This window comes from Chrysemys picta, chromosome 5, assembly GCF_011386835.1.
Source record: "Chrysemys picta bellii isolate R12L10 chromosome 5, ASM1138683v2, whole genome shotgun sequence".
NCBI lineage: Eukaryota > Metazoa > Chordata > Testudines > Emydidae > Chrysemys > Chrysemys picta.
Window position 1 is genome coordinate 96,437,546 of NC_088795.1, and position 56,046 is coordinate 96,493,591.

A 56,046-nucleotide genomic window follows, 5' to 3' on the forward strand; every position below is an offset into this window, starting at 1 on the left:
TCCCTGTCCTCGTTTACAAACAACCAAGTTATTTTTCCCCTTGAAAGCAGTCCAGTCCTTTATAAGGCTCTGAGTCCAACTATGCTCATCTGCCCTACTTAAGTTCAGGTAGGAAGCTGAGATTTTACTCCAAAATTCCCATGCTGCTGTGCCTCCCCTTAGGAGTATGAGGCCTGTGTATGTATTTTTTCCATAAATTAGAACAAAACTTCTGTAGTTTACACTCCCTTTTGGCAACTCTTAATCCATTGATTATTAACACAGAACCCTGTAGCTGCTCTTTTCTAGCTAATGTAGTGTTTGCGCGTGCTATTGTAAAGAAATCATTACAGTGCTACCTTAGAAGTCTCATAACCTCAGTGGAAGGGTATAAGAAACTTCCATTAAAATGCTACCAAGTCTCTTGATCCCAATACAACTTCAGTGGGATCATTATGATTATGTAGGACGTGTTATTCGAGCAGTTGTGGTTCCACTAAGAATGTTGTGAAAAGCAAAAATACTATGCAGCCTATTTTTCAAACTTTAACTTGAGTATCTTAATAGGGTTTTTCAAAATAATGTCACAGCTTTTCCTGCAAACAGTCCCAGGAGTTTGTTCAAGGTTTCGTCTAGAAACAGTCACAGATTATTTGGTAAAACACCATACCTCTATTAATAGTGGATAGAGCACTGCACTGGGACTCAAAAGACATGGGTTCTGTTCCCACTCTTCCACTAGCTCGGTGAGTGACCTTGGGCAATTCACTTCACCTCTCTGTGCCTCAGTTCTTCCATCTGTAAAACAAAGAGGATACTTCTTTCCTTTGTAAAGCACTTTGAGATCTGTGGATGAAAAGCACTTATTACTTCTATTATGAATCTATTTGAAATATTACTTTTATTACTGATTACTTTAATATACATGTAAATACAACATAAAGAGAAAACAATTACAATGGAAACAAATACACTTCAAATATTAACCATGCTGTTCTTTTCTTCCCTAAATATAAATCTCTGTTTTACATTCATAGAGTGTCATAGAGCTTAGGGCCAGAAGAGATCATCTACTCTGATCTCCAGTGTATTACAGGCCACCAACAGCACCCAGCACCTGCACACTAAACCCAACAACCAAAAGTAGACCAAAGTATTACAGCACATAGGAGATGAAACTATTATGTGCCACTGGCAAAGAATAGGAGGGACTGAGGTGCACCAATGCTTGAGGCCTCTGCAATGGCAGGGAAATGATAAAGTGAGATATAGCCAGATATTACCAGCCAGCAACCCACGCCCACACATTAGAGAGCAAGACCCCCTCCCCAAAGGTCTCTGTCACTCCAACCCCTCATAAGGCGATCAGTTAGACCCTGAACATGTGCCAGGTAATCACCTGAGACAGAGAATGCTCAGTGCCACCTCAGAACCCGGTCTACCCCACCCAGTGTCCCATCTCCAGCTGTGGCCATCCCTGGTGCTTCATAGGAAAGAGACCAAGCTCCCTGCCCCCCACCAATAAAACCCCAAAACAGAATAAATTTTTGTAGAAGGGGGAGAATCTCCTCCCAACTCCTGCAGGTGGCCGGCTGAAGTCTTGAAACATTAAAGTTCTTCTGGGGTTTATATTCATTTTCTCCTTTATATGCTTATAAACTGATGTAGGTGGTCATTTTGTCATTTAATTTCCTCAAATGTAGAGGCTGGTATAGATCACATCTGCAAAACACAGAAACAAATACATTCTCAGGGAGCCAAAAGGGAAAGACTCTAAGGGGGCAACACAAAGGAAAGGATCCAGCAGAAAAGTCTTCATCACCAATTTAATTGAAGTTATTAATGGTTGCGTAGGCCTTGCTGGAGCCCTCCCCTATCCTCTCCTAGGCATGGTTAACACTCTGAACCAAAGGCAGTGAACCAGAGGTGTACACTGGGGAGGGGGAGGGAAGCAGGGGCACAGGCCCCCCAATCAGAGGGGGCACAGAACTCCTCTGGGGCTGGGGCGGGAAGAACGAACTCCTCTGGCCCCAGACCAAAGCAGGAGTTGACAGCTCCTCTGACCATGGGGCCGCGAGGTGAGAACCAGCTCCTCTGGCTGCTGGGGAAGGAGTGGGGGAGAAGCCAGCTTCTCCACTTCAAGGACACAGAAAGTGTCCCTCCAAAAGTGGCCAAATTTTTATTCCTCTGCATTCCCTGAGTGAACCAAAATAGGCCTTGTCAGAATAGTAACATCTAGGTATCAGCTAACCAAGTAAGCACATTCCTGATAGGAGAGGATGGTACAAGAACACAACCCCTCGCAAAGATAAGGATAGGATGATGGGATAAGGGATGAGGCTATTTTTTGCGAACTATGAAGTACAAGATGGTAACAACATCTGGAGTGTAGTATGTAACTTGTTCATATCAATGTATAAAAAGTCATTTTTGTATTGGCCTCGGGGATAACATCATGTTATGTTGATTGTCATGGGCATATATGTGTTAGCGTACCTGTAGCTTCTATGGTGCGCTAGGACAATGCTTTGTTGACAATAAACCTGGTCGAGCACCTTTGCCACAGAACTGAGCCTGAGGTCTTTCTCTAGGAGTAACATCAAGGTCTGCTGAATCAACAAGCTGCAAGCTATGCTGGTGCAGCTAACGCAGGAGCACCATGAACAGCAGAGGAGCAATGCACAGGCGCACAGCAGCACTAACAACAGGTGGTTCCTCTGCAATTTTTAGCCCCCCAGCCCAAGCCCCGCCAGCCCGAGACAGCTGAGAAACGCCAACTGCAGCCATGCTGTGGGCCTTTTATCACAGTGTAGACGTACCTTAAGAGGCTTGCTAAGCATCGCTAGTCAATCACCTAATTTCCTGTATCCTTTGTGTATACGTCTGCCTTGCTTTATAAGTTCTTTAGAGCAGGAACCCATATCTTCTACCTGTATATTCAAAGTCTATCAAACTGTTTGTGCTCTGTAGATATTCATAAGTGTGAAGTTACTAGTCTGGGTATTTCTGTAATAATTTTTTGACCCGTAGCATATACTCAGTTAGCAGGCATATCCTGGGAAAAAATAATAATAATTTAGTATGCACTTTTAAATGCTAAATAAATAATTCAGAAAATAATTATTTAATAGCAGTATTAAACTACATAACTATTAAATAATTAAATTACCCTATGTTCTTTAGTGGCAAATTTTAATAATGTTCCATTTATAAATATAATATATTTATTGCCTGTAAATGTAAGTAATTAACCTTACTTTTCACTATTGAATTATTCCTTAATGTGATTAATTGAATCATTTGAAAAACCTATCGAATAACTGATCTGATAATCATAACTGATTCTCCATGCTAACAAAGAAACTTATAATATTGAATATAGTATAAGATAGCAGCTTTATAACCCAAACAATACATTTCAGTCATCACTCTCTCTTGTTCTCACAAGAGCGAATAGAAATGTTTAATTACAATTTTTCAAAAACAGATTTTTTTACCAAACATTTCCTTTTTGAAAATTTCCCGGTTTTGCCCTTTGCTCACTGAAAAAAAATGAAAATTTAAAATGTCTGTTTTTGAAAACTGAAATACTTTGTTCCCCTTTCTCTTTTTAATTTTGTCACTGAAGAAAGGGTTGGCGGGAAGAGAGATGGTAGAAAACACCGTCAAACAAATTTTGATTTTGAAAACCAATACCATTTTGATTTTCTCTTAGAAAAAAATCTCATTTTTTTCCCCTCACAAAACATGCTTATCATTTTCTAGTGGCTCCAGTTTTCACCTTCCCTTGGAACAGACAATAAAATGTTCATCCTTATATATGACAGTTTGTTCCCAAGTTATTAACATTTTCCATATTTGTGAATAGAAGAAGTCTCTAGATTAGATAGGTATTATGTGATGAGGGCTGCACAGGTAATTACTTCTGTTTAAAAATACATCCAAGTGTATCATGGCCTCCTTTGTTGTGCTTGGAGCTATTTTTAACAAGATAACATATTGTGTTCATTTTACCTCAGACTCCCTTCCATCTTCTGTGTAATACTTCTTTCTGATCCCGTCTTAGTCTAAGATTATTCTTTCAAGAATGGTTCTCCATATCTTCTAACCTCTCTTTGAGTATTCTAATTTCTTTTTCTTAGATTTTAAAGCCAGAAGGGACCACTGGGATCATCTAATCTGACCTCCTGCATAACACAGGCCATAGGATTTCCCTGATTTAATTCCTGCTTCATATCCAGTAGCCGTGGTTGTAGAGCATATCGTGATTTATAATGTCTAGCGATGGAGAATCCACCATAAGCCTTGGTAAATTGTTCCCATGATTAATTGCCTTCACTGTTAAAAATGTGCACTTTATTTCTAGTCAAGATCGTGTCATACCTTTCTCTGCTAGACTGAAGAGCCCTCTATTACCAAATTTCCGTTGCCCATCTACATATGTATAGACTGTGACCAAGTCACCTCTTAACCTTCTCTTTGGGCTTGTCTTCATTACCTGCCAGGATCGGCGGGTAGAAATCAATCTCTCGGGGATCGATTTATAGCGTCTTATCAGGACGTGATAATCGATCCTCGAATCAACGCGCATACTCCACCAGCCCAGGTAGGAGTAAGCGCCGTCGCTGGGGTAGCCACAGTGGTCGATTTGCCGCCGTCCTCACAGTGGGGTAAGTCGGATCAGATACATTGAATTCAGCTACGCTATCCCTGTAGCTGAATTTGCGTATCTGAAATCGATCCCCGCCCCCCATAGTGTAGACGTAGCCTTTGATAGACTCAAGGAGCTCAATCTATTTAGTTTATCACTTTAAGGCATGGTTTTAATCCTTTAATCATCCTCATTGCTCTACGCTGAACCCTCTCCAATTTTTCAACATCCTTCTCAAAGAGCGGGCACCAGAATTGGATACAGTATTCTATTGGTGAGCGCACTGGTGCCAAATAACAAGTATAACCTCCCTATTCCTAATTGATATTGTTTATATATCCAAGGATTGCTTTAGCCTCTTTATCTGCAGTGTCTCACTGGGAGCTCATGTTCAGCTGATCATCCAGCATGACCCCTAATTTTTTTTCAGAGTCACTGTTTCCCAGGATAGAGTTTCTCATTCTGTAAATATGGCCTGCGTTGTTTGTTCCTAGAAGTTTGATTTCAGAGGTGAGTGTGTTAAAATGCATATTGTTTGATTGCATCCTGTCCCCTTCATTATTTACCACTCCCATTAATCCTCCATAGCTGAGGCCCAGTTCTCACAGTTAGAGATCCTGAGTGGTGCCAAGCACCTGCCTCTCCAGTGGATTTTAATGGAAGTTATAGGTGCTCAGAACTTCTCAGTATTAGGTCGTAAGTTACTTCTCAATGTGGCAAAGTCTCTCAGCACTATATTAAAATCAATCCTTACCCCTAGCTGGAAAGTTGGGGTTATTTTGGGGGGGGGGGGGGGAGGTGGGAGATGGGGAGGGGGGAATGTCCTATTTTGATTGACTAGGGTGACCAGATGTCCTGATTTTATAGGGACAGTCCCAATTTTGGGTCTTTTTCTTATATAGGCTCCTATTACCCCCCACCCCCATCCCGATTTTTCACATTTGCTGTCTGGTCACCCTATGATTGACACAAATTATTTTTTTAACTTTTCAGCATAAACTGACTTCTAGAGTGTCAACATCAGGCGATTTGGTGTAAGTCCATAAGAGCCCTGCTCTAATCTGCTGATGCCATTCTGGAATTTGTCATCTTTTTCAACCTCAAACTGACAATGTTAACCAAGCAAGCACCATTCCCATGAACACAGTGCTTGTGTGCCTATTTAGTAATGTAATAATGAAGTTTCTGTTGATGATGTCCAATGTGAAATTCTATTTGGCTTCCCAGAACTTAGAAGATTTCCTCATACTAGTTTGACAAAATACTGTCATCATGAGATTAACTTTAACCACATAATTGTAGAACTTTGGCAAGCTTTAGTTATTGTGGGATTCCATAAGATAGCGTAAAATTTGGGATTTCTCTAATACAAGTCTCAACATCATTTTAAGGTACACAGGTAAAAAAGTCTGGGCATACCAGTAAAAAAAGGAGAAAGAAACAGTTCGGAAACACAAACTCTTATTTAAACAAAGATTTGAATAGCAGTGTGCTGTAACTCCCCCATGTGGATGGTGGAGGCACAAACTAAAAGGTTCCGAGTTCACTCACAGTAATTCTGTTTGAAGAGATTACAAAATGCAAACTAGGAACCTTTTAGATCACACCTGCAGCTTCCACACAATGGAGTTACAGCACTGGACTTTGGTGCGCACTGCTATCCACACTCCCGTGATCAGAACTGTGGGGCAATGTAGACAAGCCCTGAATAGCAGCCCTAATAAATATTACAGTTTAAATTACTTTTGAAAACCCTTTTAATTAGCTGAAACTGACATTATATTTTTCTTCTACTTTCTCCTATCCTTCACCTCTCAACTATTTTTCGGGAGGCATATATGCAGTGAAAGTGTAATAGGTCAGTATTTTTCTTTTCTTTTTTTTAAAAAATGAAATGGCACCTATATTATGCTAGTTTTAAAGTACTGTAGGGCATGTATTAATGGACCATTAATACACCTCTTGTGAAATTGAAGTAATCTGGCCTTTAACCTTGAATAGTTTAAAATGCACCTGAGGCATAGATTAATGACCCAGTAATACATCCCATTTAATGTCCTGTTCCTTAATCAGCCCGAGTGCTCATCAAGACACAATCAGGTAAATGGTTCAAGAAAGGCAAAGATTGTTATGATTGGCTAAATATCTGGTGCTAAAATGCATGCCAATCAAGAGTTATCTTTGGGGATTGCTAAAGTACCCTATTTGTAAATCCTTACCATACTAGAAGTTTTGTAGCAACCCAGATTATAGAACACACATCCATATGTATATTCATTTATGCAGCATTTATGAAAGTTATATGCATGCTATATATTATTACTATTATAGTAGCACCTAGAGGCTTAGTTGAGGACTTCATTTTACTGTGTTTTATATAATCATGTAGTAAAAAAACAGAGACTTTACCCCTGAAGATTTTACAATCTAAGTTAAAATTGGGTTTTAAAATCCTAGAACTTTTTTTTTTCCAATGATTGCTTAGTATTGTTGTTAGTGAACTCTTACATATGGTATTAAATGTTGTCCATGATACTGACAGGTTCTTTTCAATCATTTGCATCTGTTCAAAGGACAAATTTAGAACATTATAAATAGCACAAGCTCATCTCTGTTAATGCAACAGGATATCATAGTTGTTTTTCCAACATGTAAGTTCAATGTACAGGAGGATTTTTTACTTAATATATTGAGAGGTATGTTACCTACATTTAGTTCCAAACTGTTTAAGAAATTGAATTTACACCTTCTGTAATACATGGATTTTAGTATACTTTGAAAAATAATGACTTGTGAAGTTATTTCGTACTTTAGAGCAATGTGAAAAGCAACTCTGCATAAGATGTGCTAGAAATTAAATTTATAAAGATTTAGATTGTGTTCTAAGATTTATTACACTTGAGTTCCTAATTTTGATTGTACATAACTCAGAACTAGTGTCAGATTTCTAAAAAAAAACCACGTGTTACTCAATTTAGCAAACATAAATCAGTTTTTCCTAAATTAGGGAAACCTATATGATTTGTTTATTGTTAAGAAAACACTGATAGACGATGTGATTGTTACTTTAAATGTTTCTGATAAGTGAAGGGATCAGGTTCTAGCAGATTAGTCTGATTATGGGATGTAATATGAAACTTTTGAATACACAGTTCACCTGCACCCCAAGGAATTACTGATATTTTTAACTTTTACTTTAATAAGTTGTTTAGGCAAAGAGCTTTTCTGTGAGCAGGATGTGCTTGATACATGGACAGGCTAGGCAGCAATTGTACAGTAATCTAGGTGAAAAGCATATTTTGAATCAGGAATGTGGGAGACAGCAGAAAGCAGGGCAAGGTGAGGAACGCAGGAATAATACACATCCTAAATCAAATATTAAAATCCAGTAAGAAGTCAAACAAATCGGACACGGTCATGGTTATGAGTCAGGCTGCTTAACTTCTATAAATATTTTTAAGAGTTTAACCTTTGAAATGCTGGCATTTTCTAGCCTGCTTGCCAAATGAGTACATTCATTTACACATTTGGGGCAAACTCTGCTCACCCATTGGTTCTGCATTGCCTGCATGCACATGAACTAATGCAGTTCTTCTGAGCAGGAACTGCACGATTTTGAGAGGCTGTACAAGGGTCAACATCTTTGCCAGTCATGGGATATCAGCATATTTGTACTAATTGTACATCAGAGACTCAGTCTTTAATCTTGTGGTGGGCCCATTCAAGAAAACGGGATTACATATGTGAGTAAGAGTGCAGGTTTGGAACCAGTATATTGGACCATAGTTACTTGTAATTAGAGTGGGAGAGGCACCTCAGTCAAATTTGAGAGTGCAACTGACTTACTAATGCAAGATGTATACAGTGTGTAGAATATTTTATTAATTTCTATAGTGCCATAAACATGCATGACACTTTACAGAACAAATAAAACATGGCCCCTATCATGGGATCAACTCACTGCTAGTTGTGCCTCCTCCTGACGATCCTTGGGATTAGCTCTTCCAGCTGCCGCATCCTCCTCTGGCAGTGTCTCTCTCATCATTCTCTCATCCTGCTGCCCCTCTCACTCCAGGAACTTCAGCCTCCTCCATGACTTGGCCCTGCGGGTGGGTCACCCCACGTATTTCCCTTCCTGGGGTGATGTAAAAAATCTTTCTCAGACAAACTATCCCAGGCAGTCTGCTGTCCTCTGCTTGGCCTGTGCCACAACTGCAGTGGCTGGTATGGGAACTAGTGTAAAACCAGTGTAAATGAGAATTGGTTTTGTACATCTAGTTTATTACCCAAATTATACAATATTTCATCCCTTTTTAGATCACCACCTAAAATAAATACATGTCCTCCAATTTCAATACTCCAATTGGAGTACTGATATATAGAAATCATATAACCAAGTTCTGTAAAATTTCCATTTCCTAGTTTTAAGCAGACCATTATTTTATGATACTCATGCAGTATATTAAAACAAGCAATACTTAGAAAATAGTTATATATAACTATACAAACTGAACATCAATAAGTTAAGGCTAGAAATTAGACGAAGGCCTTCCAAAGGGAGCAGTGGGGGTAAAAAACTAATTTGTTTTAAGACTGAGCTTGATAAGTTTATGGAAGGGGTGGTATGATGAGATTGCCTATAATGGCATATGGCCCATCCATGAACTATTAGCAAATATCTCCAATGGCTGGAGATGTGACAGTAGATGGGGAGGGCTCTGAGTTATTACAGAGAATTCTTTCCCAGCTGTCTTGCTCACATGCTCAGGGTCTAAATGATCAGGGTCTATTTGGGAACAGGAAGGAATTCTCCCTCAGATCAGATTGTAAAAGACACTGGGGGTTTTCACCTTCCTCAGCAGCAAGGGGTGGGTCACTTGCTGGTTTGAACTAGAGTAAATGGTGGATTCTCTGTAACTTGAAGTCTTTAAATCAAGATTTGAGGACTTCACTAATTCAGCCACAGGTTCTGGGCCTGCTACAGGAATGCGTATGGGGGTCAGGTTCTATGGCCTGAGATATGCAAGAGGTCAGACTAGATTATCATGATGATCCCTTCTGGCCTTAAAGTCAATGAGTTATTGTCTTCAATTCCCAAATCACTTGTTTTTAAAAAACTTTTACCAGTCTAACTATGCCACTGATAATAGCTCATATCACTAAGGCTGGGTCTACACTACCCGCCTGAATTGGCGGGTAGAAATCGACCTCTCGGGGATCGATTTATCGCGTCCCATCGGGACGCGACAATCGATCCCCGAATTGACGCTCTTACTCCACCAGCGGAGGTGGGAGTAAGCGCCATCGACGGGAAGCCGCAGAGGTCGATTTTGCCGCCGTCCCTACAGCGGGGTAAGTCGGCTGCGATACGTCGAATTCAGCTACGCTATTCGCGTAGCTGAATTTGCGTATCTTAAATCGACCCCCCCCCCTGTAGTGTAGATGTAGCCTAAGTCTCAGACATGGCCATCATTTTGTTTTAAAATAGGAAAATGAATCTTTCTAAACCAATGTTGACTGAGATGTTGCCTATGAAGATGACTAATTACTGAGTTACTTTTGATAATACTGCCAGGCAGGCAGTCATGTGAGATTTCTTCAGAGTTAGTAATTTTTTTCACCTCCTTAAGTTTTTAAAGTAATACACACTAGCACACATGAGAGCTGGCAGGTAAGAAATTATTTCTGCAGTGATACCAAAAATGAGCTCAAATTCAATTTATTTCTGTCACTTCAAATTAATGTTAGTTCACCCAGAGAAACTATACCTCTAAGTTTGAGGCACTAGAGTTTACCATTCATGATTTGTATTTAGTACTTCTAAAAAAAATAGAGATTTACTTTAATGAACATTATTTCATCAATATTATAAATCTTTTTTTCCCCAGAATGTCAAACTTTGAGCAATCTGAATCAGACTTTTACCAGTCTAACTATGCCACTGATATTCAAGATCAAAGTTATAGCGATTCAGGGGCCCATGAAAATCTTTATGGAAGCCAAAAGTAAGTACCCCATGTAAGAAGAAAATATTGATTTATTTTTAAAAAAGGGGTTTTCATTCAGCAACAAAGTACAATGTCTAATTGCCAGAAATGATGTCAAAATGTTCAATGGCATTTAAGGTTTTATGTGGCTAGCTAAATGGATGCAGTAGCAATAGAAACACAGATAGAGGCTCTGATAGAAGGAAGACTCTGAGAGGTTCCCATCATCGAGTTTTCCAAAAATGATGTTCATACAATTATAGAATATCAGGGTTGGAAGGGACCTAGTCCAACCCCCTGCTCAAAGCAGGACCAATTCCCAGCTAAATCGTATCAGCCAGGGCTTTGTCAAGCCTGACCTTAAAAACTGCTAAGGAAGGAGATTCCACCACCTCCCTAGGTAAGCCATTCCAGTGCTTCACCACCCTCCTAGTGAAGACGTTTTTTGCTAATATCCAACCTAAACCTCCCCCACTGCAACTTGAGACCATTACTCCTTGTTCTGTCATCTGCTACCACTGAGAACAGTCTAGATCCATCCTCTTTGGATCCCCCTTTCAGGTAGTTGAAAGCAGCTATCAAATTCCCCCCTCATTCTTCTCTTCTGCAGACTAAATAATCCCAGTTCCCTCAGCCTTTCCTCATAAATCATGTGTTCCAGCCCCCTAATCATTTTTGTTGCCCTCTGCTGGACTCTCCAATTTTTTCACATCCTTCTTGTAGTGTGGGGCCCAAAACTGGACACAGTACTCCAGATGAGGCCTCACCAATGTCGAATAGAGGGAAATGATCACGTCCCTCGATCTGCTGGCAATGCCCCTACTTATACAGCCCAAAATGCCATTAGCCTTCTTGGCAACAGGGGCACACTGTTGACTCATATCCAGCTTCTCGTCCACTGTAACCCCTAGGTCCTTTTCTGCAGAACTGCTGCCTAGCCATTCGGTCCCCAGTCTGTAGCAGTGCATGGGATTCTTCCGTCCTAAGTGCAGGACTCTGCACTTGTCCTTGTTGAACCTCATCAGGTTTCTTTTGGCCCAATCCTCTAATTTGTCTAGGTCCCTCTGTATCCTATCCCTACCCTCCAGCGTATCTACCACTCCTCCCAGTTTAGTGTCATCTGCAAACTTGCTGAGAGTGCAATCCATGCCATCCTCCAGATCATAAATGAAGATATTGAACAAAACCTGCCCCAGGACTGACCTTTGGGGCACTCCGCTTGATACCGGCTGCCAACTAGACATTGATCACTACCCGTTGAGCCCAATGATTTAGCCAGCTTTCTATCCACCTTATAGTCCATTCATCCAGCCCATACTTCTTTAATTTTCCAGCAAGAAAACTGTGGGAGACAGTATCAAAAGCTTTACTAAAGTCAAGGAATAACACATCCACTGCTTTCCCCTCATACACAGACCCAGTTATCTCCTCATGGAAGGCAATTAGGTTAGTCAGGCATGACTTGTCCTTGGTGAATCCATGCTGACTGTTCCTGATCACTTTCCTCTCCCCTAAGTGCTTCAGAATTGATTCCTTGAGGACCTGCTCCATGATTTTTCCAGGGACTGAGGTGAGGCTGACTGGCTTGTAGTTCCCCGGATCCTCCTCCTTCTCTTTTTTAAAGATGGACACTACATTAGCCTTTTTCCAGTCATCCGGGACCTCCCCCGATCACCATGAGTTTTCAAAGATAATGGCCAATGGCTCTGCAATCACATCCGCCAATTCCTTTAGCACCCTCGGATGCAGCACATCCGGCCCCTTGGATTTGTGCTCATCCAGCTTTTCTAAATAGTCCCGAACCACTTCTTTCTCCACAGAGGGCTGGTCACCGCCTCCCATGCTGTGCTGCCCAGTGCAGCAGTCTGGGAGCTGACCTTGTTCGTGAAGACAGAGGCTATGTTGTCATAGCAGATGGGATTTTGCCCATGCCCCCCCGCCCTTAATCAGAGAGTTTGTAGAGGCAAGGTGATCTACAAAAAGCCAGGTTAATCACTCTCCCCCATTCCCTTTGGGCTCCCTTACAGCACAACTCCTTTGGATTCCCCTAGCCACCACTGCCTATGGGACACACACCCCACAATCCCTTTCCCTGCTGTCTTCAGCCAATCATTTTCCCAGCTGCATAGCCCCAACACCATTGCAGCTAAATGGAATGATGCCAGGGAAACAATTAATTCTCCCAGTCTGCACAAGTGATCCAAGGATCAGGCCCCCTCCATGTTGAAAATCACAGGGAATAAGAATGGTTTGTGGGTTAAGACCAGGGATCAGGGAATCTGTAATCAGCTCCCAACTTTGGGTGACCTTGAGCTAATCACTTTATTCTTTCTGTACCTTATGCCACATCAGCAACATGGCTTTTCTCCACCTTTTGTCTGTCTTCACTATCTAGAGTATAAAGTCTCTGGGGCTGTTTTACTATATATATGTGCAGTGCTAAGTCCAATGAGGGCTTAGTCTTGGCTGGGGCCTCTAGGCATTACAGGAATACAAATACACTATATAATAATAATTAGGAAATAATTGGGCCTCATGTTATTAATACAGATTTTTTAATCACACATTGCTAGAACTTTTTACAGGTGTTTAAGAAAAACATACATTCAAATATAATTATATATATTCCATTAAAATAGATTAATAACTTGAGGGCGTCATTGAGGCTGCAAAGTAAAAAAAACCTCAGGTTGACCTTGCAACCTTAAATGCTAGTGTGTGCCTGTATTATGATCATTTGTAATCATGAAATTAAAGATAATTTTATCCTGGGGAACCCTTCCTTATTCAGTGTGCTGGGTGAAGGACACAATGAAAGGGGAAGGAGTGCAGTGTATTTAGTTAGGGAGGGAGCTGGTAGTCTGATCACAGAAGAAATACACCAGTGGACAGCTTTGGGTTATTGTGAGGTTGATTGTCACAAGTTGCCTGTTTGACTGACTACTTACCCAGCTGTCTAACTGTACTTATTGTTGTAGGTGCCAGGCACAGGAGTCACCTCAACCTGGTGCTTTTGTTCCTCTAGAAATGCTTTCGTCTTCTCAAAGTTACATAGGCCAGATTTTGCAGCCAACATACAATCCAGAGTTTTTATCGCAGTCTAGTTATGCTGACAGTTTTGATGAAGAACCTCCTTTGCTAGAAGGTAAAGAATTAAAATATTAACTTTGTGTGGTTACCAGCTGTATATATGGTTCTTTTTGCTAACTCATGAAAGTCACTAGAGAAACATTAATATCCAGTAGAGCCACCCCCCCCAATAGTTAGACTTGATATTGGCCTGTACCTCTCCATCACTTCAACCAAGATCCCTGAATCCTCCAGGATGGATATCTGCCAGCAGCTGGATCCTGCAGTTCTTGCACACTCCAAATACCCTTTAGTGGGGATTGCAGGATCAGGTTTAGAGAAGAGAAGAAAAAAAGGAGACTGTGTCCAAGTTCCTGCATTGCATACATGCAGGCAGATCTTTGTACCAGTGCCCAGATCCAAGTCACATATTAACAGGTATTAGGTATTGTCCTAAACTGGAAGTAATATTAAATCCCCTAGCCTCTTCAAAATAAATACAAACAACCAAACTTCACCTTATTTACATTTGCTTTGACATACCTTGTCTCAAAACCAGACTTTTTTAAAATTCACTTGGTAAGCTTTTGTATAAGAACTGTAACTCTTGGTTAGTTGAAAACACACAATCAAAATCCTTATTTGTGCATTTTAAGAAATAATCATCAATCCTAGACTGTCAAATCAGAAAAAATGACTGTTGATTTGTTATCTTGTATTTCTAACATAGGCACATGTTTATGATTGGAAGGGCAGTGCCACAATTTGCATAGAAAATAAAAGTATTAATTCATTTTTATGGCACATAGATCATATACTTTACTACCACTAGGTGACAGCATAACAATAAATTTTGTATTCAGGCTTCATAGCAATTTTTCCTTCTGTATTTATATCGCACAATAAGACATCATGTGAGGGTACCTATAATTAATAAACATGTATTATAATAAAGTTTGCATACCTAGTAATAAATTTACTAGTTAAAAAGATTTAAGGCATCTTATTTCAGTGGAAAACTGGAGAAAGTTTGTGCACCCTGCATACCTTCAGCTAGTTGACCATCAGACTGTAAAAAAGGTACTGTTTATTATAAGCAAGGTATGTTCAAGCCTTAATACTTGTAGCTAATAAACAGGTGAAGATTTCTTTCTATTTACAGAAATATTGCTGCTTTATAAATAACAAATAGATAAGGGTAAAATTGGACTTATTTGTCACTGATTCAACATAATGAAGCAAAGTAAATTCTAGGCACATTCAGCTTGCACCATTGAGGTCATTGGGATTTTTACCATTGACTTCCATAAGAGCCATATTGGTGTGCCTATTGTAAATAGAATGTAGAAGTCCCAAACCAGCAAGCACCACACGCAGTTCACCCTACAACAAGGCTGTTTTGATCCACAAAGTTCCAGAGGTGTTCAGAGCTGGGGTGTGGGTCAGGCCCATTTCCAGTTAAAATGTATATTTACAGTAACAAAATTATAGTATAGACAGTGCATGCAAAATATCTGGCTTCAGTGTTCTCTCTCAAAAAAATGGCCTGGCAGAGTGCAAAACATGGACATCTGCTTTTTGAATTGCGTGTTGGTCCCACAAATGCTGGCTATCCAATTCCAATATTGCCCTAACCCGTACTGGAGCATCACAGGAAAAAAAGTTACTCCTGAGAGTTTGAATATTTCTGCAGAGATTAAGGATGAAATCCTGGTCCCACTGAAGTCAATGACAAAACTCCCATCGACTTCAATGGGAAAGGATTTCATCCAATATCGAGTGATCCACAGGAATAATTGTGCAAGTGCAAAAAGCCCATAAAATCCTACGTACGTTATTTTTGCTTTTCCTCGAAGGGAAGTGTGTCATGTTTTTAAATGCCTCTAGCAGTACAGCATTCAGACACTTCTCTTGTCAGATTTTCACAATTAAAGCATGTATCTCTGCTGTCCTCGATGTTCTAAAAAGCCTTGAATTCTGCAGTTATTGCAGATCAGCTTATTATTTGAGGTCTCAATTAATAAGATTTTAGAAACATATATATTGTAAAAATAGGAAAACCAAACATTATGTGGACAGTATTGTCAGTATTTTTGGTCCATCACATAAGATTCAATTTAATAAATTAATCATCCCAGCTTGAAGTCAGAATTCAGTCCTAAAGACACTGTATGAGCAGCTACTGTACATTCTACTGCATTCTTATTTCCTTGTGGGGGAAAAAAAAAAAAGCAGCTCATTTTGTTACTTTGGACTTGTGGTATCTAGTGGATTTGTATATAAAGGCTTCTAAAAATCATGGATAATCATGGAACTTTCCTTTTGCAGAACTTGGAATTAATTTTGATCACATATGGCAGAAAACATTAACAGTTCTAAACCCAATAAAACCAGCGGATGGCAGCATTATGAAGGAGACAGACCTGACTGGGCCTATGGTTTTCTGTTTGGCCCTTGGAGCTACACTGCTACTGGTACAGTAAGGCAGAAGTCATGAGATTGTAAAGTTCATAACTGTAAAATAACAACTGTGCAGTTTTGGAAGATGCTGAGCAGGTACAAAATGAAATGTTTGCTTCAGCGTCTATTGAGAGTGGATATAAGAACATCTCTTTGCTGTACAGCTTATACATACAGTATTTAAATATAAAATTACACCTTCATGTAACACAGGTAAAATGCTTTCAATAAAAGTATAAGAGCAGGGCATATTTTCTGGGCATATATGCCTATATATAGAGAGATTTTATACAATGTATGTGTCAAGGGGTTCCACTCACTCACAAGGAGTCCACCACATGGAGCAGTTTGCAGGGTCAAGACCTACGTTACAGTACTGCCAACTCTAGCAATTTTAATGTGACTCTAGCCATATTGGGGTGTTTTTACCTGTCTCATGAAAACATGATGAAAGGTGCCAAGTCACAATTTCCCCCTTATTCAAAATGGCATAATTTCCTATTATTGTCAAAGTGCTGAAAAAAGCAAGATGGCCACCATTTCCCTACAGTCTACCTGCATGTGGAAGTGAGACTTCTCCTAACAAGGTTGGCTGCAACCTCCCCCTGTTTCTAGTGAGATTGAAGCCATCCCCACAAGCAAAATGGCTGCCACTTTGTGGTTCAAGGGGCTAAACAAGACACAGGGACTGTGAGGAGCAGCAGAGACACTGTGAAAGTTGGATGGGGAGAGTGAGGGGGAGCAGAGCACTGCGGAATGCAGGAAGCAGGTTTAGGAATTGCAAGGGAATAGGGTAAAGCAGGGATTGGGGAGGAAGAGGGAGCTGGGGGAAGTGCAGAGGACAGTGATGGAGTGGGAGACTGAGGGGATAGAATGGTAGCTCCCCCAGAAAAGGCAGCAGTGGTAGGTACGAGAAGTCCCCTCTGAGCAGCCAGGGGAAGGCAGCATTGCCAACTCTTGTAAATTGTTCGTGAGTCACAGGATTTTGGAGCGATGACGTGAGAAGCTCCTCTGATCCCATGATTTTCAGAGCTGGGCAGAGTTGTGTGTAAAAGACTTGGACCTAAGGACACAGCCCTGTCCTGCCACCGAGTCCTGCCTTCCTATGTGGACTTATAGCAGAGAAAGGGTTCTTAGGCAGCAGGGGGCAGGGGAAGGGTGAAGTCAGAGAAGTGGTGCTGCTGGGTCCCAGGTAGAGAAGTCATGGGGCAGCAGGAGGCAGCAATAGGAAATGGATGGCAGTTCCCTTATCTTAGGGGTGAGGAGAGGGTAAGTGAAGTCTATATCTGAGCAGCCAGAGAGGCATGCAATTTTGTGTGCATTAAAGGTTGGCTTTTCAACCTGCAATTATCACACACACACATTGGCAGAGGAATAGAGGAGAGTTAAAGTCAAAAGACAGATGAATAAATGTGATTTGATTATGATTATTATTTTTAAAGTGCATGCTTTTTGGGCCAGTCTTATGATTTTTGAGAATCTGACTCATTATTTTTGATCTGTAGGGGTTGGCAATATTGAAACTGGAGTGGGAATAGGAAGATGTTCCAGAATGACACACACCCTCAGTTTTGGACCTCTGTCAATGTTATTGTGGGGAAGGAAATAATTCTTTAAAATCTCTCCTTGTGCAACTAGAAGTCAGTACAAAAGGAAAATGTGAACAATCTTCAAAATATCTTCATTTTCAAAACTTGCAATACTTGTCAATTAATGTTGGTAGTACTTTTTTTTTCAGATTTCCTTGCAAGCATAAAAAATGGGCTGTATTTAAACTTCTTCCCTTCTTTCTTTCCCCCCCACCCCCATCTCCTGCCTCACCCCTCTCTACTAACTAACAGCTTTTTGATAGCAGGAAAGCTGAACCAGAAGCTACCAAAGACTCCTAGTTCAACTATTGATCAGAGACAATGGGGCTCCCCATTGCTACTAAAGCATTGCACTGGTTGTTGGCAACTGTTTATCTGAAAGGGAGTGAAAACACATGCAATTTTGAGGAATGGAGTGCTTCCCTAGCAATGGAGCACTCTAATTCGGGGGTGGGGGGGAACGGGACTCTAATCTCTATGATAAACTGCTGAATCAGAGGAAGCTTACAGATCCTAGGAATAAGTGCCTCGAACATGCAAACTTCAATATAAATAGCGACTATTGTTATTTCCAAATCAATTAGACATACCCATACTAGCTCGCATTGAGCTACTGTACTAAAAGTAGAAGTGTAGCTGCAGTGTCACAGACAGCTAGCCTTCCAAAGTACGAGCCTATCCAAGATCTAGCCCAACTCACCACTGTGGCTACACTGCTATTTTTAGTGTGATAGCGCGATCAGAATTAGCGCAGATACATCTACACCAGCTGGAAATTACACCTCTGGCTCCAGTGTAGAATACTGTGTCTTTCTCCATCCTAATAGATATCATACTGATATTGGTTAGGGCACCTTCCCTCTTCTCAAACCTCTATTAGAGCCCTTTAATATTAACCTAAAATATATGCATATTTTTAAAACTCTAATTGCTACATCAGATTACTAACAACTACCACTGGAGTCATTGCAGGTTTTTAATAGGTTTAACTTTTTCAATTGTTTGGGGCAATAGTTTCTATAGATCAGCTGATAGACGCTATATTGCAGACAGATGCAACAACAATAATCAACTAATATTTTATATCGTTTGTTTCAGAGTATTTAATTGACACAGCCCTACTTAGAAGTTTAATCTAAGATTAACAAATTACTGTGACAGAGACAAAAGAAGGGAGGTTAGCAGCTAAGTGAAAATTCCACTTCGAGCAATGTTTGATTTACAGAGAATTTATGTCTGGTGCAGGAGAAAGGAAGGGGGAAAAAAGGATATAACTGAAGATGATGGCCCTGATTTTCTTCTCAGACTATTTTTGCACCAGTGGAGCTCCACTGAGTTCAATGGGGATACTCCCCGCGTACATGAGATCAGAATCAGGACCTATTAGTTTGGCAGAATTTGAACTGGGATGTGTTAAATTTACTGCACTCAGTCTTGCAGAAGGAACAAAATTAAAATAAAATTAAAATATTGAGCCTGGATTCTCCACTGCCTTTCATCCTGTGTTCTCAGACCTGTGTAAAGTGGGTAGAAAATGCTACCACTTGTGTAAGTGAATGCAAAAATTTGATTTGATGGCATTTTATACCTACTCTTCACAAATGTGAGTATGCAAGGTGCAGAGCAGTGGAAACACAAGGCTCCTGGGTTTGAGTCTGCTGTCTGTCACCTCCAACTGTAACGAGATATAGAGCTTTTACTTGTTGGTCACTGTTTCAAATCTGGCACAGATCAGTGGTGCCTGCAGCTTGTTGCTATCTAATCTAAAGACTGTAGATTGGCCTATTGGAAATGATGGTGGTGAGGTCAGTGCAATTTCTATTCTAGTCTAATTCATATAGGTACTTATACCATGCTCATCACCATAGTATCTGAGCACATTCCAGTAATGTGTTAAGCAAAATGACTAACATCTCTCATATGTTTGTTCTCTCATCCTCTCTCCAGGGGGAGAATTGTGTGTGCAATAGAATATCTTGTTTGTGATTTTTTTTTTACTATCTATACAAATGTATTTTATATATAATGTATACTCATGTTGCTGTATGTTTGTGTTAAAGAAAGCAAGGTCAAAGAAATGTGCCTTTCACTTGAAGTGGAAGGTGGTGTGGTTTGTGATGGCACTTAGTTCCTTGAGGAGTTAGTTCTACAATCTTGAGCCGGCCTCTGAGAAAGTTCTTTCTCCTGCATAGACAAGCTTTACCCTTATGGTAAGAAGTTCCATTGCACCAGAGGCGCAAAGTTGATGACCTCAGGCTACATCTCAGAACTCGAATTATTTCCTAAAAAAACAGTTGTCAAAATCTCAATACTACCCCAACAGTCAGCATTCAGTCCACTTGTTAGCAGCCTGAGAGGCCAAACATTTCATGGGGAATGGGTACTGAGCTACTCTCTCACATCTAGAGGTGATTCATCTAAATTAGAGTTGGAACGGCATGAGTAAATTTGTGCTGTGGCTGCTGCCTATATTGTACTTGCTTTGTGGATAAATTAGAAGATAAAAGTCTCCAGAGCTGTCAGGCCGGGTACCTTTCACACGCATTACATTCACTAAAAAGAAAATCTGAAAAAGAGCTGGAGAATCACTCACTAAGTGGAGCAAAAAAAAAAGATTTGCTGATAGTTACTAGAAAGATTAATGTGGCAGGGAACATATACCATGGAGCAGCGAGTCATAATACTTTTTGCTATACATGCTAGGTTTGGGTTCAGGAACAAACTGTGACTTCCCCATGGCAGCCAAGGGAAGGAAGGGATAAATTCATCCTGAAATTCAACATACGTTCCCCAAAGGTTCACAAACTTTTATCAAGCCTGGTCAGAGTTTTGGGTTTGTAGCGGAAAGAGACTCCAAGTCTTGCCAGGTTTGGTGTTTCGTTATGAAAGATTTAAACTGCTGTAATGAAAGGATACATGATGTCCCCAATGCACAAAGGAAAACAGAAGTGTTACTATTTACTAAACAGATTGTGGCCTCGGTAATTTTTAAGAAAACAATGATATATAATTACAAAAAAATAGTACTGCATCCCCACTAACCAATCTAGTATGAAATGTCTCAAGTGATGGGGCTCCCACCACTTTTCTTGGGAGACCCACAGCATCACATCTCCTAGTCCAAAAGATTTTCCTGATATTTAACCTAAAGTTTAATTTCCTTATTTTTATCTTACGACTCCAAACACCTTCCTGAGTCTCCCTAACCAGTTCCTGTCCTTCCTTGGAGCCTGATTAGTACAAGGAAATGTAGAATTGGGTCCTGTATTTCTATCCATTCAATGCAAATTAAAATATAAATTATTAATGAAACATTTATCTTGGGATATTTTTATTTGAGGGGAGAAAAAATCCCCAAATACTGGCCTTGATTCTGATCACACATAAAATGGCATAAATGAAGTCAGTGTAAAACTTGTATAAGCGGAAAGAGGATCACACCTCATGCTTTCATTCTGTTTCCTCCCGGTGTTTCATGATTTATGGTGCATGTATGCTGTTTTGTACTTACTCATATTTATTTCAGGCAGGAAAAGTTCACTTTGGCTATGTATATGGCATCAGTGCTGTTGGGTGCCTAGGAATACATGCTTTACTGAATCTGATGAGCATAGCAGGTGTCTCATATGGCTGTGTTGCCAGTGTACTGGGATACTGCCTGCTACCCATGGTGGTCCTGTCCAGCTGTGCAGTCTTCTTCTCACTACAGTAAGTATCAGAGTATTATGGCAGAACCCATAAGGATTACTGTAATAAGTGTTATACAGAATTTTTAATGCTAAGACTAGAGGACACTTTATATTGCCAAAAATTGGAAGGAAAATATCAGTACATGAAGGAACTAAAAAGAATGTTAGTATTTTCAGGTGGAAATGGACAAAGTGTGTGTGTGTGTGAGAGAGCGTTTGTGTGTAATTTTAGTTCTAGAATGGTTCAGAGATCTGTCCCACTCTATATAAGCCCCAAAGTTTAGTGAATTTGGATAAATAGTTCCAGTTTGGAACTACAGTATCTTTATTTAAAATAAAGTTGTGCTCAAAACTGAGGTCGCCTTTGATTTCACAGATCTCCTTTACTCTGTTTTTTGTTTTGTAAAACCACAGCAGTAGTAGTTCAAATCCAGATTTCAACTTTTTTGTACCAACCCTCAGTGTTTGGATGGGTTTAGATAAATGGTTTTAGTACTGGCCCATCTCTAATTTCAGTTGCCTTCAGTAGCATAAATCTACTATCCTCTGTGATGCTGGCAGACCAGGTGCCAAATCTTGCCAAGGCTATAGGCCTCAGCCAAGCACTGACAAATTCATGTGTTAGTATGGTTAAGATGGCTATTGGCCTTATAACAATGTGTTTAGTGTTTAGACTTTATTAATACTTTTAAGTTGCTGCATGCATTAACCTCGCTTATAACTTCTTTATCACCTGCTATAAGGTAATATTTAAGTTTTTGCTTTGTAACTATAAAAAATGTTTGCTCTGAAACTGTGAACCCAGTTAGGAGGGATTGTCTCCTGCCCATCAAAGAGGTCTATCAAAACTAAATGGGCCATCACAATACAAAGACTTCGTTAATTGCCCCTTTACACCCATGAAGAGGTTACAATCAAAAGGGCTCATCCCATCAGCTTGAATTCTGGAAGAAGGAAATAAAAATAACTGACAAGAATTTTTTTCATCTTTTTTGCTGTTTGGATTCTCACAGGGATGGAGCTACAAAACTGAAGCAGAGATCCCTAGGGTCAGTCTTAGCCCTAAAAGTCATTCAGAGCTGACCGATTACTATAACTCTGTCACCTTTTAAAACCATAAGACTGTAACTCATTTGTGTATTTATGCTTGCCTGCTTTAACCTTGTAATAATCTTCTCATTTCTTTTCTTAGTTAATAAATCCTTAGATAGTTTACTATAGGATTGGCAACAAATGTTGTCTTTCGTGTGAGATCTAAGGTACAACCTGACCTGGGATAAGTGACTGGTCATTTGGGACTGGGAATAACCTGGATATTTTGTGATCTTTGGTGTAGAGCAACCATCCATCACTAAGTCCATCTTTCCTGGGTGGCAAGATAGATTGGAATGCCCAAGGGGACTGTCTGTGACTGCATGGTAAGATTTCAAAGTGATAGCTTGTTAGTCTGTATCAGCAAAAACAACGAAGAGTCCCTGTGGCACCTTAGACACTGTCCATTTATTCTTTTGCGTAGAGATTGTCCGGTTTGGCCAATGTACATGGCAGAGAGGGATTGGTGGCACATGATGGCATATACAGTATCACATTGGTAGATATGCAGGTGAACGAGCCCCTGATGGTGTGGCTGATGTAGTTGGGTCCTATGATGGTTTCTCTCGAATAGATATGTGGACAGATTTGGCACTGGGGTTTGTTGCAGGGTTTGGCTCCTGGGTTGGTGTTTTTGTTATGTGGTGTGTAGTTGCTGGTGAGTGTTTACTTCAGGTTGGGGGGCTGTCTGTAAACAAAGACTGGCCTGTCTCCCAAGGTCTGTGAGAGTGAGAGATCGTCCTTCAGGATAGGTTGTCACACCTATGAGAAATCAGTCAACCCTTAATGACTAGCTTAAGGTGCAATAGAGCAGGTGACTGTAATTAAACTGTAATTGCAAGTCTTTTTTTTTTTAAAAAAAATAGTATATATTGGACTGTCTTCCTGTTAGACTGTAAGCTCTTTGAGACAGGGTTTGTATCTGCCTCTGTACAGTGCCAAGAACAAGGAGGTCAGGGCCCTGATTGGAGCCTCTGGGCACCCCAGCAGCATATATAATAAATAATATCTCCCCGCTTATTAAACTTAAAGCCAGTCTATTTTGTTTTTTATTTTGTTTTTAACACCAAAAGGTATGGAATGTGTCTTGCATAGTTAGTAATCTGTAGCTAGAAAATGTAAAGCTCCCCTCAGTTACTTTATTTAGAAAAGCAGCAATTAAGTATAAATATTGTTTTTCAGCAAACGGTTTTGTTGACATAAGCATTTTTAGCACACTGACAGTGCCCTTGCCTCACATTTCCATGGAGCTGTTATGGTCTATCCTGGCCATAATCCATGTATTCAAGAGTTTCTCTGTTCTCCCTGACATAGACATTCAGGGAACCCTCTGCTGTCTCAATAATATGCATATTTACTTGATTAACCTGTTTAGTAATCTGGATTTATAAAAGGTGCACATGTGTATTTATTTACAGGACAGATGGGGCTAACTCCAAAACAGCTGTTACAGTTGATCAGGGTGCTGGTGTCTGCTTTAGAAAATCCCCAAGTACATACAGTACATTTGTAATATGCTGTAAACCTACTAAAAGTCTATCTTTAGAAATCCAAAAATATTTACAGTGGGAGCTCTTAAAACTTGACAATTTTATCAGAAATAGCTAAGATTACATCCGTATCTGCAATGTTCCCTTGTGCGTCCTTACCTACAATAGGAAATGCCTTAAATACTACAAATACTGAGGTCATCTAACTGCAAGCTATTAAAGGCAACTGGCAATTTTCAAGGAAACATTTATTTGTTTTTTAAATAGAACTGATCAAAATCAGCAGAGTTCTTTGGTCAAAGTTTGAAATTTTGATGAAGCATTTTGTCAATTTCCTATTTTAAATTTTGTAAATAGCTTAAGTTTGGTCTCTTTTCACAGAAAATTTACCTAAGATGATGGACAGATAAGATACAAAGAGAGAGAATTCTGTAATTGAAACTGAGCTCATTCTCTTAGCAAAGATAGCAGATAGGTCATGAATTTTTTAATTTTTTCATATTGAAAAAAATGATTTTTTTCCCACATTTTTTGATGCAAAATTAGCAATTTCATTTTAACTTTGAATGAATCAAAATTTGGGACAAGGAGGATGCAAAATGGCACCAAAGAAATGGCCAACATTTTCAAGCAAAAATGTGTGAAACAAAATTCAATTTTTCACAGGGCTACTCATGTCAATCTAAGATGGCACTGTGCCTAATCACAAGCTGATTACATTTTCTAGGGGTAATAGTGTCTGATAAGAATAGATTTAAATAAGCAGTTTGCTGATCTCCCCGCCCCACCCCCCCAAACCCTTCTTTAGACAAAATCCTTAAACAGAGTGAATATCCCATTTACTTGGGCTGTGTGCTTAGGCAAGTGAGAATGGGGCTGAAGAATGGAATCCTGGGGCCCAGTTTGCAGCAACTGGTGCAAAGATATGGGCACATCTACAGGCTATGTGACAACTTTGTGCTCTGGTCAATAGGTCCATGCTGTGTGCAGATCCAAAGCTGAAAACCTGGTACTAACCTAGCTGTCCCACAAATCCCCTTCCATGTTCCTGTGCAAATTGTACCTTGGAGCTTGACTCCATGGCACACAAATGCAGCCTGCCTGAATAGGCTCTCTTGTCCAGTCCTTCAATGCGTCATAAGCACAGCATTTTTCTTGCCTTTTGAGACTTTTGTGCTCCTGGAAGGTGCCTGAGGAATTGGCCTTCAAAGACACCACTGGCACCAGGGCCATACTGGTGCTAAACTATTTATTCCAGCAGGAATATGCTGTTAGACTGAGAGCTGAATCTCTAAGTGCACCTAAGCAGCTCTTGGCTGACTGGGGCAAAGGTGACTTTATGCCATCTTTCCAACACTATCAATCCTGGAGCCAGCCTGGGGTGGCCAATTTGGCCCCCAGTGCAAAGTAGAGCAGCCACAGTTCTACTCTAAATTGCACCAATTTCTCAATGCTTCCAAAGTGCTATTATGCTAGATGGGAATTGCTACTGCACAGCATGCACTGCTACATCCTTTCCGGTTTTGTTCAATATCTTCATTAATGATCTGGAGGATGGCATGGACTGCACCCTCAGCAAGTTTGCAGATGACACTAAACTGGGAGGAGTGGTAGATACGCTGGAGGCTAGGGATAGGATTCAGAGGGACCTAGACAAATTAGAGGATTGGGCCAAAAGAAATATGATGAGGTTCAAGTGCAGAGTCCTGCATTTAGGATGGAAGAATCCAATGCACTGCTACAGACTAGGGACTGAGTGGCTAGGCAGCAGTTCTATAGAAAAGGACTTAGGGGTTACAGTGGATGAGAAGCTGGATATAAGTCAACATTGTGCCCCTGTTGCCAAGAAGGCTAACGGCATTTTGGGCTGTATAAGTAGGGGCATTGCCAGCAAATCAAGGGATGTGATCATTCCCCTCTATTGGGCATTGGTGAGGCCTCATCTGGAGTATTGTGTCCAGTTTTGGGACTCACACTACAAGAAGGATGTGAAAAAATTGGAAAGAGTCCAGCGGAGGGCAACAAAAATGATTAGGGGGCTGGAGCACATGATTTATGAGGAGAGGCTGAGGGAACTGGGATTATTTAGTTTGCAGAAGAGAAGAGTGAGGGGGGATTTGATAGCTGCTTTCAACTACCTGAAAGGGAGTTCCAAAGAGGATGGATCTAGACTGTTCTCAGTGGTAGCAGATGACAGAACAAGGAGTAATGGTCTCAGGTTGCAGTGGGGGAGGTTTAGGTTGGATATTAGGAAAAACTTTTTCACTTGGAGGGTGGTGAAGCACTGGAATGGGTTACCTAGGGAGGTGGTGGAATCTCCTTCTTTAAAGGTTTTTAAGGTCAGGCTTGACAAAGCCCTGGCTGGGATGAGTTAGTTGGGAATTGGTCCTGCTTTGAGTAGGGGATTGGACTAGATGACCTCCTGAGGTCCCTTCCAACCCTGATATTCTATGATTCTCCTGACACGCCTCTAGTGTGTGCTCTATGCCAATGGGGCAGAGAAGGAATGATGTAAGAGCCAGTGTGAGTGATCACAAGTGAGTGATACAAGACATTGTCTTTTCTCAAGCTCATATGCCTTACCAGACATGGCCTCTAGACCATCAGGCTGCCTTGGTAAAAAGAGCAAATCTGCATAGCTCCATTTAAATCATAACATATTGTGTTGATTTTAGCTGCTAGGGGACTTCTGTTCACTTTGAAATTTAAAAGCTCAGAGCCCAGGTTTGCTTACAGCCCTGGACAAAGTAGTTGGAAGCTTGCTAGTCTTCCAAGTATACCATTGATGGAGTTGTTGTTTCCATCTGAAATGGAGCAATCAAGCAATCAATTTTGCTTGATGTTTTATTGTTTTAATTCACTGCTTAACCTTGACTTTCATTACATAAGTCATTCCTTGTTTTTACCAGTGACTACTGCCTCATTAACAACAAGATCTTAGAAGACATGAACTAGACTGTGATAAGACTTCATTCTGCACATATTAACCAGTGGATTCTCTTTGTTTTATTTTTCCTTTATAGGGGGATACTTGGAACTTTGTTAGCTCTGATTATTATTGGATGGTGCAGTCTGTCAGCTTCCAAAATTTTTATCTCTGCGTTAGCCATGGAAGGACAGCAGCTTCTCGTGGCTTATCCCTGTGCTCTACTTTATGGACTTTTTGCACTTCTGACTGTTTTCTGAAATGTACTTTGTAGCAGCCTGATTATATTCTATTTGTGTGGGTGTTTTTACTTTTAGTCTTTCTAGATTCATATTAAATTCCATTAACAAAAATAGATTATGCTTTACCTTTTATTTTCTTAATGGATGATGGATAAAGAAATAAAAACAGGACGATAACTTTAATAATGACATTCTAAAAGTGTCAAACCTTAAAAACATTTTGCTCAGTAAAAATAAGACATCTTAGGGAGGAAATATGCAAAATAAAATGCAATTTTAAAAAATGATGTTGTGTACTTGCCGCGTTTTGATGGGGATAATATTTATTGCAGAAGGGGTAAGTGAAAGGCAATAACAATGCAGTATTTTATAGGCATAGTAACTCAAGTGAAAAGTTTAAAGTAATTGTTTTAATGTAAGTAATGTTCAATTTGGCATTTTACATGCATATTAAAAAGAAGTCTTTCCTTTTTTTTAAAAAAAGAGGTTGAACGGCCTTTGTTTATAATGTTGAAGAATTGCCAAAGATGGACAGCAAGAGCAAAGTTGTTACAATACAAAGTAAGCAAACTAGGAATGTCATCCTGTTTTGTTTTTTTTAAGAAATGTGGCTCTGCAAAGCCTCATTGTACTGTACATAATGTACAGTAATGCTGGAGTCTAAAATTGCCACTAAACCGCTGCCTGCTGTCACTGCAGAAAAAACACTGCACAAAGCAAAGGTAACTACTAAATATGTCTCCTGAAAGGCAGAACTGCATTTGTGCAAGCAAAGTACAAATCTCACCCATTTTGTATACAGAAAAAAAAATCTATTCACTGTTGTTAGTATTACAGCAACCCAACATTTTTGTAACAGCGCTGGAGCACAGAATGCATAAAATATTTCAAAAAGTACTATTGGGAGTATCAAGCCATCAGACGGGAATAAAGATGTCTGGGTATGCTTAACATTTTAAGAGGCAGAATCCTGTATTAGTGAAAGAAACTGAAGAATGTAGTCATAAAAAGGCTCGAGAAACAACACTGTAAAGGCAGAACTGAATAATAAACGTAATAATAAACTAGATTGTAATCAATGTTTTTACCCATTTTTCTCTTTGAGGAATATTCATTGATTTTCTCCAGTGTATTCATTATTCAAAACTATTCAGTGAATTTTCTGCTAAATATTTTACCTCTGTGGATTGATAGTGAATAGTTGTGTGTAGGTATTCAGTATTCACTATCTGAACTGACTAGGGCCCCGATCCTGCAACGAGTTATATACATGTTTAACTCTGTGCTGTGTGAGTAGTCCCACTGACCTCAATGAAACTATTCAGAGTGTGTAAAACTAATAACCTTTGTAAGTCTTTGCAGGATCGGGGCCCGGGTTAGTTGTGATTGCTCAGATGAGCCACATGCTATGTGTTTCTACTTCCTTATTGAAGGAGCCCCACAAGCACTTATGGTGCATATACTTGCCTTTGCAAATTTAATAGCTGATTGTTGTGAATATTTGTGAGGGCAACTTTGAAATTTGATTTCGCTGAACTTCAGCACAACTTGATCACACTAGTGTTGTCAGGAAACAAATGCAAAAGGGGCACAAACAAAAGCATGAACTGACCAAATTCTTTTAAAAACTCCACTGATTATTTATGGAAAAATATTTTCTGTATTCATCCACCTTCACCAAGAGGGAAAGCTACATACAGAGCTTCACTTACTTCCCATAACACAGCAACAAGAAGACAATTCAAATAAATAATTAAGGGTTGTGTTTATGTTTTGTGAGAGTTTTAGATGTTTTCAATTTAAAAAAATTAAACAATCAAAACCTGATTCACAGGTTGTCCTGCACATTGTATAGCCATTTCCACCAATGCAAAACAGGTGTAAAATGCTTCCCTTCTGATCTGGCAGCATTTTATACCCACTTTCCACTCACTCCGCATTTGGGTAAATGACTACAGAAGGTACAGGGCAGCAGTGAATCAAGGCCTCCATATTATGTTTTTATGTTAATAAACAACAAGTATAACTTAAGGAAATAATGGACACCTTGCAACTTTGCCATCAAAGGGCCATTGACAGAACAAATGCAAACGAGAAGAGAAAATGTGTGATATGAAGTGATGCAACTATTGTTATTTGATTCTACTTATTAAGCTCCAACACGTACTTGCCAAAATGAAGACAAAACATACCCCAAAGAACTTAATTCCAAAAGAAAAATGTGCAGAAGATGACAATGGGAACCTGAGGAAAGAATAACTTGGCATTTGCTTGTACTTGTGTTTGTTATCACTGTTGGCTAAGCACATGAAGTAGAGTGTGTTGTTAGAGGAGTTAGTGTGCCTATAAAGCAGTGTGTCATTCTTACGCATCTCAGTGTGCTTCATAGTTTTGCAGATTTAGGTCTATATTCCTCTTTAGCAGTGTGACCAGAAGCCAGTGGATGTGTGTTGTAGGGGCAGTGACTCTCTAGAATCCTCCCCTTCCCTCTGAACCTGCAAAAGCTTTTTTGCCACTAGTCCGTGGATTTGGTGGTTCCTACAGATTGAGACAGGTTAGGACTGGAAATACATGAATTGGTGACCACCCCCCTAATTTACTCATGATACCCCAGATCTTTTCCACCTGAAAGACGCATTCCAAGGTGCCAGCATTCCTCTAGTCTCTCTGATCTTTTTTGGTTCTTTGGTCAGTTTTACCAAGGTGTGTTCTATAGGGCCTTTAGTTAGTAATAACATCACTGTGCTACTCTCCCATATATAACAGCAGTGGAATGGAAATGTAAAGAGACAATAGGTTGAAAATGATCAGGCCTCAAATAAAATCACTACAAAACATGCATGTGTGATGGCAGGATATCACCATCACATTGCTTTGTTTTGGACATGCTTCTTCCAAAACCAAACCAACAGCACTATGCTTTTCCCCCTCTGGACTATTTGTACCATGCTTTTTCGTTTTCCCACATCCCTGCATAAAAGATTAAAAAGTGTGGTAGGCCCTTAGTTTCAACTTGCTAAAGAGAGAATTATAAAATACTAATTGATCACGGTGTGATTTTTAATTCATGTTTTCTCCTCTCCTCATAAACACACAAAACTTTTGAACTGTTTTTTTGAGCATTGCCATCTCCAATAGTTCAATAATCATGAGTGAGAACCCAGGCAATCATTAGATGAGCCTAAAAAGCATTAGCTTTTAAAAAGAAGTAAAAATCATTTTTATGGTCTATCTTCTGATTTCTGAGCTACCCTCACTATGAATGTGAAAATTCAACCTTGAATATTTACAAACTGCTTGCACAAAAAAGCATGGTTATTTAGCCTCTATTCTCTCATTTCAAACAATGATTCCAACAGGGTACATACTGTGTACAAGAGGCAAATTGGCAGTCACATTACAGGGATATGGAGGAAAGGTTCCAGAAGATTCTGTGGAAGGAATGGTGAAATTGTCACGTAGTGTGAGGCTTCAAACCAGACTATTAAGTGAATGATACTGTTGCCAGAAACTGAAAGGTTTGTTACAGCTGATGCTACCCAAGAATGCTTTGGAGTGTCCTGCTGCTCCAAAAAGTGCATGTTGCTTTACTTTTCCCCTAAAGGAGTCAGACTCCTCTAAAACAGAATGGAGTGTAAAGAGAATCCAGAGAACAGCTCTGAGAGGGTGAATAAGGGAAGCCCCTGAAAGAAGAAGTTTGTCTCATCCTGTTTAGGATCACAGTGACTACGGTTTTATTAACAAGAAGCTAATGAAAGTCAGACAACTTGCTGACAGTAGAGAGAGTGAGCTCTGCTGATAGTGACCTGAATTGTTTTCTAGTGCCTCTGTATATAGAGTCAAATTCTCTGATTTTGTAAATTGGGAAAACACCATTGACTTCAAAGAATCTGTCAACTTATACCAGCACAAAATCTGGCCCATAATATTTTACTGTATAGTTAATGTTAATTTGCCTGCATACTCTCCCTGAACTTCTGCAAACTCATACAGCATAATTAGTTTTTAAATAATATAGAGGTTTTACTGCGTCTCTGTAATTAGCTCTTAAATTGAAGTCCTAAGCTGCTGTGTTTTAAATGCTTCTCCAATAGAACATGCCCTTCTTTCTTATTGACCTGTTTATTTATTGGTGTGTGTGTAATGTATAAATAGATAGATAAAAATAACAGTTGGAGCAGCAGCTTTAGCTAAGGTTGTCTAAGCATTTTCATTCTAAGACCCCTTTTTCAGTTGCTTATAATTTTCTGAAACTTTACCTATTGTGCTGAAATTGTCCAGGTTTTGGGCCTGCTTCTCCACTGGCTTGAACCTTGTGTGGTTAATTACACCTGTGTAAAGTGATGAGAGAAAAGTGAGTGTAAAATACTACCAGACTGGTAGTGGAAAAAATGGTCCTTGGTGTCGCATGATTTTACTTTTTCCAAGTTTGATGAAGAACTGTTCAGCTCTTTTGGAGCATACCAAGAGTAAAAAAGCACACTCTTCTCACTCAAAAACTAATTTTGCAACCTTTTTAATACTTCTAGCTTTGAACCAGTTGGGGACGAAAGGTTAAAATGAGGTGGAAGATAATAACCCTTAAGGAGAGAGATGCCTTTCATTTTGTAATGAAAACCCATTTGACTTTGCCAAATTAGGAGGGTTTGAAAAACATAGCTGGCACATCTGCAGTAGATTAAAGACAATAGCACTTTTTAATAACTGCCAATACCAACAGAAGAGTGTTGCAGTGAGCATGTCAAATCTTTTTTGCATATTAAAAAAATCTGGATAAGTGCAACTTTTGGTTACTGTGCAGGTGTTGATCACTGATTGCTCCATACTACTCATTACATATTTCCAGGACTTTTAAATACACAATAAGTGCACTCTCTATGAATGAGGTAAGAGCTCTGCAGTAGCCATTGGCTCAGATCCACAAAAGGGGCTTAGGTGTTACAGTGCCTAATTTTAGGTGCTTAGCAAAACCACAGGAACAACACTGCAAACCACAAAGTCTGAGTAAGGTGCTTTAGCTCCATGTATAGTCTTAAACAATCATCTTAAGTCAGCACGCTAGCCAATGAGAGATGCGGAGGAGAGGGGTTTGTCCTAAGCTCCACCCCCTCACTAGATATAGGTGCCTATGCCCAAGCTACAGGGAGGCACCTGTCTTTGCTAGCAACCCACAAACTGGGAGAAGATAGGCATTCTGCCACCTATATCATGTGCTAGGACCTGAGGCCTAATCAGTAGGTGTGCTTAAAGACCATCTAACTCCATGCAAAACAGCTGGAGGAGGACAAGGATTTAATTACAATCTTTATCTCATCAGTCAGGGCACTTACCCAGCATGTGGGAGACCCCAATTTCAAGCCTTCCCTCTGCCTGATGATCAGAAGAGATTATAACAGGAATCTGCTACCTTTCAGGTGAGCTCCCTAACCAGAGGACTATAAAGTCATTCTCAGTCTTTGTCTGGTCCAATTATGATTTAATTATTTGATTATTTTATTACAATGGAACAACCTCAATAGGAGAGATTGGGGGAACTCCATATCAGAGCATTCCATAGCCAAGTGGTTAGGACACTTGCCTGAAGGGTGGGAGACCCCCTTAGTCCAATCCCTTCTACTCACTAGGAGGAGGTCTCCCACCTCCTGTGGGAGGGTGCTAATCACTTGACTAAAGTTTATAAGGAAGGGCTTCAGCCCCTGGCTATTTTGTGTAGAATTAGGTGGCCTCTGAGAACCCCTATTGGGTTGGGCCCCACACATGAGTTATGCAGATGAACACCTCTCTTCCCCATGGTTTGTGTATTGATCTGGGCCTTAGGCAGAAAATAGGTGCCTGGATATCTAGAGTGCACGTGCCCAGGGGAAGAAACTAAGATGATAATGAAACTTTTACTGCAAAAATGTAGGTGCTGAGTGAGTTTAGGTGCCTACAATCTTAAGAGGCAGCCAAGTGGGAGTTTGGCAGGTCAGTGATACCTAAAACTGGGACTTAGGTGCATAAGTACCTTTGCAAATCCAGGCCTTTATCTCTTGCACTGTGTAGTTAGGTGCACGCTCTCTAAAGGAGGAGCCCTTGCTTCCCTCACAAAGTTTTGCACACGAAGTAATTGGAACCTGGCACTGCTGTCAGTTTCAAGCATAAGACAGATAATATTTTCAATGTGATGGCAAATAAAGCCAGTTCCAATTTTGATTTCAGGGGGCTGCCTAGCCAAATTATCTAGCGAAGGTCACTTTAAAAAAGTTTTAAGGTGCTAGCAAAAGCCCTGAATAGACATTAAAAAGCTCTATTAAGCAAATGTTAAGGTTGCAAAGTTAAGAACCCAAAAATCAAAACATGCCAAAATTAAGTTTGCATGGGCACCCTTCGCTTTGCCCTCTTGTTCAAAGCAATCCTGACCTAAATACTGTATTGTGTTGTGCTAGGCATACGTGGCTGTGCCATGCATAAAGGAAGTGTTGGTGCAAGAATGATGCTCTGAAATCAGGTCTGTGGGAATCTGTGGTAGTACCATGGTCATTGTAATAAATGTGTAGGGTGACCAGATGTCCTGATTTTATAGGGACAGTCCCAATTTTTGAGTCTTTTTCTTATATAGGCTCCTGTTACCCCCACCCCCGTCCCGATTTTTCACACTTGCTGTCTGGTCACCCTATACGTGTGTGACATACAGGCGCTCAAGTCACCTTACATACATCAGGGTTACGAAGGATGAAGTATCCTGTTAAATGTCCTGGATCAGCATACATTAACTAGTAGGGCAAAGTGCATTGCAAATTTCACATTGACTCCATGCTAATTTGACCTCTTGCATGTCTCTTCCAAGAAAACTGCATTTGTTTTCTCATTATAGAGTTTGTAAAGCAAGCAGCCTGTGTAACTTTGCAGTATGTATGAAAAATATTAATCTGTTATTGAAGTAATTGCAAAACTAGAGCATTTATGCTCATCAGAAAGCAGCCAGCACAGATCACCACTGTACAATAACTCCTTGCTTAACGTTGTAGTTATGTTCCTGAAAAATGCGACTTTAAGCAAATCCAATTTCCCCATAAGAATTAATGTAAATGGGAGGGTTAGGTTCCAGGGAAATTTTTTCACCAGACAAAAGACATATATATACACACAATAAGTTTTAAACAAATCATTTAATACTGTACATGGCAATGAATGTGAAGCTTGGTTGAGGTGGTGAAGTCAGAGGGTGGAAGAGGGTGGGATATTTCCCAGGGAATGCCTTGCAGGCTAAATGATGAACTAGCACTCGGCTGAGCCCTCAAGGCTTAACATATTGTTGTTAATGTAGCCTCACACTCTACAAGGCAGCATAAATGGAGGGAGGGGAGACAGCATGGCAGACAGAGACACACAGCCTGTGTGACAGAGAGAGATGTGCATTGCCCCTTTAAGTACGCTGATCCCACTCTAAGTTCATTGCCTTTTTAAGTAGATTAGCAAGTTGAGACAGCTGCTACTGCCAGAAAGCTCCCTCCTGAGTCCCCCTCTGCTTATGGATATGGGGTGAGCAGGGGGGGAGGGGGAACACCCTGACATTAGCACCCCTTTCCCCACCCCCTTGCACAGCAAGCAGGAGGATTCCTGGAGTAGCTCCAAGGCTGAGGGCAGGAGCAGCACATGGCAGTGAGGGGAGGGACAGCTGAACTGCAGGCAATTGATAGCCTGCTGGGCAGCTGCTGCACATGGCACTTAGAGGAGCGGGGAGCTGATGGGGGGCTGCCGGTCCACCCTGGTTCCAAGCCCCCACCACCCAGCTCCAAGGAGCTGCTCTTTCTGCAAGCAGTGGACGAGGCAGGTGGCTGCCAAACAATGTTATAAGGGAGCATTGTGCAACTTTAAACAAGCATGTTTTCTAATTGATCAGCAACATAACAATGAAACAATGTTAACCGGGATGACTTTAAGTGAGGAGTTACTATACTGTGTTAAATATATGTTAAATACTTTGCTTAGCTGTGATTGGTTGTGCACCCCTCTGGCCAGCCCTGATAGGGGTAATGAGAGGCCAATTAGGTTACCCAGCATCACCTGAGAGAAGGGCTAGAGTTAATTTAGAGTGCTGCCCATCTGGGGGAAGAGCTGGGCCAGTACTGTAAAGCCAAGAAACTTCCAGTAGAAGAGGGCTATAGAGGAAGGAGGCTATAGTGAGTCCCTGGAAGGAGGGAGGTTGTCAAGCCCAGGGGAGTGTAAGCACTGGGATCCTGCCCTGCAGTAAGGAGTCTGGCAAGAGACTAGGAGAGGTGAAGTAGCCACAGGGAGCACCATAGGCTCCAATGGTCAACCTAGAGCCAGAAATGAGAAGCTAGGGAGGGATGGAAAGAAGGAGCCCAGGGAAATAGCAACAGGGATGGGGACTGAGGACCTGGATTGCTGGCTGTAGGGTCCCTGGGCTGATGCCTGGTGTAGCAGGTAGGCCTGGTTTCCCCTGCCAGGCACTGGTATAGTAACACACAGCCTGAGGGGCTGAATGCTGTCTGGCAACAGCACTTGGGCAGTTGTCCTGTTGGCCTTTGCAATCACAGAAGGGGTGGACTACATGGTAACCTGGCTGGAGGGCCAAGTTACCAGAAAGACAATTGCAGAGTGAGCTGCTAGCTGCATTCCTAGCCTGAAACACAAGGAGATGTATTAGCGGTATGTAGCAACCTTGTTACACTGCCACATTCTAGAACTGTTTGCTACTCCAAATAGCTATAATCTCAAATAACTCTAATGCTAAATGACTGCTGGTCTGCTGACTTCTCCCACTTTCTTGCTTTCTAACTGAAGGCTCACAGGAGCTCCTGTTATCTCTGTAGCATTAGTGATGTACAGGTTCTCACCAGTGATGCTAGATAAACCGTGCTAGAAATGCTGTGCAGGAAAGGAGAGCCAACAATGGCCAATAATAAGTGGTGATTTTGTACTTACAAGCCTTGATTTAACTGTTTAAACAGTCTTCTACCTGCATGGTGGTAGTTTATCTATATTGGATGCCCTTAAGTGATTTTGGAAGAATAACTTCTGTGACAATGAAAATATGCTCACTCTGACCCTATGATTTCCATGCACATTGTCTAGAGTTATGGTCTCATCATTAGCTTAAAGAAACCCAGTAACCTTGGTGCTGCATCACTGAACCAAATGAACAATGCAATTCATAATGATCTCTACACAGTTGCAGTAATAAAAATCTTGAACAACACACTGCAATGGAAAGATTTTATCTGTAATTAAAGAAAACAATCACACTTATTTTGCCATAATTCAAATATAATGGTATTGAGCAAGAAGTGAACACAGAAACAAAACACACTTTTAAAACACAATAATAAGGGTGGAAGTAAATTGAGTTTTTTGTAGCAACCAAAGGGAGATTTTCAAAGGCACAAAGGGCAGCTAAGTGCCTAAATACTAGTGAAAGTTGCTGTGAGGTGGGAACCCAATGTCCCTTTGTGCTTTCTGATACACCTCCACTAATTTGTAGAAAAGCTAGCATTCAGAGAAATAAAGAAATTGTTACCAAATGAAAACCCCTGTCAGTGCTTAGCAGTATCTCTTAGTTTGTAGCTGATCCTGAGACTGGCAGAGAGAGGCAGTTCTTCTAGGCCTGGGGGGCGGGGTGGGGGATCGATCTAAGTTATGCAACTTCAGCAACGGGAATAACGTCGCTGAAGTCGACGTACTTAGACCTACTCACGCGGTGTCTTCACTGTGGTGAGTCGACTGCTGCCGCTCCCCTGTCGACTCCGCCTGCGCCTCTTGTGGCGGTGGAGTACAGGAGTTGACAGTAGAGCGCTTGGGGGATCAATTTAGACTAGATGCAATAAATAGACCCCCACTGGATCAATCGTTGCCCACCGATCTGGCGGGTAGTGTAGACATACCCCTAGTCAGCTAGTGCACTTAGGAATGCAAAGGGGACCAGCAGAAGTGCTCTAGAGAGCCTCTAAAGGGTGTTCTGAGGACAGCTGGGTGAATAATGGATTTTTCAGTTCCCTGGGATTTCTGGAAAAATGTTGGTGTCAAACTTTTGGAAAAATGTGCAAGTTTTGGCAAATCAAAAGCTTCAGTTGAATTAAATGTTTTTGTTAAACTGAAACTAAACATTGTTTTTATTTTGAATATTTAATTTAAAAAAAATAAAATTAAAAGAAACTTCAAACTTAAGTTGTTTTGGCCGGAGCGCCGCGGGGAGGGCGGCGAGCCCAGTCGCGGCCCGGATCTCGGGCCAGAGCACTGCGCCCCGCCGCGCTGCCCCCCCTCCAGGCGCCGCCCCAGGCACATGCTTGGTGGGCTGGTGCCTGGAGCCAGCCCTGCCCTTGGGTAGAGGCCTGCATCTCTATCATAAGAATGGCCATACTGGGTCAGACCAATGGTCCTGTGAAGGGTTGGACCTCCCTCCCCCCCCCCGACCGGGATGTCACCCGATGTACTGGGGTTTCACTGAGCCTCTCTTGCTCCACCAGCCTGGATTCCCTCTCCCTGTTTTGCTGAATTAGGCTCTCCAGCCTCTTGCAGCACACCCGCACAGGTAGGACCACACCCAGCTGCAGACGCAGACTGAAGTCAGCTCTGTGTGCAAGGACTCACCCAGCACTCACATGCACACCCCTTTTGGGAGATAAGCCCAAAGGTATATTGTCTTGTGCTATATAGAGGAATCTGCACAGTGCAAGCTCATAAAAATTCGCCCTCTTCCTCAATGTGAAGAGATATGCACAACTTCTTGCCCTCCCCCCAGTTAGAAATTGCACAAACTGGGTTTAATAATAAACAAAAACAAATTTATTAACTATAAAAGGCAGATTTTAAGTGATTATAAGTGATAGTAAATGGAGCAAAGCAGATTACTAAGCAAATAAAGCAAAACACACAAACTAAGCTTGATTCACTAAAGAAACAGGTTGCAAAATGTAATTTCTCACCCTAAATGTTGAATTAGGCCAGATGCAGAGTTTCTGTGGCTCAGAGTTCTAGTTATTTCTTCCTTCAGACTGGACCCTTTTCTTAGTCTGGACTCATCCCTGCCTTTCCCTTCAGGTTCTTTCAGCAGTCCTTCTTGGGTAGGCAATGGAGGAGAGTCAAGATCAACCCCCTCCCTAGCCTTAAAAGGATTTACCTAAGGTGTGAATCCTTTGTTTGGCCCCCAACCCCCTACAATGGAAAAGTACCAGCAGTGTCCAAGGGGTATTTTGCATCAGGTCACGTTATCACCTGACCTTGTAGTGTCACAGCTGCATTCGAGGATGTCTTTTCAGAGTTCTATTGTCCTTCTTAAAGCGGTCATTCAGGAGGATTGCCTACTGCATGGTGGGCATTCCCCCAAGTACACGCACAGTTGTAATTGTTACATAGTCAATATTCCTAACTTTAGATACAGAAATGATACATGCATACAAATTGGATAATCATATTCAGTAAATCATAACCTTTCCAATGATATCTTACATGAGCCATATTGCGTAAAGTATATCCAGGGGTGAAAGTGAGTCAGTACGGGCCAGTACTCCGTACCGGTAAGAACCCACACCGGCTCACACCCAGCTCACATTAATGTCCCTGCCCCTTTTGTCTTCCCTGTTGGCAGCCCTGCTGGTAGGGTTCATACCGGCAGGGCCGCCAGCGTCGGGGTGAGGGGGAGATGGGCAGCAATGTTATAGCGGTCCCGCGGCAGCGCTTTTAAGGATCCTCAAAGCACTGCCGCGGCAAAGGGCCATTCTTAAAGCGCTGCCACGGCCACGGCAGCGCTTTAACGTCGCTGCCCCTTCCCCCTGTTAGCGGCCCTGCTGGTTGGGTCCGTACCAGCAGGGCCAATGACAGGGGAGGCAAAAGGGGCAGGGACATTAAAGCACTGCTGTAGCAGCACTTTAAAGACAGTCTTTTGCCGCAGCAGCGCTTTAACATTCTTCCCCCCCCCCCCCCCCCCGGCAGGAGCGCAGCAGCAGTGTCCGGAGCCCCGAGCCCTTTAAATCAACACTAGAGCCCCGGGCAGCCTGAAAGGGCTGGTTGGGGGTGGGGCCTCAGGAGGGGTGAGGAAGGGGGTGGGGCAAGGGTGTTCAGTTTTGTGCAAGTAGAAAGTTGGCAACCCTACCTATGCTCAGAACTCACACCTCCATGAGTAGTTCAATCTTTCCTTTATTCAGGTGGGGCCTTTGATCTTCAGATTCTGGGAACAGGTAATCAGCAGACGATGGTCCTCTCCTCAGTACGTAACTTCAAAAGCCAGGGTTTGTGCATAACCAAAGGTAGGAAATTTTGTATTCATATCCCCCTAGAGTTTCCCCAGGCAAATGACTTGACACCGTTTGTCCTGAAAGTCCATTCTTGTCTGGCACATTGTTCCTTATAGTCTTATGAAGTTCACAACACTTCCCAGAGTTCACATCACATCTCTCCTCTACAGAGAGATTACATGGAATCCCTGCCCACAATAATACATAAACCATTCATTTATTATAGTGGACACCAAAGATAATTAAACTTAATTCATTAAGGTTCTTGAAGGATATTGTAGGAAATTGCCATATCTGTCACAGAAATTGATTTTTTTCAGAATTTTTGACCAAAATAATTTGGCAAAATTGACCTGAATTCACAAAATGTTTGTGATGCTGAATTTAAAATTTTCAACCAAAAATGTTGGTTGAAAAATTTCACCCAGCTGTAAATATGAATACAAGTACCATTTGTATTTCAATAGTGCTGAAAGGTGCCACACAGCATCGGGACCCCATTGTACAGGATGTGTACAATGGCCTATTCAATTGAAAAGGTCCCAGGAAACAATATCCTGAAAATTCAGGGTCATAAACTGATGCACTAGATTGAATGTGTTCATTATAGAGTAATATGATAGTCATGCATTAACGTTCATTAGCTCTTCTGAATTGCTAACCTAATGGTGGGAGTCCACTTTTGACACACTGCAGAATGGAAAATGCTGCAGGCAGTTATTCTTTATGAAAAGCAGGAATAGCACTTTGGTTTTCAGAAGTAGGCGTGATAATGTGATCTGCTCTAAAATGCTCTTGTGCATTTTGCGCAGTGAGTCAATTTGCCAGAGGAAGGTATTACTAAATAACACTAATCCACAATAAAGGATGAGTACAGTATACATTTGTTTACATTTCAACCTTTGTGCAAATGGTGCATATAGATCTGCAAAGCATTGCAAAGTAGCAACACAGTGATACATTCCACCTGCATTAAAATTCCATAGTAAGGAGTGTACTGAATAATGGTTGGCACTTGCATAAGTAGTCCCATGACTGAAATTGGAATACCCATGAGACTTCCGACCCTATGCAAGGACCACCTGTCTGAAAAAAATAAATTCACCTAAAAGGACAGAAAATTCATGACCGCAGCAATGAGGGTTATACTTTTTGTCTACTACTTCACAGGTTACTGCACTAAACATCACCGAGTCCCTTAATATTAGGGTGACCAGATGTCACGATTTTATAGGGATGGTCCCGATTTTTGGGTCTTTTTCTTATATAAGCTCCTATTACCCCCCACCACCTGTCACGATTTTTCACGCTTGCTGTGTGGTCACCCTACTTAATATGGTCACTTACTTACAAGCTGGCTATGTATTAGCACTGTTGCTTTCCAGGATGCCGGTTAAGTTATTCAGTGGCTCTGCTGAAGTAGAGTTGGAAATCAGCCTATAAAAGCAATTGTCCAGAAATGCCCCCATGAATAGATTATGTCTCAGTCAGTGAGTTGTCTCTCAAGAGTATCACACAGCGAAAAGGCAAAGACACAATGCACAGGAATGTCCCTCACAGCATCCGTTTTTCTTATGCTAAATGCAGAAAACAGCAAAAGTGTTTTCTGAGGCATATAACACCTACATTGCTGTTGACTCTATCCCAGCTATCCTTGGTGGTTATATAACATGGTGCATGTGCACACAGCAGCTATAGCATGGCTGTGTGTTTCATTACTGAAACTATTTCTCTCATCATGGCCACATCTCCAGCAGGTTCACACTGTGGCTGTTTTTAGTAACCACTACAGAAATATTACATGATTATTCATTTTATTATATGGGTATCACACACCAACCTGTAGGTGGTGCTGCCTAATGGTCAGAGCAGAACCAGAGGCATGATCATGAGGCAAGCCAATTGTTGGAGCAAGGAGTCAGAACAGAACCAAAGGGCAGAGCTGGAGACAAACCAGTGATCAGATCCTGGAGTTAGGAATAAGGGCTTCAGAGTTAGACAGGGACTAGGCCTGGAGTAGATCAGGCAAGGGATGGAGCGAGGCCTGGACAGGAAGTAGGTCTGGTGCAGCTGTGGGTATGGAATGCTTTGAGCAGCACTCAGCTGCTGTTGCTAGCAGGCTTAAATAAGGATCTGCTGGCCCTTCTGTCCAATCAGGGAGCACAGCCACTTAGTGAGGATTTATTGGGCCCAGCTGAGCTCATTGGGTTGCTAGCCTACTGTGCCCAGAGCCAGATGAGTTTCTGACAGTACCACCCTTGAGGGATCTTCCTAGGGGTCCAATAGCCCTGGTTTGTCAGGGTATCTTTGGTGAAATTTCCTCAGGAGATCAGGAATGTGAAAATTTTCTTCTGGTTCCCAGGATCACTCCTTTTAAATGTACCCCTTCTAGTCAATCAGATACTGGAACTTCCCTGACCTGTTGGGAGTTGAGGACTTGACGGACTTTATTTTGCTCCTGTCTGTGAACAATTACTAGGGTGGAGGAGGGTCTACCCAGTCAGGGAAGGGGTTGTTGAACATTTTGGAGGAAAGAAACATGGAAAACAGAGTAAAACTTGAGAGATTCTGGGAGCTGCAGTTTGGAGGCCACTGGGTTTATTTGCTCAATGATATAAAAAGAACCAAAGCTTGGTGGTCAAGCCTGGCTGAAGGATTGTCCATTCTCAGGTTCTGAGTCAAGAGCTGAACTTTATCCTCTACTGCAAGATGAGACAGCCTGTCACTTTCAGTTCATCTAATGCTTATAAGTTTCTCTAGTGTCTGTCAAGTACATGCTCATTGAATTCCTGGTGTGTTTTGTGGAGGTGGAGGACCACGTCTGTGCCTGTCAGGATGGAATTAGGGGTGAAAACCAAAATTTGCAAAGAATGGGGTTCTTTGGGTTGAAGTGCGGATTGAGTTGTTGTATGAGAACCTGGCCAAACACAGCAGTGGGAGTGGAAATATAATGGGCCATCTTGGTCAGGAGGTCCCCTACAGTCAGGATAACAGCTTGTGTTTGGGAGCACAGTTACTCCACTATAAAGCCAAGAGGGTGGACCAAGGATGTGGAGATGTGGGGAGGGGATGAAGAAGGCCCAAAGGCTTAGCTCGCTGGTTCTTTCTATGCGCTCAGAGGCTGCAGGTCCAAACATAGTTTTTAACATAAGTTCATAGGGTCAGCCACTAGAAGTATCTAGTGATCAGGTTCTAGATTTTAAATTGGCTGAAATGTCCTGCCATGATCGAGTCATGGCACAGCCTTAGCACCTGAAGCCAGAAGCTGCCCTTGAGAATGTAGGGGTGATCCCTGTGATAAAGGAGGTCTTGTTGCAGATGAAACCTTATATTCAGGGAAGCATGGGTGGTTCTTAGTGACTGACAGATTGGGGTCTCAAACAGGTCAGTTGAAAGCAAAGAATGAACTGTGGTCATCAGGCGACAAGTGACGGTCCCACAGACAAAGTGGAAATAATTAAGGACAGTGGTGAGGGCTTCCTGCTCCACTTCATGGTACATGTCCTTGCAGAACAAGGTGTTCACCTTTCTGTTATTAGTCCCAGGATGTACATGACATTAAAGTCAAATCAAAAGAGGAAAAGGGCCCAGAGAATTGGATGTTGGTTGAGTTGTTTTCTGTAGATGCCCCAAATTCTTCTGATCTGTCCAGACTTTAGGTGTGGACCCCTAAAGAAGGTGACACCACTCCTCAAAGACAGTCTTGATGGTCAGGCGCTTCTTGTCCCATATGTCATAATTTCTCTTGGCAGGAGTCAATTTCTGAGAGAAGAAAGCAGAGGGATGAAGCAACTGGCGGGGGGCCTGTAAATTGTGAGAGGATCACAACTATCATGAAATCTGAGGCATCTGTCTCGACTATGAAGGCCTTTGTGGGGTCCAGATGGGTCAAAATGGGAGCAGAAATAAATGTATTTCCCCCCGGTGGTTGAAAGCCACCTACTTTTCAATTGACCAGGTGAACTTAGCCCCCTTCTTGAGGAGCGACGCAATAGGAGGTACCAGGTCAGAGAATCCTTAGATGTATCACCAGTAAAAATTGGCAAACCTGAGAAACCACTACACACCATGTATATTTTGGGGTACCTTCCACTCAGTGATGCCTGTAATTTTGTGGGGGTCCATGGCAAGTCTTGCCAGAGAGATGACATAGCACAGAAACTCCATTGTATTCTTGTCAGATTTGCATTTCTCTGCATTTGCACAAAGTTAATTTTGGCAAAGCTGATCAAGAATGGTGAGCACATAGTGGTCATGGACTTCTTGGTTTTCTGAACAAATAGGAATATTTTCTAAGTAGATTTCAAAATTGATTGAGGATATCTCTGAAGACTTTGTTCATGAAATGCTGGAAAGTAGAAGGGGCATTACCAGGGACGGCTCTGTTTTTTGCTGCCCCAAGCACGGCAGTGGCATGCCTGCGGGCGGTCTGTTGGTAACGCGGATTCGGCGGCGTTTCTGCGGGTGATCTGCTGGTACCCGCCGCCGAATTGCCGCCGAAGCCGCGGTACCAGCGGACCTCCCGGAGGCATGCCGCCGAAGGCTGCCTGACTGCCGCCCTCACAGCGACCGGCGCGCTGCCCCCTGCAGCTTGCCGCCCCAGGCACGCGCTTACTGCGCTGGTGCCTGGAGCCACCCCTGGGCATTACATAGTTTAAGTGGCATGATCAAGTATTCAAAATGGCTATATCTTGTTTGAAATGCTGTCTTCCATTCATCCCCCTGTTGGATTTTGACCAGGTTGTATGTTTCACATCTAGTTTTGTGAAGATCCAAGCTGAATGGAGTCTTTCCAGGAGTTTGTTTATGAGAGGTAGAAGCTATCAGTTGCTGAGGGTGATCTTGTTTAGGGCTTGATAATTGACATAAAGTTGGTAGGAGCCATCCTTCTAAGCCATAAAGAAGATAGACATTCCCACTGGGGCAGCTAAAGGGCATATGAACCTCTTCTGCAGATTTCCCTCAAGGTACTATCAGAGGGCCTGCAGCTTGGTTTCAGATAGGGCATAAATGCATCCAAAAGGGACCTCCTATTTCTGGTTGAAGGTCAATTGGGCTATATTAACTTGAGGAGGTAGAGCATCCACCTTCTGTTTGTCAAATATCTTGGCATGTTCTAGATACTTTGCAGGACTTCAAGGCATTGCTGATGAATCTTCGGTTTCTGACTCTGGATTCATCAGGGGCTGGGGAGGCATGCTTGTTGGCACTGTGGGAAATGAGTATAGATAGTGAGTGCCAGATGATTTGGGGGTCCTGAATGCTGAGCCAGGGGACACCAATGATAACCAGCGAGTGTGGATGACTCCAAACTGCTAGATCTCTTGGTGGCCGCCAAGAGTAACAACCTCCAGGGGGACTGTCTGATGTGTGATGGGGCTTGACGACAGAAGTGACCAATCAATAGCCTTGACAAATTCAGGGGAGTCTTTGCAAAGGATGGGAAATCTTTGCCCCTTAATGAACTCCTGGTTGATGAAATTGCTGGAGGCACCCAAATCTTCCGTCTCCCTCTTCCACTTGGAAGCATTGGAACAGGGTAGTGTGCTGGATAGGGATTGCCAAGATTCTGGCAAATAGCCAGCAGCATGGTATGCTGTGATGAGGAGTAGAGTGCCAACCAACCTTAGCCCACTTACTAGGCTCTGGCATTTCTTGACCCGGAGGTGGCCCAGTCTTTGGCTGGGCACCCTGCTGCAATGTGCCTGAACATGCTACTATACAGGCACAACCCCAATGCCCAATGAGAGTTTTCTTTTTGTCAGTGGAGAGGTGGGGCCTGGCTGGGCTTGGTCAACTTACATTGCTTTGGGGCCCACTAAGGCAACTAGGGGCCTCAGGAGATGGAAGAATTCTGGCCAGCAGGGATTGGGTGGTGTCATTTTTTTTCTTGGGCTTTCTCCATTAGTTGATTTTGTATTAGGATTGATGATTGGCTAAGACTCACAGGCTAGGCAGAGGTTCCACCTGTGCTAATTAATCTTTGATACAGTCACTGAGTCTCTGCCTGAAGTGGTGTCATCCACTGGATTGAGGCTGTGCAGCATCTGCAGCCAGACAATGAAATGCCACCACTTATTTGGCAATGGACCTGGCACCCTGCCTAAGGTTGAGGAGAGCAGCTTCTGCAGTACGTTCTCAGTTAGGGGGACATTAGAGATGCCTGCCATTGCCTGTACAAAGTTTTTAAATTATTCATGGACAGGACCGGACCCATCTGGGGTAGGGAACACTCACTTTCAAGGTCTCTCCATTGAGCAGAATAGGTACTAATCTCACTCATGCCCTATGGATCAGTCCTGACTCTGGCCACAATAGGACTGGAGACAACACTGTTTAACTTGGCATGATCCCCATCAAACTTATCAGATATGGGCAGCTTAGGCTTGCAGAGAGTGGATGCCAGAGTTGCTTGAGCTTGTACCTGGGTCTGAAGGGCTGCTTTCTAGTCACATAGCATGGCAACATGAGCCTGCAGTTCCTGTAGATCCCCAATGTCTGAGAAGGTGGGTTGGACTCTTGCTTGGGGTCTTTTCAGAGGGGAGCTCCATGCCATGGGGCAGAGTCCCTTCTTACCTTCTACTGGGCTGCTCTGACAGTCACACACTGAGATGAAGGTGAGGTGACCTAGTGGTTGGAGCAGGAATCTGGTCTAATGGTCAGAGCAGAATCCGAGGGCAGAACTGGGGTGCAGTCAGGAGGCAAGCCAATGGTACTGTTCTGGCTCCTGATTCTGGCCAAAGGGCAGAGCTGGAGTTGTGGAGACAGGAGACAAGTCAGTGGTCAATGCCAGGAGTTAGGAATTGGGGGTTCAAAATTAGGCAGGGACTAGGGCTGGAGTGGAGCAACGGCTGGATGAGACACAGGTCTGGAGCAGCTGTGGGCATGGACCACATTGAGCAGTCACTGGGCTGCTGTTGCTACCAGGCTTAAATAGGGATCAGTCGGCCCTTCTGTCCAATCAGGGAACACAAGTCACTTAGTGAGGGCTTATTGGGGCCCAGCCAAGTTCATTGGGTTGCTAGGCAACCACACCCAGAGCCAGCTGAGTTCCTGACAATGGATGAGCAGATTTAAAGACTGTCCCCCACCTCTAGATAACTAAAACTGATGTCTGTCTCTGAATGCTGCTGGATGATATCACAGCAAGGATTTCTTTTGGAACTTTAGCCCATATGTCAATGGAATACATTCTTGCAAACATGCTCCTCACCTTTAAAGGACAAGTGTGTGTGTGGGCACATAGATGTTACATATATAGCATTGGCCTGCTATCATTTTCTTGAGCTGTTAGGTTAGTCATTTGACATTGAGGATTGTACAACACAATAGCTTGAAGACAGCTACACAGCTATTTTACACCCTGGATATATACACTTGTAAGATGTAACTACTGCAGCAAAGCACAACCTATTACAGTGCCATGTAAATGAAATAATTACAAATATTTTCTTGTATGTACTGTGGGTTAAGCACCAGGGAAAGCAGCTTGCATGGATTCTGTTCTTGAAAAATACTATACATGGCAATAATCTTTGGGATATGGTGCTATGTCACTAGTTAAGGTAAAGGCATTGGTTGTGGTTGTTACTTCATTGTTTTCTGGCAATACCTGTGATAGTGGTACTCTGACAAAACAATTCTACAAATTTAATGGAAGCTACACGTATGCTTTATCACCTCTGCATATACAGGTCAAAGTGTGTGGCCGACAATGTTCTGGGGGCATGCACAATGGTTTACGTGTAGGTATGAATGATATGAAGCCACTCACATCAGCTCACACATAAAATTCTATATACAGGTATTTATCAATACTTCACAAAATATTAAGATACTGTCACATTTAAGGAACTATTAATAAATTAAGGGAGGTGGTTTCATTATGAAGGGGAAAGTATGGTGATAAGCGTGCTAGCCTGAAACTGGGACTTCCTGGGACAACACACTTCCTGTGTGACTTTGGTAAGTTGCTTCGTCTCTCTGTGCCTCTGTTCCCCAGTAAAAATAGAGATAATAGTATTTCCTTACCTCAGAAAGATGTTGTAAGGGAAAATGCATTAAAGACACTTAAATATTATGGTAATGTAGGCAACGTGAGTACTATATTTAGTACTGTTTACATTGTTATTAGGAACAGTCATTTTCATTTGATTATTGTTGATCAGCATACATCTCTGAGTAACAATGCATTGTTGACTTAACCAGGAAGAGATTTCTACTAATAATTTTGCTCTACAGTTCAATAACTAACATCTTTCAGTGTCCATGGTCAGCAATAATTTGATACAGGTATTTATCCACTATACGCTGTTCATAGTCTGACAGTTACTGATTATTTATAGTCTGCTTCCCTTTACCAAAAAAAAGGAGCTTATTTTCACTTTGGGCTAGAGCTGGCTGAAATTTTTCTTTGGAACTTTTTTGTCAAAAAATGGCTTTCTGCAGGAATTGCCATTTTTGACACCATTTTCAGCTTTTGATCTGAAAAATGAAAATTTGGGGGGTTTAATTGTTCAATTTTTCAACAAAACCCCCAAAACCTTTTGAGACATTTTCTGACAAAAACGTTTTTGTTTTTATTTACATTTTTTAGCTCTAGTTCTGCATATTTTGTCCTTCTTTAAATGTTGTTGTTGTGCTTTATATTATCCTACTTAATCAACACAGTCATGTTTGTTGGTTTCTGTGAGAAATGCATATGTAGATCAGAAAGCTTAAGAAGTGTGAAAGTTTTACAGATGTCTGATATGTGCTACTACCATTACTGACACTAAAAGCCATTCTATGCATTTATCCTCCAAATCACTCTCCTTAACATATTACTGATGGCTGGATGCTGCTGTCACAATGGAAATGTAATTAATACACATTTATGGTCTCTAGCGGACCATCTTTACCACAAAATCAACATCAGTGCACAGCTCCTCTGCCTATTCGCACACACCACGCACTGCTATGGCAACCATTAGTGTGAGGGACAAGGCAACCAGAAGGAGGGCGTGAAGCTATGGTTATGTCTTCACTGCAATTGAAGATGTGACTTGCAGTTCATGTACGCATACCCATGCTAGCTTTCATCTAGCTAGCTCCCTAAAAATAGAAGTGAAGAGGTGGTGGTGTGAGTTTCTGCATGGGCTGTACCAGCCTGCCTGGAATCCTGGGTACATACTTAATTTCATCTTATCCGGATCACTGCAGAATCTCTAAGTAGTTTAGCACAATGAGAGTCTCCAGATTGCATGTGTAATGCAGTCTTCTACACCCCTTCTATGCACACAGCACAGAATGTGGGCCACTATCTCTAATAATATCATCGCATACTATTATTTCCACATTACCCTTCACCCCATTCAGTGTGCAGGTAGTACAGGACGTAATGAATAAGGAACTGAAATCAATAGGAAGGCTGCCAAAAAAAGAACCCTTCCCCAACCACAAACACTTGCTGTCTATCCAAAATGATTAAAGAAATTTTTGTCTATGTAAACTCATTTGATCATAGACTTATTTTTAAACATATCTAAAACATAAATATAAGTTTTAATATGCTGTTATGGATTGAGTTAAACCTTCTAATGTGTCAGATGTATCCACCAACTTACAATGGCTTTTTACATTTATCCCAAATGTAATAAGGTGGTGGAAATAGTTAAGAGGCCTCCACCCCAAACACAAGCCCATGATTCTGGTCAAAACAAAGGTCTCAACCAGGACCACTCATGAATTTGAACTCTGTGGGCTGGGGTTCAGTGTGTGTGGGGGGGGGGGGGTGAGGGAGGGGGTGAGAGAGGGCAGAGGGGTGGCTGGACAGAGACTGAAGAGGTGAGAAAACCAAGCAGACAGTAACAGGAGTAGTGGTAATGTGGTCCTGCAAGAAAGTGTGTGTTTTTGTTTTGGTTTTGTTTTTTTAGGGCACAGAGTGCTGGCTGGAAATGCAGGCTTGGAACAACGAACAAAGAAACCGTCTGCTGCTGAGCAATCCCTACTATGTTCAGGGAAACAAACTTTATGCATATTTTGTACATAAACAAGATTGCATCAAAGAAAATACCTGACTCCATCATCAATTTCTCCTCCTAATGGAAACAACCCTCAGGACCCTTAACTTTGGCTATTGGGTCAAAAGGGGATAAGGATACTCTTTTCAGTAATTCATTTTAAGCTTTCTGTTCAGTGGGTAGATCTCTCATTTAGGTCCTGATCAAGAGCCCAACAGAGTCACTAGAAATCCTTCTACTGGCTTCAGTGGTCTTTTGGGTCAGGCCTTGACTGCTCATCATAAAACCTGTACAATACATAAATCCATAGGTCAGAAGCCTCAGCTTGTGTAAACTGGTGTATTCCCGTGACTCTAACAGGGCTATGCCAATCAACACCACCTGAGGATCTGGCACATAGATTCTAATGACAAAAAGGACTACTGTGATCATTTTAGTCTGACCCTCTGCATGACATAGGCCATAGAATTTCACTCAGTGATTTCTGAAGTGGAGAAAATTATTCTTCCCTACTATATACATGAACACTATTGAGCACAATTGCTTGTGCCTGAACTAGGGACATTGGGCCCTGATTTTGCTCTGTTAAACTAAGGGAGTAAACCACACTATTGGATCTTAAGGTTGGAATAGCAAGACCAAAGTTTTTGGCCCAAAGCCAATTTCAATTTGATATGAGAGAGCCATATAATTTTAGGGACAGCGAAAAATTGGCTTTCAAACTTTCTGTAGACTGGAGAATTACTGTGAATGTCTGTCAAGAGTTTGTGTTGAAAGAAATGTTGCCACATTTTTAATGGAAAAAAAGCTTGAAAGCAGATTCCTTGTGGTTCAGAAAGATATTAATCACTAGAGGCAGGAACTTGTAAATAAATTAACTGATACCATATTCCCCTCCACTTTTTTATCCCTTCTTGAGGTGAGAAATCACCACTGCACCTTAGGGGAAATGGTTTTATTTGGAGTTAGAATCCAAGCAGGTCCTTGAAAAGCCAATAAGTAGTAATGAGACATAAAACAATGTTTGTCCCTAATGAAAATAGTAAGAATATATGGATAGTTTGTGATTCTTAGCATCTGAAAAATGAGGTCAGCACTGTGAGGAGAAGCTGTCAGTTTCTAAGTCTATTTGTTTAGTACTGTATTTATCAGCAATGTTTAGGGAAAAGACTGAGAGTTTGTGGCTTGGCCAGAATTCACTATTCAATACCAAACTTTCTCATCACTGAGAGTTTATACAAGATGCATGCTAAATGCTGCAGCTGTAATTTTACCTACCAAAGAACTCTGCTTGGAGTTGAAAATCTTTCTTAAAGATGGATCTGAAAAACCTCCTAGCTACTTCTCTGCAACAAGCATATTATAATAAACCAGCAGATGGAGCATAAGTGTGAGCAGCCCATTCCTGGAGGATCAACAGCCTAGATGGGCAAGAAGTTGCAGGAGTCCAGCCATCTTGGCTGTAGTGTGTGCAGATGGGTGGGGCTCTGTGGAAGGAAGGAGAACAGTGTTGCTCTCTGGGGGGAGGAGCGGGCCTGAGACTGAGGATTTGTGAGCACTTTGGACTCAGACTCGTGGGTGACCTGAGGGCGGGTGAAGGCCAGGTGGCCGAGGAGCAGCGCCTCAACAGGCCAGGGGCCCATATGGAGCAGCCACCTCACCTGCTAGTGCATCTCACCTCTCTGTGTGCCACTTGTAGGATTAGAGTCCTTGGGGGAGGGAGAAGTTTTGGACCTCTCTAGAGGTGGAAAAAGGGATTGTGCTATTGTTTCACTATTTCGCTGTTGCTGTTCCCTATCCCCATTTCAGCCTTTTGGTCTGTATCCCTTCCCTTGCCTACTATTTTTTTTTTTATATAAATGGGTTCAGAACTCTTCTGTGTGTAAAGGGTCTTAGAGGCAGGGGTTTCCAGATCCATTTAAGCAAAGGGGACCAATGCCCAGCCAAAAGAGGAATAGGTGCAGTCTCCACCACAGGACATCTACTAGCCCCTGTGTCCAGCAAAGGAGGGGTTGGCACAATACACCTGCTGTCAAGGGAATCCTTATGTGTACCCTTATTTCCTATTAAAGGCTGTGGGGGTAAATGATCAGTGCAAAGACTTAGAGACACAACAGCTACAGTTCCACATACCTGCCCCTATGAGCCATGCTGGAAAGTCACCACTCAAAGCCCATTTTAAAATAGACTGTACCTATATTTCTATTTAGGAAAAACTAATTCTTTCACTGTGTCTGCAACCGTAGTGAGCATGAGCCTTGAATTATTTCTGTAGGCTTTACTTTTCTTAATGTGAAACTTAAAAATAATGGATGATATGCTCACCTTTTCTGCACAGCACGGGGGGCAAGTACACACACTATTCCCAGCAATACAGTCCCAAGGAACAACAGCTATGTGCCATGCTACCCCCTGCCACGTAGTCACAAGCAGCCCTGCCAAGGTAGCAGGGCCGGCTCCAGGCAAGGCTCCAGCCCACCAAGCTCCGGCTGCCGGGGAGAGCGGAGCCCTGGCCGGGCACTCCGCCCTCCTCCCAGGGCTCCGGCAGCCCTCCCCCCGGCCGCCGGGGAGAGCGGAGCCCTGGGAGAGCCAGAGCCAGCCCTGCAAGGTAGCAACATAATATTCATTTACGTTGTTGCAGGAAGTGGCCAGCCAGAAAGTGGATGCCATGTTCCCATAGCAACAATCCTTGTGTTTGCAACATAAATTAATGCTGTTCATTGCGGCATGAATGCCCCTTTTATAGTCTCTTCCTTTTTTGAAAGGGGAGCACGGTAGAGATGTGATTAGGGAGCCCGCATCAGCTTGGCTACCGTGTCAGTCATGCTTCTAGAAATGTGAGGGAGGGGAACAGGACTGCATGTGGAAGACAGACCTACTACACAGATGTCCCAAGATCTGAGAGGTTTGGATTGGGATTCCTCTCAGGAGACTCAGGCTCCTTGTAGGTGTAAACTCTCAACTTCTGCTTCTTCTTATCACCACATCCTTCTCCCAAAAAGGGGAAGAATGAATTGCAGGTTCTGCACTGTGCAGCCAGTTTAACTGTTGGCCTTTACAGTTTCGTTTTGTTTTTTTCCTTAAAGGAAAAAATGACCTGACAAAAGCTAATTTTAAAATGAGTTTCCTGATGCATTTTCAGAGAGCGATTAGTTTTCAGCTTGTATTTCATAGAGATGGAGAACTATAGAAATAACAAATGGAAAACACACATTAGGCTTTCTTGTTCACCCCCCTGCCCTTGTAAGAGTGTTCTCTACAGTATTGTAGCAGAAATGGTAAAAGCATGATATCAATATATTTTTACTGAAATATCTGAGGCGAGGCTTCCTACAAAAAGGTTAAACTTCAGGGCCTGTGCAAAAGACCGCACAATGTTTGAATGGGTTAGGCTTAATGACTTAGCACTTACTGCATTTTAATGAACATTTGAAAGTAACACATGGACAACACTTCAATGACTGTCTGCTTTCCTTGTGGAAAATGGTCTCTCAATGCAAAGGATTGTTGGCTCAAGGACAAACCCTGTAGACATGCAGATCAGCACAATCACCACCTCATTATTAGAAGATTTCAGAGTCATCAGCTTGTAGATGACAACCTGGAATGTGGAACATGAGAAAGTGACAGAAATTCTACAACTGTTTTTTAATTAGAAGACAAATGAAATGTTGTTGGTTACTTTACAAGTAGAAGGAATAAGATTTAAAATGGAGCTTGATACAGAGTCTGCTGTTTCTGTAATTTCACAGCAGGATTATCAAGATCATTTAAAAGGGGTGAAGTTGCAGAGAACCTCAGTATTACTAAAAGCATACTGGGGGAGAGTGTTGCTCTCTGGGGCATTATTATAGTGAAGGTAACTTATAACTGTAAAGACATATACTAAACCTGCCGTTGTTTGATAGTGGCTGAGAGAGATTCGGGGGGATTAGCAAAGTATAAAATGCCTGCAGGTTTAAAAAACAACTAGGAATCAACCCCAACATAAAAATTAGCTGAACTTTTGGACAAGGCAGCTGATGTCATGATGATATTGGAACCTTAAAGCATGTGAAAGCGAAGACTGTGATTTAAGAGGGATAAATTCCTAAATATTGCAAGTTTGTGCAGTACCTCTTGCGATATGGCCAAAGGTAGAGGCAGAATTTCAGCACTTACCGGACTCTGGAATTTTATCCAAGTTTAACTGGAGCACAGGGAACATGCCTATACAGTCTGTAATGAAAAAGAATGGCCATAGCTGTGGTGACTTGAAGGTTACCATTAACCAAGTTTTGGATGTAGATATAGGATATACTTACTTCATTCACTGGTGTACGCATTTCTCCAAAAGTAACCTATCTTAAGCCTACATATACATGGAGGTTGATGACAGACAGGAAGTACCTCATAATTATCACACAGAAGGGCTTATTTCAATATAAATGGCAAGTGTTTTGAATAGCATCCACACCTGCTATTTGGCAATGAGCCAGGCCCAAGGTATTACAGGATATGCCTCACACTGTTACTTGGACAATCTAGTGCTCACTTGAGCTAGTGAGGAAGAGCACCTACGAACCTTCAAAAGTCATTTGTGAAGCTGCCTAAGGTATGGGCTCAGAGTAAACAAAAAAGAATATGAATTTTTTCAAAGTCTGAGTTACACATTGTAGCCATACCATTAATAAAGATAAGTTGCATAAATCATAAGACTGTAATTAATCATTTGATGTGATTATATAATTATGTGATTGGATTATGCATTTGTGTATTCATTCATCCTTGCAGTTAATCAATGTGTGCTTAATAGGTTTAAGTTGTGGGTTAAGGATAAGTAAGGTAAGGCTGCAATGTAAGGGTACAGGCTTTAGGCCTGTGAGCAATTTAGCATGGCCGTAGAAGACCTCAGGACTGAAACAGGTTGATGTGACTAGTTGACCGAGGTATAACTGTGTACCAGTAAATAACAAGATTACAGTAAAAGATTTAAGCGCTGATGTTCTGGAAATTATGCAGCAATATACTGGAAAATATGCAGTACTGTGCCAGTTAATACTGCAAGATGCCTAATAGTAACATTTTGGGGAATTTTGTAATAACCTGAAGTTGCTATGGGAACTCATTGACATAGATGTTAATGAGAATAAGGGCAATGAAGGGGGTAGCCTATGAGAAATGTGGCACCCTAAAATTCATGGGGTGTGGAAGTACAAATAAGAAAAAGGGGTCGATGCTTTCGTATGAGCGCAGAGGGTGTAAAAGAAACTCAGTTTAAAGCTGTTGCCTAGTCTAAGCAAGGAACCATATCGGGAAACATCCAACAGGACAGCCATCTGATAATCATCTTACTCATCTTGATGTTTCCCCAGGGGATGTGAATATGAACGCACTGATGCTGGACCCCTTATGGTTTATCTCTCTCTCTGTGTATGTTTCAATAGTTGTGACATTGTTCATCTGCATAATAAAATTGTTGTTAAAAGGACAGTTGATAACTTGTGAGTTTATTTCTTGTGGTCATAGTTCATCATGTGCTCCTAGAGTCTCCAAACCTAATAATATCTCTGTTGGTGATTCTCACCATGGTAATCCTGAATCAGTAGTTATTTGGGAGCACTGATCACTGTGGTGGTCTGAGATACTATGGGTAATAACAACCCATCAAGACAACAAGACAAAGCTAAAGCATCATAATTGCATTCCTTTCTGGTGATTGTCTTGCCTAATATACCAACAGTGTACAATAGCTTCTACATATTGGACAGAAAAGTTGTTGATTCACTCAGTATACTAAGGCTGTTGATGAGGCCAAGAAGCTGAAGGGACCCCTACACACACTATATTTTTGCCTATAAAGTTAGCTTCTGACACTTCCCCTAATGTAATAGGAGCAGTAATTTCCCATGTGATGGAAGATTATATTGAAAGGACGATTGCCTTTGTTTCTAAATCTCTTACCTTGGCAAATGTTAACTATGCTCAGATTGATAGACCAAGCTTTGAATTCAGTTTGGGGAGTTAAAAAAGTTTCACCAATATGTGTATAGGAAACATTTTACTCTGGTTACAGATCATCAACCTCTACTTTCAATTTCCGCCCCAAAACAGGAGTTCTGGGAATGGCTGCAGCATGGTGACAGAGCTGTGTAATATTATTGGGTATTCACTATTACAGTATTGAGTTCAAAAGTACCAACCAACATGCAAATGTCGATTGCTTGCCATTGGAAAGGGCAGGTAACATACTGAAGAGAATCAGACCATTGATATGCCCTATGTGACACAAATTGACTCCTGCCCCCAACTCCTCTGATGACAAATGCCATGGTATGTTGTGAAATTAAAAATGATCCAGTGCTGGCTAAAGTGGATGGCATCACAGTGAATGGGTGGAGTCACAAACAACTGTTTCTAGCTTTCTTTGCTCAGAAAGGACTTATGTATGTATCAAAGTTATCCAATGTGTGGCACCAGCGTGGTTATTCTTTTGAAGCTCAGATCTTCCATTCTCCAAGAATTACATCTGAGCCACTTGGGAACCGTAAAAATGAAAGTCCTTGCTATGAGTTATGTGTGGTGGCCAGAGATATATATACACAAATAGAGAAAGTGGCAAAATAACATCAAGATTATCAGCAAATACAACATAATGC

General features: G+C 41.7%; 1 protein-coding gene and 1 long non-coding RNA gene across 5 annotated transcripts; both read left to right on the forward strand.

The window, feature by feature from the left end:
* Positions 1 to 7,210: 7,210 nt before the first annotated feature.
* Positions 7,211 to 28,265, forward strand: YIPF7 (Yip1 domain family member 7). 4 transcript variants are annotated; one of them, XR_010601480.1, is made up of 6 exons: positions 7,211 to 7,326; positions 10,519 to 10,635; positions 13,596 to 13,762; positions 16,015 to 16,165; positions 17,652 to 21,443; positions 27,030 to 27,287. XR_010601480.1 is itself a non-coding variant. In XM_005300617.4 (6 exons), exons 2-6 carry the CDS (start codon positions 10,520 to 10,522, stop codon positions 27,190 to 27,192), a joined length of 774 nt encoding a protein of 257 aa, XP_005300674.2. In that variant the 5' UTR covers positions 7,211 to 7,326; position 10,519; the 3' UTR covers positions 27,193 to 28,265. The 4 variants fall into 4 exon arrangements, 2 of the variants coding, with proteins under 2 accessions (XP_005300674.2, XP_065452984.1); XR_010601479.1 differs by having other exon boundaries at positions 16,015 to 16,160; XM_005300617.4 differs by having other exon boundaries at positions 16,015 to 16,160; positions 21,262 to 21,443; positions 27,030 to 28,265.
* A 3,936-nt stretch (positions 28,266 to 32,201) lies between these two features.
* On the forward strand, positions 32,202 to 54,846 carry LOC135983722 (uncharacterized). The gene is made up of 3 exons (XR_010601478.1): positions 32,202 to 32,408; positions 32,492 to 32,588; positions 49,322 to 54,846. It is a non-coding gene; the product is annotated as an uncharacterized LOC135983722 (long non-coding RNA).
* The last annotated feature ends 1,200 nt before the right edge of the window (positions 54,847 to 56,046 follow it).

Bases quoted from the DNA above. Each gene is read 5' to 3' on its own strand.
- YIPF7 (XM_065596912.1), top strand. From the start codon at position 7,248: ATGCAACAGGATATCATAGTTGTTTTTCCAACATGTAAGTTCAATGTA. The intron at 16,161-21,261 runs GTACAGTAAGGC...TATTTATTTCAG, and splicing joins TTGGAGCTACACTGCTACTG to GCAGGAAAAGTTCACTTTGG. The intron at 21,444-27,029 runs GTAAGTATCAGA...TTTCCTTTATAG, and splicing joins GCAGTCTTCTTCTCACTACA to GGGGATACTTGGAACTTTGT.